The 72,089-nt window shown below is 43.5% G+C and overlaps 1 protein-coding gene across 1 annotated transcript; it reads right to left on the reverse strand.

The window, feature by feature from the left end:
- Nucleotides 1–4,579: 4,579 nt before the first annotated feature.
- LOC137209876 (oxygen-regulated protein 1-like) lies at nucleotides 4,580–60,311 on the reverse strand. The gene is made up of 4 exons (XM_067711285.1): nucleotides 60,183–60,311; nucleotides 13,304–13,942; nucleotides 12,456–12,630; nucleotides 4,580–10,343 (listed from the first exon to the last, which is right to left on the reverse strand). Exons 2-4 carry the CDS (start codon nucleotides 13,928–13,930, stop codon nucleotides 4,708–4,710), a joined length of 6,438 nt encoding a protein of 2,145 aa, XP_067567386.1. The 5' UTR covers nucleotides 13,931–13,942; nucleotides 60,183–60,311; the 3' UTR covers nucleotides 4,580–4,707.
- Between the last annotated feature and the right edge of the window lie 11,778 nt (nucleotides 60,312–72,089).

A 72,089-nucleotide genomic window follows, 5' to 3' on the forward strand; every position in this document is an offset into this window, starting at 1 on the left:
AGAAGTAAAACTTCTGAGCCGGACCACCTGCCAGTGCAGGCCCACCTCTGGCGCTAGTTCCTTTTGCCCGGCAGAAACCAGCGGGCGCGGCTGCACGCGGTGCCTGCAGCATCTGCAATTAGGCAGTCACTGTGGATGGACCCCATTCCCACCCCACTCAAGATCACTCAAGGTTTACGTCAGTTCCATCAAGACACTCCACATTCTTCATATCAGTCAGCTTAAGCCCATCTGTTGACCCCTGTCAAGGTCTACATTATAATTACGCCTGGTGGGCTGCCAATCAAGCCACCTTCCCTGTGAACCTCCAGAAGGAAGAGAGCACCACCCTGAACCCGCATAAGGCCATCCTATACCATAACCTCTGGAAGGGGGAGAGGGGGAGCGTACGTTCTGTGAAACGCAGGAGAGCTCAGCGTGCACACTGGTGCATACGAATGGGTGAATAGGGCCAAAGTAAGGAAAGGCACAAACAACAAAACTAGGGCTTCCCGTTGGCCCAAGTCATTCTTCACGTAATTACTTTACCTTTTTGACTGAGAATTTCCACTGTCTAATCGTCCTGTGTTTACATGTGACTGTAAAAGAGTTCCCGATATCATACAAATGATGTGGAACTGGGGCTCCAGATCAAGACGGCAGAGCGGGAAGATCCTGCGCTCCCCTGCTCGCACACACACCAAAACTAAAGCTACACACAGCGATTATCTCTGAGAAAGACCTGGAGGCTAGGGGGACAGGTGTTCGACAACGAAGGGTATAAATAAGAAAAGGCCTCTTCAAGACAGGTGGGAGGGGCAGAGATGCGGTCTAGTCAGAACCCACCCCCCAGCCCTCGTGTGGCGACCCCCAAGTGTGAGGGACGTCACAGCCGTGGAGGTCCCCCCGGGGAGCAAGGGGGTCCAAGCCTGGATCAAGCTCCCGAGCCCAGGGAAACCGCCCCAGGAAACAAGCCCTCCCCACGCCTGGTTTTTAACAGCAGAGCTGACACCCAGGAGAAGCCAGGCTCTGCTCTTGCGGCGCTGGTCCAGGTCCCGGCACCGAGGAGGCATTTTGAAAAGCGCTGGGCCCCGCACGGAGAGCCCCTGATGGAAGCTGCCTTCAGGGGGGCCGGATGGGGCGCACCGCCTCCGGGGGCCGCAAAACGTACCCGGTGCTCCGGGCCAAGCTCTGGGCCTCGAGCCTCAGCCACTCTCGCCAGAGCCTCTCCGCCGTCTCACGAGGCAGCTCCGCACGGGGCCCCATTTTACGGATGAGAAAACCGACAAATCGAGCGCCGCCCGCATGGACCCCGGCGTCAACACCCCAGTCTAAACGTTGAAAACGGGACACGGGTTGCGTGTCACTGAAAGGTGAAGAGGTAAGACGTCTGACAGCTTCATGTGAGAGCGACCCCTACCCGCCGGGCCAACAGCTCGCTAACTGAGCTTCCGCTCGACGTAGGGGTCCGTCTGCTCTTTGCTCCCACTCTCCCCAGGCTTTCCTTGGCGCCGGCTCCGAGGAGTCTCGACAGCCGGCGTTCCCCGTCATAGCCCCTCCATTTGCGAACTTAGACTCCTTACTAACAGTGCCTTTCCTTTCATTCCGAACACTTCTATACCTCCGGGCTTTAAGACCTGGGGCTGCCTGCACAACTGGGTCCTCAGCTCTTTGAAGCAGCAGCAAACAGCCCCCGGACTGTCTCCCCCCCTCCCGTCCGCCTGCCCGCCCCGGGCCTGAGGCGCTGCAGGTGCTCCCGCGAGCCCGGGAAGCCTCCCAGCGAGGGGGTCTTAGCTCCCGGCCGCACGGGGCACAGCTGCCATCTGGTGGGCGCAAGCGGGAACTGCATCAGCCCGCCCTGAGGACATTCCCCTGAACCAGCAGGCTAACGCCCCTTCCTCTGCCGCCAAGCACTTATCTCGAAGGCGGGCAGATCTGGGCAATATTCTTAAATTCCCTCTAATGTCTCATTTGGTCTTCTAAATTTCACAGCCTTTCAAGGTTTTTTTTTAATGTAAGCCTTGTGAAAAAAAATCCTTTGAATGTTTAAAAAAAATCATTTTCACGTTCTTTTAAAGATGATTGGAATATTGCTTCAAAAAATATAAGAAACTTAGTTCTATCCCTCAGCATCTTTACACATCTTTCTACATGTATGGATTCGAAGTTAATACAGAAAGAGCGCTCAAAAGCACTTCTTATCCATTCAACACACATTTACGAGGTGCTTACCACGTCCCAAGTAATATGCGAGATCTGGGATATCAACATGAGTAAGACCTGGTTCCAAAGCTCAGACAGAATTCAATGCCTCCGAACATGTTCATTTTAGACAAGTACATTACACAGTCGTGCATTACCCATTCATTTCTGTCACTCCCTATTTCTTCTTCCCAATATCGTCTGGGTCTCCTAGGACATCATTTGATGTAGTATTACTAAAAACCATATGCTACATTTTCCTAAAAACAACTCGTTGTTGTGAGTGATTTCCCCAATCTCCTTGGTACATCTAAATATCACTCCTTCCAAATTAAAAAGAAAAATAATTTCCTTGTCTCTCTGCTCTGGGGAGAGTGCTAATAACTTTTAAAACATCTTACTCCTTCTTCCTCACGTGAGAAGAATAAAAATGTAGTAAAAGTAGCATTGACTTTCAAGCACAAAGGGACTGGGTTCAAATCCTGACATATGTACTGTGCACCACTGACAAAAGTACTTTACCTCCCTGCTTCTGGGTTCTCTCATCTATAAAAAGGGAGCAACAAAGCTAAACTCACAGCGTCTTTATGAGGAAGGGTTACAGATAATAAACCCATAAGATTACCATAGCCCCTGGTATACAGTTAGCACAACTTTAGTGTTAATTCTCCTCCCCTTTCTATCACAGGAATACCTGGGAGATACTGCAGGTTCAATTCTAGACCACTGTAATAAAGTGAATGTCACAATAAAGCAAGTCATACAAATTTTTTTGTTTCCCTGCACACATAAAAGTTATGTTTACACCATAGCCTATTAAGGATGTAATAGCATTACATCTTTAAAAAATAATATACATGCCATAATTTTAAAATACAAAGCAAAAAAAAATTGCAATAGTAATATCAAAGATCGCTAATCATAAATCAACACATATTAATAATGAAAACGTTTAAAACATTGCAAGAATTACCTAAATATGACACAGAGACACAAAGGGAACATGTGGAAATGTCGGGAAAATGTGTCCAACACACTTGTTCGACACAAGGTTGCCACCAACCTTCAATCTGTAAAAAACGCAGTATCTGCAAAGTGCAGTAAAGCTAAGTGCATGTATATCTCCACAGTTTTAGCCCTTTTATTTCACCAAAATTTCTCATTGCTCATTACAGAAGCTTACATAACAACTTCCATATTTCAATTAGAAGAGTGTATCACAATGTAGAAAAGTCATACTCTATGTAGAGGTAGACTTCCTCTGGTTAAATAAAAGCAACTCATAATTTTTTTATGGATTTATGACTCATGCTGAACTGAAACCAAAGGTATTCCTTATATAGGTAATTACTTTTAGTTCCCCAATGCCAAATTTGTTATTTTAGCACCTCTGTGTGTGGCTCCAAAAACATTAATTTTTCTATTTTGAGTCAGTTCCAGACAAGAGACATAAATTCCCACGTTTTATAAGACTTGTTTCTATACCATCAAATAGTCATGAAGAACAAGGAACCTTAAAAGATACCCTGGTTAAGCCCCAGGCAAAAATAACAAGTATTCAAGAGACAATTTATGGTTCTTAGTCTAATCAAATTTATTTATCCTTCTAAGCAACGTTTTTATTTATATCTAGTTAAATATTTTATTAACGCAGGTGGACACAGAAAGAAATCTGTCAAGTTCCTCTCCACAGCAGTTCTTTTTCAATTTTGAGAACTCTGGGTGAAGTCACCTTTCTCTTTTCTTTTCCAAGTTAAATCATTCCAGTTCCTTTCATTTTTCTTCACAGAGCATGCCTTACACTTTTCCACTTTTTTCTGACCTATCTGAATTTCTTGACATTTTACTAATGTTTAAGAGATCATTAATTTCTAGGCAAAGTACTGGAGAGCCAGCTTAGTAGTACAGCATCTTTTTCCAGTCATGAGGAAAAACAGTGAGTCCTCTCCCATGGAAATGCTTGCAAGTACATTAGACAGATGTTCTGAGGAAACTAGAGTCAACACGTTCGGCACACACACACAAAACTTATGAGATTGTTGTTGAGATCTTACAGACTTTTATCAAATCAGCAGTTAAAATTAATAAATGAAGTAATCTGAGGCTACGTCTATTCCATTAATTCACCAATATCTTCAATACACATTTTGCACTAAGTTGACAACATAACAAAAAGGGGGGGTATAATTCCTGTCCTCGGGGCATTTATGGTGTCTTAGGAGAAAAATAACAGAAACAAGAAATTATACATGCTCAAGAAAAAAACACACAGGAACTTCAAAAATAACAGAATAGAAACTGAGTCTGTAATTGCTGAAAAAATGAAGAACACAGAAATGATGAAAGTCAAGATGGATAATCCAGTGGCAAGATTTCTGGGGTAAGCTCATTTTGAAGAAGTGGCAAATTCTTAGAGGTTATCTAATCCACATCCATCCCATGTGCTTCATCTTTCTCAGGAAGAAAGGCCGTGCTGATATTGAAATGAGAGACCTTCTTGTTCATCACGGCTTTCAAGACCGTGATTTAATTTAATTCGTTTTCCTCTTCCCAAATGAAAAGATTTTCATCTTCAAAAACACAAAATATTTCTAATGTGCTTCTGTTGCTGATATCTAAGGATGCCTCAACTTGGCAGAACAGGCAGGCTTGGCCAAGCATTTCACAGGAGCAATGATAGTTATTTTCTCTTACTGCTTGGTTGAGATTTGTTCTTGAGTTCTGGAATCGGTTATTTAGGACGTTGTTATTCTCATCAACTACTTCAAAGATTTCATTTGTCTGATTTCCGGGGTCTTGTATATTTGAATTCACAGGACCCCCAACTAGCAACAATGTGTGCAAGAAATTCTTTAAATATGATTGAAACTTATTTAAATTATCTTCTTCCTCTAAGCCCAAGAAGTTAATTCTTTTTAATTTTCTCCTTTTATCCATCAAGTCAAATGTGCTATTAAAATAAAGCCAATCAAATGTACCGCCAATGGCATTATCAATAAACGCTTTTCTACTACTTGCTTTATTGTTCTTATCTCTGAACATGTTTTTGTCTGACTGTAGTAAACGTGGGTGTATTTTCATCCATAATTGGAGACTCAAAGAATTTTCAATATCAGAATCTTTGCAATATGCAAATCCTCGGTGTTCCTCATTTACAGGCTGGTTAATAACAGTTAGTATTGGGCAATGTTGACCACAAATATTATAGAGTCTATCCAGAGAGTCACCTTCCTGAAGTGCACCGTGAATTACATTATTACCAGGCAATGGTTGGTTTTTAATAGTATCATCAGAGACAGGATGGACTTTGTTACCAGCAGATGTGAAGACATGAGTGACAGATGTGCATACTCTCTCTGACCTATGATTACACTTCTCTTCTGCATGGTGGTTTGGTATTCTCTCCTGAGAACAAGTTTTATTTTGAACATCCAGCAAATCCTCGCGAAAAGGCTCAGAGTCGCTACAATGAGGCATGTTAAAATAATTGCATCTCAGTTCAGGAGGTTGAGTCAGTTCCTCCAATTCTGAAGAGGAGAGTTCAGCCATGTTTGGGCCTGGGGCCAAATTTCCAAAATGTGAATACGGTACCTCACTGCTGTTATTATCAAGCAGAGTATCCACTGATGTGGTGTCTGCACTGCCACACATGCCAGAATTTTCAAGAGATGATACTCTTAGCAAATGATTTTCTTTCAGAAGCCACTTGCCCTTGTCAATCAGTACCCCCTCTTCCATGTCTCTGGGAATTCTGTTACGACCATTTTGTTCAGTACCACGTTCCACAATGTCTTCCCCATGGTAACTGACCCTCACATTATTAAAATCACATTTATCTCGCCTTTCCTCCTGAAATTTCTGCAACACAGTTGAATTACTAGATACCTGTCCAGAAGAGCCCAATGACTGACCTTCAGAATCATAAAGACCTACTTTCCCAGCACCCTGAAATTCCACAGAATCATAAGGACAAACCTGAGATGTATGTGTAGACCCAGAGAAAAAAGATGGTTTCATCATCTCTGCTTTACCATAAAGTTTTTCTATTGTCCTTTTAACAAATCCTTTATTATAGTCTTTCTCTTGGGCCACCTCCTCACCACCGTCACTGGGGCCATCACTGGATGTTTTATATGACTGTTCATTCCCACTGTCTTGTCTATAATCTGACCGATCAGAAGTCCCTGACCTTTTGAAGTCATTTTTAAAATTAAGGAGAGACTCTGCAAAACTTCCAGTTTCCATGCTTTCTACCATCTTTTTTACTCTCATTTCAGTTTCTCCTTCAATGAGCTGCTTTTCAGCATTTTGCTTAGAATCATAGCAAAATACTAAAGATGGTGGTGTTGCCAGGCTCCTGCTGATTGTCTCACAAATGACACCATTCCTTCCTCCTCCTTCTGTAATGTTCCTGCTAGAGACTTGGATCAATTCCAAATTTTTACTAGCCTCTAACTCTTTTTGGATCAATTCTTCAGTAGCTTGCTCTCCTGAATTTACCTTTGTATTAAAGATATCAGTGTTCTGGTTTTCTAATTCTTCAGAAGATTCCAATTCTGAAATGTTTCTTTCACTTGATGTCACGCTGTTGGTTATTGAGCCTGGTTCTTCAGAAGTCTTTGAGTCTTCCTTATCAAAAGATGTATATGCATTTTCATCCTGAAATTTCTTTAATGAACAATTTTCAAATTCATCTAGAGAACTATGTTTCCTATGAAGTTCTGGTTCAGTTGCATCTTGGAAAAAGCCACTGTGGCTTAAATTACTGACATTTTGGTGTGACACCAATATACTAAAGCCATGTTTACACCCAGGGTCTGCCAAAATATTTAGGTCTTTCTGAACTTCACCAACTCTTTCTAACTCTTCGGTCAATTCCAAATTATCACTATATGTGTTTTCTTTGGAATTTAAAAAGTCACTGGTATTACAGACTTTGATGGGAATGTAGGCCTCATCAACTGAGCAAGCCATCTCACGGATACGGTTTTCCTCATAAGCACAAGGCTTATGAGAAGACACAGTGTCAGTAAGTGAAGAGACCTCTCCTAGGAAACAAGCCTTATTCATGGAGGTCTGATCCATGGTACAGCCATCACTGGGGAAAGAATTATCACTGAGGTTCCAAGTCTCTTTTGGAGGATAAGTCTTACTCACAGTGCACATCTCACATGGAGAGCAAGTCCCCTCTGAAACACAGACTTCAGAGACACTGTCCTCACTGGCAGAACAGCCTCCATCTAAAGAGGAGATTTTCTGTGTTTTCTCATTTTCAATGCATTTAGGAGCTATCTGAATGTTGGGTGTAGAACAATTTGCAGAAAGATCTATTGGAACCATGTCCTGCTCTTTCTCAGTGAGTCCAAAGTGATTTGTGGTTGATTCCACTAAACTGGCAACAGCAGCCTTCAAGTCATCTGCTTCCTCTTTGACAGCAATGTGTTTCAGAACCTCCAACAACGCAAGTATTTCTGAAGTTCTGCTGGTAGTCTTGTGAGCATCACCTCGACAGAAGCTATTCATACCTCCCTTTAGGTTTAGCACCAGGAGCCAAGCCAGAAGAACATTAGTGGATGAATTATATATCGGAGAAGGAAAGGGAATATCTGCAAGTGAACCTGGCATTTGAACAACTCCATTCTGAGTCTTGTGACTACTAGGAACTAAAGCTTGCAGTTGGCAAAGCAACCAGACTGGTAACAGGTGTTTTGGAGTGTCCTCTTCCATAAGATCTACTTGAATGGCAGCCTCTACACTCTGCCCTTTTGTAGCTAGGTTTATGTCTTTGTAAACAAGGCTTACCTCTTGTCCTGACTTTTCAGCAGATACCTGACTTTTAGTATTAGCATCATCAATAGCTGACTGTGACAAAGTACGATATTCATGGATGGAAAGCAAGTAAGCATCCTTCAGAGATTCAACCTGGCTCCCATAGAGATCTTTGCTAAGTTCTTCACTGTTATCTTTGTCAAAAGATGTACCGACCTCTTTCCCTAGATTATCTCCTGTCAAACTGGCATTTTCAGTTATATGTTTATTACCTTCCAGGACAAAATTATTTCCTTTTCCAGAACTTTTGTGGGAATTATTTCTTGGAAAACAACTGTTGTTATAACCTACCACACTCCTTTCCTTTGTGCATATTGGAGCTGACTGTCTAGGTTGCAAAGCTGAATCTGAACTTATGTTCTGCAACCATCTCTGTACATAATTTTGAACTGAATGATGGGTAACAGCCTCAGGAAAAACAGCTTTTTGCAAAGAAGCTAAGGAATTTGCCCTGGTTGTGACATGCTGTTTACTTACAATAGTATCTGATTTCAACCTATCCCCTTTTTGTTTTTTCTGGCTTCTTAAAGTTATGTGTGAATTATTAACTTTTGAAACTAAACTCTTCTTTGACGCTCCTCTCAAATACCAAGATGCTATTTCTGCTTGAGCCTGTGGACCACAAAAAGCATTGGGTTTCTGCTCAAGAAAGTTAAACATATGAAATAAATTTTGATTTTCAAAAGTATTTTTGCAATATCTAAATTCATTATGGGAAAACACTTTTTCTCCTTGACCAATTTCTCCTTTTGTAGGTCCTCCTAAGTTTACTTTGTTTAGTGGTCTGGATTTTCTTTTGGCTAACAGTCCCTGAACCTTAGGATTATGAATAGTATTTAATTTATTTCTAGGGAGATTCCTGGAATTCACAGCATTATTACTTTTGGAAGAAAAATAATTTGATTCAATTACCGTATCACTTGCATGGAGGTCTTTCTCACAAAGTATCTCTCCTTTAAGGGGACTACGTGAGTCTTGCAGTATGGTTTCCTGTGCAATTCTGCCTCTTGTGTTTATTCTTTTACTCTTCCTGGGGATTCCTTTCCTTGCAACCTCCCCACCCTGATGCTTGGAATTTACCACATGCTGCTGAGATTTCATCTTCTTTTTGCTGGCAACAGATGATGAAATCTGCTTTTCGTTTTCTGGAAGTTTTGTTAAACCACACTGAGAAAACTCACTCATTAGTCTGTCAATTCTTGTGGTGACAGTAGAGGATCCTACTGAAGCTGGGGTCTCTGAAATAGTTTTGTCAGTTCCAGAGTTGTTACCTGAAGAATGAGTTGCATCTGCTAAAAAAGGACTGGTTCTATCGCTGGTGTTACCATAAGTTCTTAAATTCTTGACACTAGTTTTGTTGTCCGCTGTTACACTATCAACTATACCTTCCTCCACAACTGAGTTTTCTGATGTAGTCTGTGGCAAGCCGTTATTATGGGACATCTCTAACATCTTCTGACTTGTAATTTCTACAACACCAGCACTTAGTGCGTTTGATTTGAGCAGTCTGCTTTCCTTTTTTCTTTCTAAAGATGACTCCACCTGCTCATTGTTATCAACTTGAAGAAGTACTGGTCTGTTGGATACTGATGACATTTTACTGCAAGAATGTGTGAACATGTGATACTCAGATTTGTTTTCCCCATCTTTCCTTTCTTCACTATAGGAAAACTGCCCAATCATTTTCTCTTGCACTTCAGTTTCAGATACTAAGGTCACACTCCCTATCACAGATTTCTTTTGCCTGACTCTCCTTGGTCCAGGTGTAGGGGGCCTATAAAAATGATGTTTCGCTTGATCCTGAGTTCCCTGGGTGGCAGTTGTGTCCATAGCAGCATTCTCCCAACTAGCAGAATTGCAAGTTTCAGTATCCTGATCTCTCACTGGACTGTTGATCTCCTCTGCCAAACTGCCCTCTTGAATACTGCCTTTCTCCAGAGGTGAGACATCTGCAGACAATGAACATGCTGTAATCTTTAAACCAGGTGATCCATCATCTGTTCTTCCTGGGAAACTGCTTACCTCACTCTTTTCATCATTATTAGAAAGATCAGCTCTACAGACAGTGGTTGTCCATTTTATGGTTTCCTCCTCTTTTATCTTGAATCGAACTTTCATCTCAACTGTCATAGTACCATCTTGATTAAAAATAATTGATTTCTCAACATCATCTTCAGAAGGATATATCAATAAACTCTGAGAATCATTTTTTTCTAAGGCCAAGTAATTTTCAGAAGCAAAAGAATGGTCTGAGTAGCAATCATTACTCTGCATTTTGTCAGAAGAAACAGAATGAATTTGAGACCTTGGGCTTGAAGGTACATGTGTGCTCACTTTCAAGATTTTAAAAGTAAAAGATGCCCCACATCAAAATATAATGTGGAAGACAGAGAAGTTATAAATGTCCAATAGAAGAGGCAGCAAAGAAAGAAAACAAAAAATAATTAGTAAGAAGAACACCATATTTTCTAAATTTCATAGTAAGATATTGTTAATAAGTTTCTCACCTCTATATATTCATTCGTCAATTTAGTTTACTGTAGTGTCTGGTACATTTCTACAAACTACTCTTTAAAAGAGAACTTATAACTCTACTTCAATGAGGAAATTCACGGAATTTTAATCTTAATGAGTTTAATAAGACAATTTTAAAAAGGAAAGTATAAAGTAGAAATTGCTAAGGATTCTAGCAAAAATAAAGAGATTTTTGTGGGATTTGGTTTTGTTGTTTTATTCTGTTCACCAGTACTGAAATTGGGGTCTAACCAAGTGCTGCTTACCTATTCATATAAGCAAGTAATAATTTACGGTGGTATTCATTTTCCTACCTGTGTATATCGACGAGAGATATCTATACCATTATGAAAGTAAAAACATTTTTAGAATTTATTTTAAAGGCTAGGCTAATCTAGTAATAATTATGAATTTAGCATTCATTTTGTATAATCAGTGCATTTATTTAATATCAGTCACAAAAGAGAACAGAGCTAGTCAAAGACCCAGATATCTAGGTATTTTTTTTAATGTGTACCTCTAGAGATAACCTTGGAACTCATGCTTTCTAAACTCAGTCAAATTAGTAGTTTGTATAGATGTGCACATGCTTACCATCAATTAAATACCTTTAGTTTCAAAGGATAAGCCTAGAGATACTTCCTCTTAACTTTTAGTACACTTTCACCAAAATTATAAATGAAACTGTCTCACTCATCATTTTTTAAAGTAAAACTTAACAAAGCCCTCAGATTCCCTGAAGCCATTAAAAATCATGCTCAGAAACCCACATCAGACAGAAGACAATAAAATCATTCTGATGAAATGACCAGGGTGAACTAACACTACCTGCACATAAGATCCTGGGCAGCTGACGCCTACGGAACAGACACATGAACGACTGGCTATTAGCATATCCATGAAATAACTAAAGAACAACAGGAAGGAATAGTTGAGTCTGCCTAGTTCAGCAATAAGTAAAGGAATTAACACCACTTAAAATGTACCATTCCATGTTTACATAAAATATAAATTAAAAAGAAAGTGTAAATGGCAATCAACACATTCGCCTGGAGCTAAAATACTGAGCACTGTAAATAATGAGATTAGCTCTGCCTGAAAAAGGGAATTTACAGCCTATCCCACACTCTTGGGTGTCAAGAGGCACTCCTCCTCCCCTATCCAAAGGATAACGTCTCATTAGACGGCATTTCCTAAGGAACTATCAACCCAGAGTACTGTTAACCAGCATGAACTGGCTCTATGAACCTTTTTTTTTAATAAATAAAAAGTGGATTTAAGGGCCTGTGACTTTTACTGGAATAACTTCAGAAAGTAGAGCATGTATGTGTAGTTAGAGGTTTCTCTTTTTTTTTGGTCAAGCAGTGCGGCATGCAGGATCTTAGTTCCCTGGACAGGGTTCGAACCCGTTCCCTCTTCTGCAGTGGAAGCATGGAGTCCTAGCCACTGGACAGCCAGGGAGTTTCCAGAGATTATTTTTAAATATGTCGATCAACTAACCTGAGCTCAGCTATGATCTGCATGGTATTATTTAGAGAAAACTCTGCAACCACCAGAGCGTCACTTACACATATTCCACGGAATTTAGGATTCCTCTCTAAATCAATGGTGGTACTTCGATCTTTTATCTAGGTATTAGATGCAAAAACAAAAACAGAAAACAAACAAAAAATAAACCTCATCAATTTAAACAGATATATCATTGACTGACTGACTTCAAAAAAATCTTTTTTAAAAAATTATCAGATGATCTCTACAACTCTCTCCAGCTACAAATATAACAAATTTCAGTTTAGAAGGTTTTGATCCTCTCCTTTTCTGTGATGAAGGAAATCGGTCATTTAAGATGAATTTTTGTTGTTGTTGAGGTTAAAAAAAAAACAAAAACAACTCAGGGCTAAAAATAAGGGCTACATATTTAAGTGACTTACTTTTTCTGCTTTCTGACCTAGCATTTCCCTTGGGGTACACACGGTGAGAGATTATCCCCGGTACTCTAGCAGGAAGCAAGTACTTTTGGATGTCATAATTTCCTGGTTTAAATGGCTCCCTTCCTGCTGCCACCACAGCTCCAGAGCTCAGGATCACAGCCTGGAGACTGGGAACCTAGGGGGGAAAAATCAAAGAGTTACGGTCCTGACATGAGCAGCATGAAGTTTTGTTCTTTCCATACGGTGAGTTTATAACTGATTAACTCAACAGCCTCCTGGGTTTGAAAGTGATAATCACCCACCACTCGCTGGGCACCAAATAACGTATACAAAATATCGAAGAACCAAGGGTATGGGGGGAAGGGGGTGTTAGACCAACACCCGTCTTCAGCCCACAGCTGGCACAGGCCGACCGGTCTTCTGCCATCATAACCAAAAAAACCTTTAAAGGGTACACAGTACTGCCCCTGTCCTCCCCACTCAAGCATCCAGCTGGGAAAGGGCCTGACGGACACACCAGGACCGGGAAAGTGACACACAGGTCACAGGAAAAGGCTTTCTGTACCCAACAGAACGTCACTCTTGGCCACACCTTTTCAAGAAATATCGTCGAGGCAGATTCCGTGCCAACACATTCTATAACGCGAGGCTCAGGGAACGGAGCATGCGAGGAAAAAACAAAGAGCCCCACAGGGCCCACGCCTCATTGCATTGACCCAGAAACGAACAGCCACCGGGGGGAGGGGAGAGGGGGGGAGCCAGCGCCCTCCCGTGAGCAGGGAGCACGCACAGGCGCGGGAAAAGCCTTCCTTCCCCGGGGCCGCCATCACGTCCCTCACGGTGCTCACCTTCCTTCCGTCCGTGGCGTAGAGCTTGGTCACCGGGCGCTGCATGACCTCCGTCAGGTGCTGCAGAAAGACCTCAAAGCTCTGCATGACCCTCCTGCTCAGGAGGACTGCACGTCTCGTCTTCGGGTCGCCATTCCTGAAGACCACTAGCCGCCGCGGCGCGCGCAGCATGCCGGGAGCGGCGGGAGCGGCGGAAGCGGCGGCGGCGCGTGCGCGCTGCACGTGCGCGCTGAGGGCCCGGCTGCTGAGCCAGGGCCGCGGGCGCTGGCGGGCCTTTTCCAGGTCCACCGGCTGCATCTTCCTGCCATGGGAGCACAGGTACGACTGGCCGTCCTCCAGCTCCTCCAGGCGCGTGATGCTGTGCCTTCCTCGGGGGGTGCTGATGTTCCTCACCCCGAAGGGTAGGGGCACCTTCCCCGACAAGTTATCCAGCAGAGCATCCAATGTCTTGAAAGAACGAGGGTTCAGCACCACCCGGACGCCGCCAAATTGCGGGTCTCCGCTCTTGTAGAAGCTGATCCTTTTGGCCACGACAGGCTGAGTGACGCCCAACTGGCGAGAAGGAACCTGACCTTCAGAAGAAATCCGACGAATCATGGAAAAACTGGTGGAAGGAGTTTCACTCATTTTGGTTGAGACCTGGAGAAGGGAAGGAAATTATTCATCTTCACACCATGAAGAATAGGTGCTAATGCTAAAGCCAGCTACCGATAGCTGTTCCTCGAATTTCATTCATTCATTCATTGATTCATTCATTATACCTACCTATTTTGAAAGATAACTTTCGGGGCTTAAAATAAGACATAAAAGCAGGGGCTTCCCAGGTGGCGCAGTGGTTGAGAGTCCGCCTGCCGGTGCAGGGAACGCGGGTTCGTGCCCCGGTCCGGGAAGATCCCACATGCCGCGGAGCGGCTGGGCCCGTGAGCCATGGCCGCTGAGTCTGCGCGTCCGGAGCCTGTGCTCCGCAACGGGAGAGGCCACAACAGTGAGAGGCCCGCGTACCGCAAAAAAAAAAAAAAAAAAAAGACATAAAAGCAGCAGTTAAGTAACGGTATTTATAACTGAAACATTAAAAACAACCTAAAGACACTAATAAGGGCCTAGGTAGATAAATCATGATGTATACACCCATGGAAAACTATGAGCCGTTGAACATGGCTTTATTTATTGGCATAGAAAAATGGTCATGACCTATTTATTACTAAGTGAAAAAGCAGCTTATAGAATACACATGCTATGCCATTGCCAATGTGTACAATATTTATTATACTAGAAGGAGAAAGTGTGGAGTATACACAGCCCATTGTTGATGGTGGGTTATCTCTGATGGCAGAGCTATGGATAATGTTTTTATACATTGCCAAATTCTGTGACTCTTTAAAATTAGCAGGTATTATTGAACAGTTAAAAAAAAATCAGAACCCATCATCCAATGAGAAAAGAGAGTTTTGCAACTGATCGATTTAGTTCTGCATGTCCTGGCAGTTAAAGGGAGAAAACAGGAAAAGTTTATAAAGTTCAAATTGTCTGTTGGATGGAATCAAATGAACTCATCTAGAGGAGATTGGCTCCTGACATTAAATTCTAGAAGGAATGTATCATATATATCCTTAAATAAGGGCCACGTTAAGGTAGTGTAAGATGTTTCCATTACAGATTGTAGAACATGCAGGTAAATTATCTCACACACGACTAATCTTACTTTGGGAAACGCTGCACTAAACAAACATTTTTAGAATGAATGACATTACTATGGGCTGCTTAAAATGGTGCAATCTGGTTACTACTAAACCGGATTCTAAAGTGGTTCTAAAGTGAGCACTTCAGGAGGGAATTTAAGAGCCATTTTCACCAATCACTGAGGTTTTTCTCTTCCACTTTCCAAGTGAAGCCAGAGTCTGACTGACAGCTGAGCAGCTTGTGGGAGGGTTTATCTGATGCTGGGCTTGTTTTTCATTGGTAGCCTAGTGTGGCTATTTTCTGTGGTTTGAAATCAATGTAATTGTTGGTGTCTTTTGACAGAGTAAGAATGCCCTGCAGCCTTGAAGACAAATTGAACAAACTAAATAAATATGATCAGTATTACAGAGATGAACAAGGCATGTCTGTCATTATAAATCAGCTATAAATCTGGCCCAAATCACCTAGTTAAATGGTTGCAAGCTGTTTTCTAAGAATCTTCATTTATCTCCAATACGATTTACAAATCTCATTTATATGTAACTTAGGAAAATGCATTCAAAGATCAGCCTAGAAATTAGATGTGTCTCCCCTTCTCTCTTCCCAAGCAGTTTAAGGTAATGATAACACTTAAGACACTAAAGGCAGCTGTAGCAAGCATGCGCATCAGGAGCTGGGGAATCCAGGTTTGCGGTGGAGTCAGCGAAACCTCAATCTCCCCTCATCCTCAGCTGATAAACTGCGCCATGCCCTGAATCTCCAGGCCCTCACCAGCTGTGAAAGGGATGAATTCCTTCAGTATTTAAACAAGACTTCAGAACTCTTTGCCTCTAACTACTTTTTAGGTTGGTTTACTTAGTATTTATTTGAAAATATTTTACATGAATAATGTTTGAGACACATTTTTCACCTAATTGTGGAAATTATATTTATCTACGTGGAAGTGTGTAGTGAGGCTTTTAATTGCAGTGGTTTTCTGCCTGGATCTCACTATTTGGAGAGCCGTTGACCTGGTCGCCATGTTGAGAACACAGTTATGTGAGCTGATATGCTAAGGGTTTTCTTTGGGAGGGTTTGTTGGTTTTGATTTCTTCGTTTTGGGCTAAAATAAGAGAAAGGAGATTCTGTGCTGGGACCAGAAAGGAGACCATGGAAGACAGGGTCAACTGCAGGGAAGAAATGGCCCCCATTGTCCCCATCCCACTGCTGCTCAGTCCTGATCATTGGTTTTGAACCTGATGCGTGAAGGGAAGAAGCTGAAGTTACCACATCCTGGGGAGATGCCATATGCCCAGCAGTGGAGGAGCACTTACAGAGCAAGTACTTGCAGCAGGGTAGTTGCCAGGCACCTTGATGAGGAAGCTGTAGCAAAAGCAAAGTGAAAATACAAGTTCCTCTGGTCCTAGCTGCATGTAAGAGGATCTCTGGGAACTCCTAGGAGTCACTGGGGGAAGTTTTGGAGAGTGTTGGGATTTTGCATACATGCGGGTAAGGTTTAAGAGCCTGTGGTGAGGTGGGCATTGCACAGAGCATGGTGAAGAGCCAGTATTATGGGTGAATAAAAGGATCTCTGTGCATACAGTGCACAGTATCATCACTGGGGAGCAGAGTGCAAAGTTGATTCGTTCCAGAGGGAGTGTTTCAGCCTTGCCTTGACATCATCATATGTATGTCCTACAGTGTCCATGGGAAGATCACAGAGTAATTCAGTGGCACAACTGAGGAAGAGTCACGGTACCATGAAAACATCAGGAGAGTTGCTGAGGGTGGGAAGAGGTGGCGGTCTCCAGAGGAAGAGCTGTGTACAGCTGAGATGCCAGAGGCACAGAGTGGGGGGATGCCCTCCAGGAAGATGGCAGGGATTAGCGCAGCTTCTGCCAGTGCACGCGAGCAGAGCAGCGACGCAGTCAGTCAGCCTCGACAGTAGGGTGTCTGCTTTTGTGAAACAGAGCTACCAGCCTCCACAACTCTTAGCTACCCTGTCGTAGTTGTGCACCTTTCGTAATCAGCTTTAAAGACTAATCGGAATTATTTGGATGGAAATGTTTTTACTGTTTATTTACATACATTTTAGATAACGAGGTTTATTCTTTGCCCTCTGAAATCGGATAATGCAGTAGGATACTTAGGGGCTCTGTAGGGAACAAAAGCACTGAGTACTTAAAGTGGTCTAATTCTTGTCCCAGCAGGTTATGCTGAGGGAGGACAAGTGGAGGTGGACAGAGGAAAAAGGGGAAGCTAGGGTCTTACTTTCCTCACCACCGACTGCCCTAGAGGTAGCAAAGGACCCAGCTAACAGTCTCTTGCCTCCAGCCCAAATTATATTGAAATCTTCTTCTAATGGCCTGACGCTTGCTATCGATATCTTCCCCACTTCTCTGCAAGCTCTTCATTGCCTACAGTCAGACCAAGGGACCTGTCATGGATACTTGTATTGCTTTTTAACATAAACCGGATTTTTTTTTACACCCTTTGTTTCACTAGGTCCAACCATTGTTATTGCTGATCCGCGCCTTCATTGGTCTGAATCATCTGTGCTGCTCAGAGCTAAATAGTTGCCTCTACCAAGAGGGCTGTACCTTCTCTCCACTACTCTCTTGACAAAACAGATGACCGATTCACAAGATGCGGGTGTATCGTGTCCTAATTACATTTTTAATTTACTTTTCTAGCATGTAGTAGGAATTGAAGCAATTCAGAAAGAAAAATGAAGCAGAAAACAAAACATAAGAGAGGTATAGTCATAATGTTCTATAGCAATTCAGAGATCTGATGCTGCAAGAAAAAGTAGTTCATCTCACAGGTCATAACGCTGTGGGGTGGCCTTGGGGGTGAGGGTTCAGAAGAGAAGCACACAGCAGCCACAGCACTGCTGAAGCACAAGCAACTTCCTCCTTCTTAAGGTATTGCACAGATTGCTCTAAAGAGTTAGCAGAGCTTTTATAATCAGAAGAAAACAAAACTTTACCCATGTTTTAATACACTCGAATTGCTTGATTTCCTGATACTGAAGTTCCCTCCTACTTTAATATCAGCATATTGTGAATGTTTCTTGCATATTTGGGTAAAGATAATATTAGCAGTATTTATTGTTTTTCTAATGGTTACATACAGAACACAAATATGTAGGCTAGATATGTAAAATAAAGTACAACTGGCTAAAATAGATTATTTTCAAAATAAAGATTTTAAATAGTTTTGTACTTACCAGAACTTGAAACTTCCCTTATAAAGGAAAAGATGGGTTAAGTTGTTTGAATAATTCCCATAAATGTTACCAGATATGTAACCTGCTTGTTTCGTGCAAGGAAACTAATGTCTTTGGATTTATTCTTAGTGTATCCACTCAGGGATTGAGTACAGCCAATTAATTTAATCCGAGGTGATGCTAATCACCAGACAGAATTCACCTTAAGGGGACCATAGCCAGAAACAAGCCAGTTCCCAGCATACTCCACAGTTCTGAAATCTTCCTAATTAGTTGCCCTTGCATTGCACCTTGCTTACCTCGTATCATTCTCAGGAGAAAATACTTCGCCAATTCATAAGCATTTCCCTCCCAGACAGCCTTAAGTCCTCATTTATTTTTATTAAAGAGAAAATGTTGTTACGCTGCTAAAAATGACATTTTGTCATTCTTTGATAAGCAAGTCTGAGTCAGTATTCACTCATGGTAGTCATTAAAAAGAAAAGGACCTAAGTCTTTTGCTTTTGTTTTGTTTTGTTTTGTTGCTTTACTTTTTTTTTTTTTTTTTTTTTTGCGGTACGCGGGCCTCTCACTGTTGTGGCCTCTCCCGTTGCGGAGCACCAGCTCTGGACGCGCAGGCTCAGCAGCCATGGCTCACGGGCCCAGCCGCTCCACGGCATGTGGGATCTTCCCAGACCGGGGCACGAACCCGTGTCCCCTGCATCGTCAGGTGGACTCTCAACCACTGTGCCACCAGGGAAGCCCTGTTGCTTTACTTTTAAAACTCTAGGGTTTTTTTTTTTTTTTTTTTTTTTTTGTGGTACGCGGGCCTCTCACTGTTGTGGCCTCTCCCGTTGTGGAGCACAGGCTCCGGACGCGCAGGCTCAGCGGCCATGGCTCACGGGCCCAGCCGCTCCGCGGCATGTGGGATCTTCCCGGACCGGGGCACGAACCCGTGTCCCCTGCATCGGCAGGCGGACCCTCAACCACTGCGCCACCAGGGAAGCCCATAGGGTTTTTTTTTTTAATTGGAGTATAATTGCTTTACAATGTTGTTTTAGTTTCTGCTGTACAATGAACTGAATCAGCTATATGTATACTTATATCCCCTTCCTCTTGGGCCTCCCTCCCCGTCTCAATCCCACCCATCTAGGTCATCACAGAGCACCATGCTGAGCTCCCTGTGCTATACAGCAGGTTCCCACTAGCTATCTATTTTACACATGGTAGTGTATTTATGTCAAACCTAATCTCCCAATTCATCCCACCCTCCCCTTCCCCACCACCATGTCCACACATCCATTCTCTACATCTGCGTTTCTATTCCTGCCCTGAAAATAGGTTCATCTGTACCATTTGTTTAGATTCCACATATATGTGTTAATATATATTTGTTTTTCTCTTTCTAATTTATTTCACTCTGTATGACAGACTCTAGATCCATCCACATCTCTACAAATGACCCAATTTCGTTCCTTTTTATTGCTGAGTAATATTCCACTGTGTGTGTGTGTGTGTACACACACACACACACACACACACACACACACACCCCACTTCAGACTATATTACAAAGCTACAGTTATCAAGACAGTATGGTACTGGCACAAAAACAGAAATATAGGTCAATGGTACAGTATAGAAAGCTCAGAGATAAACCCACATACCTATGGTCACCTAATCTATGACAAAGGAGGCAAGAATATACAGTCTCTTCAATAAGAGACTGGACATCTACACGTAAAAGAATGAAATTAGAATACTACCTAACAGGACTTCCCTGGTGGTGCAGTGGTTAAGAATCCGCCTGCCAATGCAGGGGACACGGGTTTGAGCCCTGGTCCGGGAAGGTCCCACATGCCATGGAGCAACTAAGTCTGTGTGCCACAACTACTGAGCCTGCTTTCTAGAGCCCATGAGCCACAACTACTGAAGCCCGTGTGCCTAGAGCCCGTGCTCTGCAACAAGAGAAGCCACCGCAATGAGAAGCCCGCACACAGCAACGAAGAGTAGCCCCCACTCACCACAACTAGAGGAAGCCAGGGCATAGCAACGAAGACCCAATGCAGCCAAAAATAAATAACTTTATAAAAAAAAAAAAAACTACATAACACCATACACAAAAATAAGCTCAAAATGGATTAAAGACCTAAATGTAAGACCAGACACTATGAAACTCTTAGAGGAAAACATAGGAAAAACACTCTTTTACATAAATCACAGCAAGATCTTTTATGACCCACCTCCTAGAGTAATGAAAGTAAAAACAAAAATAAGCAAATGGGACCTACTTAAACTTTAAAGCCTTTGCACAGCAAAGGAAACCATAAACAAGACAAAAAGACAACCCTCAGAATGGGAGAAAATATTTGCAAATGAAGCAACAGACAAAGGATTAATCTCCAAAATATACAAGCAGCCTTTGTTTTTAATGTAAGCACTCTTGCTTATTATGGTATCAATGTAGTTCTATGAAAATGGCTGTAAATGTAACAATGTGGCTACTCAGCATAACGGGACACATGAGAGAGGCACCACCCAGGAGTGATGTGACACTTCTGCACACACAGCTCTCCCACCGCTCTGCTTAATCATCATGGGGTTTGAACGTGTTTCAGGGCTTTGTCCCACATGCAGTCCCCAGATGACACGCACTGCCTCTGATGGCTACCCGTAGCCTAATCTGATTTGAAGGTACCCCACCTAATCAGATTTACCAGGCTTCCCGCCTCAGCTCTGAACCGCAAAGACAAGGTCCTCTGGGAAAGAATGACCAGGTTCACACTTGTGCTGCCAGACGTTGCCTCCAAACAGATCACAAAAGGAAAAAGATTATAGAGCTGCACGGTTTGCCTTGTAAATGCTGCCTTTGTAACAAGTGACCAATTAAAAAGTAAAACGGGTAAGAAAGGGAGGGAGGGAAGAAGGGAGGAAGGGCAGAGAGAGAGAGGCACTGAGTGAAGGAAGGAAAGACAGAGGGAAGGAAGGGAGGGGGTAGGTAAGAGAAACAGTAGTGTTTAACTTGATACAGACCTCCATTGATAACCATCACCATCACACAAAGACAGGGCAATTGCATCATTAAAAAAATGCATGTTTACAGGGTAGCAATAGGCATGAATGGCATTATTACCAGCTCAAAATTGAAGTGTCAATTTTAAAATTTGGAGTTAGATATAATCTGCTCTTCAATAGCTAAGGACTAGTGAATCCTATAATCCACGTTGGATAAACCATCCACATCCATTGGTTCTATTTCAACAACGAAGGAATTTCAACTAAAGGAATTCCTTTGGGGCACTTCTAAAAAAAGTAAAATTTCATACACATAAGTCAGCATGAAGGGGCCCTCCCTTTCCAAGCATCTCCCCTAACACACGTTCCACTCCCATGTCTCCAGTCAGGAACGGGGACCAATACACCTGTTGCCCAATCATGCCACCATGCTGTCTTCCCGGCATCCCTTGTCTCTGGCAGACGCCACTGTAGGAAGTCTAAACCACTGCTTCTCAAGCTTGATCGTGCACACAGATCACCTGGGGATCTCTGTGCCATTCTGTCTGGTCACCACTGACCAAGGAGCCAGGCCACGGGGAGCCATTGCACAGAGGTTAAGCATGTGTGCTCTAAAGTCAGACCTCGGTTCAAATCCTGTCTCCTCCTTCCAGGCCATTCACTTAATTTCTCTGTGACTGTTTCCCTGGCTGTGAAATAGCGGGAAACACCCACCTTCCAGGCTCACTGTGAAGACTAAAATATACATTACACGTTAGGCAAAGCGCCTAACGTCCTAATGTGTTCAATAAATGTAAATTTTTATTTTGCCATGTCAATATTCTTTTAAAACACTTCCACTGTTCTCACATCCTTTAGTAAATACTCTCACACCCCACTGTACCACACCGTTTGTGGTCTGACTCCAGCTTACTTTTCCAATTTCATCTCATGTGTCTTGACTCAACAGTTTGAATCACTTGACATTTCTTAAATGTGGCTCCACACTTCTGCACACATTGTATCTTTTACTCGGTATGCCTTCTCTAGCCCTAACCCCCTGCCCTACATTACCGTCCACCTTTCCATCCCTTCCTTCAATATTCAGCTCATCTCAGGAACCTTTCTTGCACCCTTGCCTTCCCACTACGCAAGCATTCTCTGCTGAATAGATACCCTCCACTGTGCTCACTTATCTGTATAAATATATACTCTCTCACACTTGTCACCACACTGCCGTTGGTGGCTTCTTAGTCAATACGCTCATTAAGCACCAGAAGTGTAACTAATTTATTCCCTCAGAATTTCTAGAAACAGCTCAGTGCCTCGTACACACCAGACACTCGATAAGTATCTGTGAAAGGAATGATCCTCTGCTTGGGTTTAATGTAGTGTGTTATAGAGATATATATGCCTGAAGAACCCTGCCTCATTTTCACTGCTAGAATTTACCTCTCTAGGAAGATCCAAGGAGCGCAGGGAAGGGCTCAGATTTCCTCAGGAAGCATAATCATTTGGAGCAGTTAGTATGGAACATGCCCTTTGTCATTCCCATCCAGCCCACATGGAACTCTGTGTAAGGTCCATTCGGATGAAGTTCAATTACTAGACGTTAAACCTGGACGGTCTCTACCTTGGAAACAATTTCCCACACTACTGATCTCCTGGACTTTGAAGCAGGCATCTGTCATAGTTCAGGCTGCTGTAACAATACCATGAAGCGGGTGGTTTAAACAACAGACATCATTTCTCACAGTTCTGGAGGCTAGGGAGTCCAAGATCAAAGCGTCAGTCAATGTGGTTCCCGGTGACCCCTCTCTTTGGCATATGTGAATTGCAGCATCACTCCTCGTGTGCTTTGGGGCCATTATTAAGTAAAATAAGGGCCAGCTGAACACAAGCACTGAGATACGATGCCAGTCGACCCGACAACCAAGCAACTGCTAAGTGACTAATGGGTGGGACACACAGGACAGAGGGATGATTCACGTCTCAGGTGGGATGGAGCTGACGGTGTGAGATTTCATCACATTACTCAGAGTGGTGCACAATTCATAACTTATGGATTCTTTATCTCTGGAATCTGGACAACAGAAAAAAATAGATTTTTTTATAATTAACAGAACCTCAGGGACCTCTAGGACTATAACAGAAGAGCTAACATTTGGGTCATCAAGAGTTGCAGAAGAATAAAAACAAAACAAAAGAAAATCCCACAAGGACTCAGAGGCAAAAAATATACAAATCAATTTTCACTGCAAAGTAAAGGAGCTGTTACAGTGGAGAATTCCTGGACTGAATGTCAATATTATGACATAGGGTGAGTGTGTTTCGTGTTTGGTAATTGCAATCATTGTTGCTTCTGTTGTGGTCACCCATTTACAATGCTTCGTGTCAGTCTATTTATCTCTTGTAAAAATAAAATACAGCGTGTGTGTGTGTATGAAAAAAAAAAAAAGAGTTGCAGAAGAAAGAGAGAAAGTAGGCGGGGCTGAAAAAAAATATTCCCAGAAATAACGGCTGAAAAGTTCCCATATCGTGCAACAGAAAAACTACGATACAAGAAGCTGATTGAATCCCAAAGACAATAAACTCAAAGAAATTCACGCCAAGATGCATCATAATCAAACTTCAGCAAACTAAAGACACAGAAAAAATTTCGAAAGCAACCAGAGATGACATATTACGTACAAGACAAAACAATCTGAAGGACAGCCGATTTCTCATCAGAAACCAGAGGCCAGAAGGAAGTTACAACCATTTTTCAAGTACTAAAATGAAAGCTGTGTCAACTAGAGTTCTATACCCAGTGAAAATATCCTTGAGGAACGAAGAGTCACCCAAACATGTTCTGATGAAGGAAAGCTAAGAGAATTTGTCCCCAGCAGACTTACTCTGAAAGAATTTATAAAGAAAGTTAACTAATAAAAAGGAAATTATGAAAAGAGGAATCTTGGAATGTCAGGAAGGAAGAACAACAGAAAGACCATAAATGTGAATAAATACAATAGACTTGCCTTTTCTGGAATTTTCTAAATTTTGTTTGACAGTTGAGGCAAAAAGCATAATACTGTCTTACATGGTTCGCGATGTATGTAAAGGAACTATTAAAACAAAGATAAATGGGGGAGGTTACGGGGAACTAAGTTTTCTACACTTAAACTGGTAAAATGTCTACATCAGTAAACTGATAATTATGTATGTACAGTGTAATACCTAGAGCTACCACCAACATACACAAAGAGATATGCTCAAAAACAATATAGAAAAAGCAAAATGAAACTCTAAAAACCATTCACGTATCCCACAGGAAGGCGTGAAAGAGAAAACAGGGAAATGAAAAAACAAAGAGAACAAAAAATAAAAAATAATATGGCAGATTTAAGCCCTAAGATATCAATAATTAGATTGAAGGTAAGTGGCCTCACATACTGTATGATTTTGTTTATATAACATTTTTTAAATGACGAAATTACAGAACAGATTGGTGGTCGTCAGGGTTAGGCATGGTGTGGGAGAATGGTGGGTGTGGTGACTGAACAGTTCTGTGTCTTGATTGTGGGGTGGTTACACATGTGATGAAATGACAGGGAACCAGACACACACATGTCCATCAACCCAAAAGGACACTTTGTCCCCATTTGCAGTCATTTCTCATTTCCACCCATACCCCAAGGCAGCCACTCATCTACTTTCTGTCTCTGCAGATTTGCCTGTTCTGGACATTTCATATAAATGGAATCATACAATATGGAGTCTTTTCTGTCTGGCTTTGTTTACTTATCAATAGCGTGATGTTTTTGGGGCTCAACTATGTTTTAGCATATATCAGTACGTTGTTTCCCTTTATTGCCGAGTGGTGGTGTGGTGTATGAATACACCATATTTTGTTTATCCATTCACCAATTGATGGACATTTAGGTTTTATTACTAATCCTGTAAAGCAAGCAGTCACGTCAATTTTTAATGTGCTCCATACAACACAACAGGCATAGGCCTTCGTCTGGAAATAACTGCTAACGAGAAATACACGAGAACTAAATGACATGGGAGCCGTAATTCCCAGCGCTGTAGCAGACACACATCCCAGCTTCCAACATTTATAGAGAACTGAACTGATACCAAATTCCATGCATAAACAGCATCTACTTATCTACCCATCCAGCAGTGCCGTAGTAACAAGAACAATAATAGTAACAATAATAATAATAATAAAGTGTATTGATTACTTACTTTGTGCCAGGAACCATGCTTAATGCTTTAACTAAATTATTTCATTCAATCCTCGCAACAGCTCTATGAGGTATGTACGATTATTATCCCTGTTTTCCAGCTAGGAATACCAGGGTCAAGGAAGGAAGAGTATTTTACCAAAGGACACATAATTAGTAAATAGTGAAACCTCTTCACCCCTTTGCAGTAATGTTCTCTATCTAATGTTAAAGTCTATACGTGTGTTGAGGGCACACCGTGGAGAGTCAAAAACACCTGGCTAAGATAAAAAAGAATGAAATAATACCATTTGCAGCAACATGGAGGGACCTAGAGATTATCATACCAAGCGAAGTAAGTCAGAAAGAGAAAGTCAAATACCACATGATATCACTTATACATGGAATCTAAAATACGATACAAATGAACTTATCTATGAAACAGAAACAGACTCACAGACATAGAGAACAGACTCGTGGTTGCCAAGGGGGAGGGGGGTGGGAGAGGGATGCATTGGGAGTTTGGGATTATCAGACGCAGACTATTATATATAGGATGGATAAACAACAAGATCTTACCATATAACACAGGGAACTCTATTCAATATCCTGTGATAAATCAAAGAATATGAAAACTAATGTATATATGTATATATATGTGCATAACTGAATCACTTTGCCGTACAGCAGAAATGAACACAACATTGTAAATCAACTATACTTGAATAAAATAAAATTTTTTGAATACCTGGCTAAGGAGTTTTGATTCTATTCTGTAGAACGTGGAAATGCACTGAAGACTTTTGAGCATGGAAATGACAACATCAGAACCCAACCTTTCACTGACATTTTTGCTAAATCAGATGATTTGGAGGGAGGAGGCTGTGGTGACAGAAACTGGGGAGGTGGCCCTAAAAATAGTTAAATCAAGAGCTCCCGAGGGTCTGACTTAGAGTAATGAGAATAGAAATAGAAAGGAAGGAAGTTATTTCCAAAAATTTCAGAGGTAGACCCAAAATAACATAACAATAGGTCGCTGTGGAAGGCAAGGAGATAGGTAATTTATTTAATCCTTTAAATGAATCATCTACTGTAACTAAAGAAGCCAGTACAGAGCGTAGTTCAGCAAAAGTTGTGTGAAGCAGGCAGAGCAAAGATGACAACAGGAGTGGGCTTTTTACCGAGTATTTGCTGTAACCTCGTTTACATGGGTAACAAGTTTTTCAAGCCTGGAAAAAAACTGTAGTGTCAATAACAACAATAAATCTACCTAAGAGGAGAGGCTGTTAAGTCAGGAATTGTCTAAATCCATTCCATTTCATTTTTTTTTAACATACTTAGTTTGAGGTCACAGAAATGATCCAGGGAGTGATGTCCAAAAAGCAGTTATTAATATGACATTCAAGATTGGGAGAGAGGTCAGAAGAAGAGAGATTTTACAGGCATTCAAGTAGGGGCTGTAATTTGTGTCTTGGGATCACTGAGAGAAACAATTGTGAAAGTGGTGAATATTATTCATGTAACGAAACGAGCAAACTCTAGAAGTTATACAGTATTTACAGTTGTGATATGGACAGAGCTCATGATGGACTTGATAGTCTAAGTTACGGTGAGATAACAAAAAGACCCCAAATCCACAGTGGACTTTCACATTTCCATCATTGGCTGACCAGATGAAACTGATCTAGATGTACCATAAATTAAAATTCAGAATGATCCTAATTAAAACGTCTTCAAGCCTATTATAGTCTTATGCAGGAATAGTATTATTGAAGCAGAATTCTATATATTCCAAGAATTTCTTAAACTATACTAGCTTGAAGTTTATCATTTCTGTGACTAATATTTATTTTTAATTCAGGACAAATTAATGAGTTATAATCTCTTGGTCAGAATTTGATAAGTACTATTTACTAAATGAAAGACTGAAAAAAAATGGGTTGCTCTAAAAAATTTGCCTGTCAGGGATAAATCACCTTTTCCGTAAAATCTTCAAGAGTGTTCAAAGCACTGTAAAGGGGTATAGTTTACTCTACCAGCAAAGGAATAACTTCATTATTAGTGACAGAAAATGCACCTATCATCAAAGTGTACATAACCAGCTAAGGTTAGAGACAAGTCAGTCCAGAAAACTTATTTCTAAATATCTTGACAGAACAAAAAGCAAAACCTCTGCTTAGAAAAATCAGGTAAGTAGATCCTCAGTTTACACGTTGCTCTCTCAGCTGATAAGCAGTTCTTGGGATTTCACATCAATGATTGCAAACAGCCAGTTTAAAAAAAGCGATTTGGGGTAAATATCCCGTGGTGTGTTCTTAGCACGCTGCCGCAGGGAAGTATTCAGATGCTCGAAGATTCCAACTTGCTACAAGAGATAAAAGTGGAAAATTTCATTCTGTCCGTGTGATTAGATTAAGTTGTTATTTTAAAATAACAACTGCCTGTGGAAAGATCTTTTATTTCTTAGGGGACATAGACATTCCTGAATAAAACTGCACTATGCGAAAGGATGTACTGATTTTAAGATAGATGTTGGTTATTTTTTAAAAGTGAGAAAAACACCTTGAAATTCTTTTCAACTGACTTGACATTTTTACCTTAAAAAGGAAGTCATTTGTATAGTCTCTCCAAATAGCAGTTTCATGCTAATCCTTACCACTAATGCTCTATCATCAGGAGCTTTCCCTTCCCCTTAAAGAAAATTTTTTTAAATCTCAAACACGGTCTTTTCAATTCGTTCTAAAAATGGAAATTTCTGATTTCTAGTTTAAATTCTTAGCACGTGTACTTTTTAGTGGCGTGTAGTTGACTTACCATACTTACTTCAGATATACAGCATAATGATTCAGCATTTTTAGGAATTGCACACCATGTGAAGTTATTATAAAATACTGACAATATTTTGTTTTCTGTACATTACGTCCCTGTGACTTATTTATCTTATAACTGGTAGTTTGTACCTTCACCTACTTTGTCGCTCTCCCCACCTCTCTCTCCTCTGGCAGCTACTAGATTGTTCTCTGTACCTCTGAGTCTGTTTCTGTTTTGTTATATTTGTTCGTTTGTTTTTGTTTTTTTAGATTCCACATATAAGTAAAAACATACATCTTTAATTAACAACTTTCATAATACTTGCAGTGGCCCTCTAGTGGCCCTTTATTTGTCTTCGAATTCTGTGTTTCTCAGTTCTTTCCATCCTAGTACCTCTAAGGAAAGGGGAGGATGAATACATAATCATAGACTGGAGTTTTAATAAAGTTTGAAACTGAAATTGTAATTTTGCCTAAAAAACAGCATGACAATTTTATATTGTAATGTTTCGATATAAAAATGGTTCAAGTTTTTTTTCATCAAATAAATTGAGATGTATCAGAATTGTCCCCCATGGCTTTTCAGAATCTCCCTCTGAGCACAGCAGCAAAGAATACGTTTCTAACAAAAAGTGCACCACTTGTATAAGTACAAAGAAGGCAGGCAGGTGGGGCTACCACTCCCCGCCTGACCTGACTCGGTCTGGCTGCCCCACCGAGGCCCAGCAAAGTGCAGACTCAGCCTCCCCAGGCTGACCCCCCGTGGCCTCATCCTCTCTAGAGGATTAAGGATGGCTGAGTGCCTGCTCAGCCCAGGGCCCTGAACTTCAGCCTTCCCTGTGGGCCAGACTGTGTTTCAATCTGCTGTTCTTGACCTTGGGGCAAAAAGACTGCAGTGGACCCCACTGATTGGACAGAGGTGGCCCTTGCCTTGCAGCCCAATCAGATCCCCTACCTGCTATAACTTCCACTGATGAGACTGCAGACTAAACACAAGGTCAGAGTGAATGGCGACTGCCCACCCCTTCCAACAGAGCAGCATGGCAGCCCGCCCTAACGCTGAGGGTCTTCCCTAAATCAGGTCTCGCTTACTCGCTTCCCTCTACCGCCTTCTGCCTTGGCTCAGCGAGCCCGGCAGCCTGTCCTCTGCATACCCTGGTTATGGCAGCCTACACCAGATGGCCGAGAGATTAGCCGTATTTGGGAGTGATTACCAATTAAGCTGCTGATGTGGGGAGGTAACAGACAGCTAATGCAAGGAGTTGCCTCCCAGGCTGAGAGATTGCATTTCCTACCACAGAACTAATACAGATTTTTGAGAAAGAAAAGGACGAGACAAAAATGGCATTCAAGATGATCTTCTAGTGGCAGAATGTAATGTAGACAAAGGATGGAAAAGACCGGGGAGAGAAATATAGGATGGAAACAAATCTCTAATCAATAAATCTTTAATAATTGGCCTAGAATAACATAGGGGTTCTGTAATGAAAGCAAACTACAAGACAGATTTTGAAGAAAGAATCTCCGGCTGTTGGTAGCAGATTAAAAATCAGTCAGTCAACGAATTTTGAGGTCCTGTGTTTGCCAGGCCCCGTTCTAGGCGCGGGAGAGACAGCAGTGAGCGAAGTTCAACCCTACCTGCCAGGAACCGCCCTTCTAAAGGGGGAAGCTAGTGACGCAGCCGCCAATGGTCACCATCGTACTCAGCACACGTTCCCAAGCTCTCTCCACTCATACCTTCCTCCCAGGGGTTAAGAAGCCAGATACTTCCCAGCCTCTCGCGTCAGTCATCTAGGTGATCTTGTTTAGGCCAAAGCTGTGTAAGGGAAGATCTGAAGGAGCACTTGTTGAAACTTTGGCTTTCTCGACAAAAGAAACAGACGCAGCAGGTGCCACCCCATTTTCCCTCTTCCTGTCTGCAACGTGGAGGCAGTACAGGGAGCGAAGAGGCAACACGTATGAAGACAAAACACTAACACACAGAGGATGGCCAAGTAGAAAGAGAGGCGTGGTCCTGAGGGTTCCAGGAGCAGCTGGGCTAATCTGGTAACCTCCTGACTCTTCTCATTATGTAGGAAGAATTAACCCTATTCCTGACACCGATTTCTGGAACAGAACCCTCCCTGGCAAACAACTAAATCTGACCCTGGGGATTACACACAAAAGGAGTCTATCGAAAGAATATTGAATGCCTCACAGAATCTCCGAGAGGTGTAAAGAAAACAGCTCAAACTTAAGGTTTCAGAAACAAACATACAAAACCTTTCATCATACCGGCCTGATGAAGAAATCACCTGGATGCCACAGACCCCAAGCTGCTATGGCTCGTAAGCTTGCCAATTTCCCACCAGGAACACAATCGTACTGCAAATAAGACCAACCTAGGTAACTGACTATACTGCTGAACTGAATGAATAAGCGTTTTCAGAACGCTAATGGAAAACTGATGAATTCATAAAAGTGCTAACAAAAGATCAAGATGAAAAAAAATTAATTACATGGAACTGAGTGAACTGATGAGGATGATTATAATTTTTGTGACTTTCTGTTTGAATAAAAAAGAAAAAATCCCACAAGGACTCAGAGGCAAAAAATATACAAATCAATTTTCACTGCAGAGTAAAGGAGCTGTTACAGTGGAGGATTCCTGGACTGAATGTCAATATTATGACATAGTGTGAATGTGTTTCGTGTTTGGTAATTGCAGTTATTGTTGCTTTTGCTGTGGTCACCCATTTATAATGCTTGGTGTCGGTCTATTTATCTCTTGTAAAAATAAAATACAGTGTGTGTGTGTGAAAAAAAAAAAGACCAACCTAGCACAGTCACCTTTGCTGTCACCCTAACTGGAGAATCAGGTCCCCAGGGAGCCTGCTGTCTCACCTTGCTCACCGCCAACCTGCACAAGTACCTATGCCCTTAGTGCAAAAAAACAGACAGAAAATATGTAGCTCGTTCGGCTCCTACAGGAAGAAATACTCTTTGCCCTACAACAATTCATAAGGTGGGTAATCTCCCAAACTCAAAAGAAGGTGCAGATGCGAATCATTTAAAATGAATTGCAAATATACACTGTTACAGTAGAGTGTCTGCAAAGATGAGTACATTTATTCCTTCCCTACATCCTCACCCCTTTACAATGTGATCTGTAGCTCCTCCATCAGAGGTGGTGTCTGTTTCCTCACTGCTTGAATTTAGGCCGCTTTGACCATAGAATGAAGCAGAAGGACCTTATGGCGGCACCAGAACTAACCTCAAGAGCACGGGTACACGCAGCTCTCCTGAGAACCCTCTGTTATCCACGTGAATAAACCCAAGCTGGCCTGCCAGGTGATGCGAGAAACCTAGTCCACGTGCTCCGGTCACGCCAGCCAGCAGCCAGCTGACCCTCAGAAACAGAGCCGCCTACCTGACTACAGACACTTAAGTAAGCCCAGTCTAACCCAGAAGACCACCCATCAGAGCCCAGTCCAACCAAAGAATTGTAAGTAAGCTTAATAAATGCTTGTTGGTACTTCCCTGGTAGTGCAATGGTTAAGAATCCGCCTGCCAATGCAGGGGACACAGGTTCGACCCCTGGTCTGGGAGGATCCCTCCCACATGCTGCGGAGCAACTAAGCCCGTGTGCCACAACTACTGAAACCCGTGCGCCTAGAGCCCATGCTCTGCAGCAAGAGAAGCCACCGCAACGAGAAGCCTGCGCACCGCAACAACGAGTAGCCCCCGCTCGCCGCAACTAGAGAAAGCCCGCGCGCAGCAATGAAGACCCAATGCAGCCAAAAATAAAAAAATTTATATATATATATATATATATATATATAAATGCTTGTTTTAGCCACTAAGTTTGGGATGATTTTTTTATGCTGTGGAAGCTAACTGATGGAACTACAGACAGCAAGAAAGAAAAAGGAAAAAAAAAGAAATTTGGTAAATAAGATAATTTCAGGTACAGAAGTGATTTGAAAAATACAAAGTAGGGTAATTTGTTAGAAAGTGATGAAGATCAGTCCATTTCTTGGGGAAATCCTCTCTGACAAGGGGATGTGTAAGATGAAACTAAATCTGAAGGAGAAAAAACTATTCCAAGGTGTAGAAGAAACATATGCCAAACAGAAGGGACAGCACGTGCAAAGGTCCTGGGACAGAAATGAGGCCAGAGAGGCTGGAAAATACGAGCCCAGTGGAGGGTGAAAAAAGGTAACCTCAGAGGGTTTACACCGTGGAGAGACCACCCTGGTTGCAGCAGGAACAGAGGCCGGAGCCCTGATAGGCAGGTACTGGGACAGTAATGGGAAATCTGCCCTGCTGCTGAGCTATTCTGTGGACATAAAACTGCTCTAGAAATAACGTCTATTTTTAAACTTCATAGAAAAGTGGATTTTAAGAGATTAGTAGGAGAAAAAGAAAGAGACGCAGGGAGACAGGATGTCGACAGCATGTAATACTGAGAGCCATCGGGCACCGAAAGGAAGCAGCATGTAAGGTGAAAAGAACAGGATTTTAGAATCGATGGCTAAAGGCCACCACTGGGACTTCCCTGGCGGTCCAGTGGTTAAGACTCCATGCTTGCACCACAGGGGTGAGGGTTCGATCCCTGCTCGGGGAACTAAGATCCCGCATGCCGCACGGCACAGCCCCCCCAAAAGAGTCCACTACTTACAGCCCGTGTGCACTTGGGTGAACTTACCTACCTTCCCGTCTATGAAAAACAGGTAAAAATAAGTATCTCATAGGCTGCGGTAACGGTTGGACGAGAAGCGTACGTAAAGTGCCAAGTACTTTTTAAATGGTAGACATTCCAGCAGGGTTTGCCTAATTCCCTTTCATCTTCCTTCCCAGAGAGAAGATCCAGTATCTGAATAAAAGCTGAAAATCCAGGGATATTGAAATCAAGATAGACCTATGTCTGGAGATGTTGTAAAATAAGCAACTGTCTTTCTTCCCGCAAATCCCCCTCCATGACATTTCCCCCAACGTTCTCACCTACCTACACCTGCACCTTCTGACCTAAGGCGCCAGTTACAAAACTTCAGGCTAAAGGGGGAAGGGAGCGGGGAAGGGGTGGATTGGGAGTCTGGGATTAGCAGATGCGGACTCGTATATATAGAGTGGATAAACAACAAGGCCCTACCGTATAGCACAGGGAACTATATCCAATATCCTGTGAAAAACCATAATGGAAAAGAATGTGAGAAGAATATAGATATATGTATAACTGAATCTCTTTGCTGTACAGCAGAAATTAACACAACATTGTATATCAACTATACTTCAATAAAATAAATTTTTAAAAAAATTCAGGCTAAACTGAAATGTCAATTTCGTGTCCAAAGCCGTTTCTGTTGCCAAAGCCTGTTGTCCGATTCCTCCTTGGGTGCTGTTTCCTACTGTGGTGAGATCCTAATACTACAACTGCTTTCCTAAACTCCTGCCCGCCTGCTTCTTCTAACCTTCCAAACTTGCTTCCTGCACTAGCCCAGGTTCTGAGCCTGACTCTGACCTCGATGCCACGATTAGCTTCCTCTGGGCCCCCTTCAGTCCCCTCCTGGTCTCTCCCTCGCTTCTCCAGCCTCGTTTTTGCTCTTTTGCACCCAACTCCCTTGCATACGTCACGACCGATCGCACCCCTCTGTGACATGCCATCCTGAAAGTGTTAGTCCACCATGGGAACACTGTTCCTGTAAAATGACTTCTTTAGTCCTTATAACACAAAGTCTTCTTCTGCCTTTGGACTGGCTTTCTGTCCCAGGGAGCAGCTAAACTGGAAAGATGCTCCGTGATTCGCAGCTATAGTCACGGGATAAAGTCAAGAGCGGACCTGCCAATGGTACTAAAATTCCTAATCAAAGGTGGATGAACTCTTCTGTAAATGTAATTCAAACATAGCAACAGACAGAAGGCAACAGGATGGACAGCTTTGCTTTGTAGGAGGAGAAATTTGCAAGACAGGATTTAAAATGGACTAAACTTAGTGTATGAAATGGCATTTTTGTTGTCATTTTAAGCTTTGTAAGTAGAATCTATAAATATATGTGAGGGAAAAAAGTGCCAAGAAGGCTAAAAGAAAAAATATACATATATTAGAAAATACAAAAAAGAAAGAGACCTTTCCACAGCCTCACAGAAATTAGAAACAGAAAAAGTCCTCCGGCCACCTTGGTCATTTCCGGACCAGCAGAGCTCATTCAGGAGTGTTCGTCGGTCTGATTTTCGATGACCCAAGAGTGTTGACTCTAGGCCCTTCGTGTGTAAAATCATCCTGCTGTCTAATGGACCTTCACAAGTTGCCAAGCCTTCCAGCCCTTTAGCCTAAATTTCCAACATTCCAGTAAGTTCCAAAGGCTCCCTTGGCCTTCCCTGGCTGAACATCCAGGTAGAGCGCTAAAGGGAGAACTTTCTCTTCCTTGTCAATCTACCTCTAAAATACCTAAGAAAGGTGAAACTTCATCAAAAGCAAGATAGGCATCCTCTAAAGGTCACTGGGCTGGTACAGGAGAACTTGAGTCCTGATCTCTTTGTTTCCAGTGTTACCAACTAACCCGGGCGGCTTAAGAACATCTAAGTTACGTTTGTAACTGCCCAAAGAGTTCATTGAAAAGACATCATCAACGCTACCAAGTAGTGACGGCTAACACACGCCAGGTTTCACACCAGGGGCTTCGTATGCATCGACTCAGACGTCACAACCACCCTGGGGAAACGGAGCCCTTGTCTAGGGTCCAACGGCAAGTTCAATGCGGGTTGGAACCAGTGTCTCGGTCAAGTCTGTCTGGCTGAAACCCTTGCTTTTTCTGCCGCCCTGTGCCGTTACTACAGCACCTTGGTCAGAGAGTGTCAGCCCTTGGTCAAGTCCAATCAGAAGGTATCTCCTGAACCAGGCAGAATGTGAGGATGAAGCAGAGCTCCACGCTTCCCAGGGGATGAGCTACCTCTAGGGGTTCCGGAGAGAAGGAGGGGAGTCTCGCAGGCTGACGGTGGGGAAGAGATTGGTGCCTGGCGCTAACTCACAGGAATGAGCAGCCCCGGCGCAGAGGCTCGGGGGACACCGGGGTACGGAGTGGGAGAGACAGAGCCCAGCTCCCCTAACTGGGGAGAGAGCAGGATGAAGAAGCAGCACCTGATACTCAGCCTGCAGCCTGCTGACCGCTCCACAGAGGTTTCAGGGACCCTGGACCGTCCAGGGCTTTGATTCAGGAGCCGAACAGACTAATGGGACGGGGTGTTTTCAAGAACCTGACCCAGAACTCCTACGAGGAATATCAGGACTCGTTCCTGCAGTCGACTCAATAATCCCAGAGGCCCCAGACTTAACGCAGGGAGGAGGTTGGAATTCCCTGACACCCAACCTTCCTTAAACCAAAGCGACGAGGCAGGAGCAGGCCTGGCAGGAAGGCGAGCCATTGCTACCTCTCTGCTCTCCGGCCTGCGGAACTGAGCCTACGTTTCAGCCTCTGGAATCTTGATGCGTAAAACACGCTGACTGGACTCAGCATCTGCTTGCTCCGTGTGCCCCTCATTTGGAGGGAAACGTCGAGAATCATCAAAGGAGCGTCTACTGAGATAACACAGAATGGAAATCTGGACGCTTCAGGCCCTGATTTCAGCTTCCTACACAAAGCTATGTTGATTAGATTGGCAGTTCTTGAAACAACAGACAACGCAGCTTTTCGAAGTTGCGGCAGATTTTGAACTGGGACTCCTATTGGCTCTGTAACCCAACCACAGGGACGAAGCCCTGAAACAGAGAACTGGAAGGTTAATTAAGAACCTGCTTATATGGGGAAATAATCGGATTTTCCTCGCTTTTCAAGGGACAATAAATCTATTTCTGAGAAGGGCATGCGGCAGAGTTGGAATCCCAGCCCTATGGTTTGCAGTAGGCACAAGTCTCGTTAAGGCACTCGGCCTTCCTGAGACAGCGTCCTCAGCTGAAACGCGGCCGCGCTCACACCCAGCTCACACAGCGCGGGTGAGAATTAGATGAAGTAACCTGCTTCCAGCACCGGGGCTCGTGCTTAACAAACTGGAGTCTTTCCTCTGATTAACAGGACAAAAGAACACGGCAGTTCACCTTGTGAAGCCATAATACAGGATATTTTTACTTGAAAAGTAAGACATCATCCTAGGACCTTTGTGAGAAATTCTAAAATATGTCACTTCCAGAGCAAAAATCAGAGGTAAGAAGAAATGAAACACAGAATTGCTTTTGTAAAATTTCAACTGATCTGTGTCAACTAAAATTCTTAAATTAGTGGATTACTCTGACCCATCCCTCACTCTATAATTAGAAAACGCTTCCACCTCCTCCTTTCTGGAAAGGTCTACCAACCTTCTCATCAATGGAATTTACCCAAGTCTGAGGTCGTCTAGGCACCGTGTGTAAGGCTGGTGGGGCACACTGATTAAACGCATGGCTTGACACAGGCACACCTGTACCTCAGCCTCACCTGCACACCTTCCAGCTGTGCGACCTGGGTATGGGGAGGTCATCGTGGTATATGGCTTATGGTATTATTGTGAGATTAAATGAGATAAGGTAGCACAGTATCTGCTAAGAAATCACGTTAGCCGTAATTATTAATGAGCAATTTATAACATCCGTGACTGCTCCATGACGTACGGGTGAGAAGGGAATGTGAACTTAATAATACATTTTTCTCAACACTGCATAAGGAAAAAAGTACTTTTTCATATAAGGAAAACCACACGGGCTATAAATTTTGAATGCAGATTCATTACTTCTTGCATTTATATTTTAGTTAATACGACAGTGACATTTTCTCCCTTACATGGAAATCACATATGAATAACTGACATTTTTTACACCAAAAAATAGGCAGTTTTTTCCCATCCTCTCAGATAGCTTTCTCTTATTTAAAGACTCTTTCATTTCATATTTAAAATTGTAGAATAGTAGATAGAGCAACTAGAAATGACAGCATTGCCAAGAAATCTAAAACATATTCTGATCCATTGAATCAAGCCAGGTTTTCAGAAATGTCTCTCACACTTAACCTGGGGCTGTCGATAACACCATCCACACCTAGATTGCCTCACCGCCACATCCCTGTCGGCCTGCGCTGCCTGGAGTCTTATCAGGGACGCAAAGCCCAGGAATTTCCGGACCCAAAGTGGAAAAAGATTAGCTCTGGCTCTGAAATAAATCACTTCCCGGTGTTTCCACTTCCAGACTTCCAACGTTTTCCCTGCAGTTTTGGATATGACCAGAAGTGTTACACATCCCTCACAAAGATGATCAGTTACACTTGGATCCCAAATAAAAATGGGGAGCTGTAAGTTAGAATCTTGTCATTGTCACCCATGTGGCATCATTTTTTTTTTTTTTCTAACATAGCTGACAATGACTTTTCTGGTATCTACTGTACGTTTGAAGAATGTCTTTAAAGCGTGAGAAGAGGCCCGGTGTCAATTAGGTCGCCACTAAGTGATGCAAGAGAAGCAGAAACATTCAATTGCGCAGCTGCTGATGAACTTGTTAGGTGAACAGCTGTTGCCAGGTCCTCACCAGCACTGATCAGAGGAAAGAGGCTGACATTCATTCATTGTCTCCTTAGGACGTGCAAATAGCACGTAGGCTGGGAACTTCCTAAAGCAGCTAAGAGTGATTGAGAGAGTGGCGTCTTCCTTCTCTCTGTCTACACCCTCGGGTGAGAAGGAACTCCCCTCTCACCAGTCAGTCACGGCGACAGAACTGGACGTTTTCCGTGCTTCCAGCTGTCAAGTACACTGCTCTTTGACCGCCCCACTGGCTTTTCTCCATCTCCACAGTTTTGGTACCTTAGGGAACAACTAACTCAGGACCCTTAATTCCAAGCCACCGTAAGACCATCGTCTAGTGGAATAGAGTTTTGGAATGAAAGATCTGATTCTGCAGAACCCCTGAGCCACAGTCGTGCAGCCTCTACTTCAACTCATCTAAAAGTGGAGGCGTGCTGGCTTAGGACAGAGCCCATAATTAGACAGCTCCAGATACAAGAATCAAAACGGTCCTCAAGATGTCCACTCTTTTCTCTTTTTTTCTTTTTTTTTTTTTTTGGCCGCTCTGTGTGGTGCGCGGGGTCTTAGTTCCCCAGCCAGGGATCGAACCCGTGCCCCCTGCAGTAGACGCGCAGAGTCTTAACCAATGGACCGCCAGTTAAGTCCCAGGTCCACTCTTTTCTGTAAATTCTGTGCTTGACAGCAACGGGAATGTCTACGTGAACTGTGGAAATATCCCCAGAGGTGGCCTTTGGTGGGGAGCCCCTTGACAGGTTAGCTGTTACTTCAAACTCTCAGCAGGAGGGCAGGCACAAAACATAAAGGAGGCCTCAAGATAGGCGACAGGGCCCCAGACACCAGGCTGGGCTCCTGGGGCGAATTTCTACTTCCTGGCTGAGCAATCCCAGATGGCAGAGTCACGGGAAACGATAAGTTGTTGCTGTTTTAAGTCAGTGTGTTAGCATCGGAGGGGTTCATCATGTAGCAAAAATAACCGAAACATGGGCATGCGCTCAAGGTGTCAATAAAACGTCATAGACAAACTGAGGCCCATTCCTAGGCTTCCCAGTGAGCTAGGAATGGGCTTCAAGTTTGAAATCCCTGGACGGCAACGCTCCCAGGCCCCGGTCTTACGAGCTTAGGGCTGCTTTTCCCAGTATTTGTCCCAAGCGGTGCTTCTCTACAGAAGAGGTTCCCATTTTCACGCCTCTCGCTTAGCATTCCCTCTGCTTGGAATGCCATGTCCCACACGTGCTTCTTCTCACCCAAACCCCGACCATCCTTCAGGCCCGTCCCCCGTGCCCCTTCCTCTAACAGGTCTGTCCTTACCCTCTTGCCCCGTGATACAGCCCACCACCGTCAATAGCCATCTGTGGATCTGAGATCAGAACGGCTTTGGCGCCAGGATCTCTCCCTCCTGAGGCCCCCAGTGGCATTATTTCATAAATTGTTCATGACACCTTTATTCTCCCTTTTATTATAATGATGTGTGTATTTTCAGGGTCCTCCTAACAGTACCCTGAGGAACTGCGTTTCCTACATCCCTGCCTGCCCCTGGCGGCCTATTTCCAATCCTTCTCCTTCTGACTCCGCCAGGACTGGCCTGGCTTAGATTAACGATGCCACGGGAATCCATGTCAGAACAAGGGCTCTGTACTCATCTGATGCTCGCGCCCGGAAAGCTGTGTGACGGCAGCATTTGCGCAAATCAAGGCCCTATTAATAGGACATCAGAGTTTTCAGAAAGAGCTCAGGGCTTGAGTCAAATGGTCCTACTGCAAGCTGGAATCCCGAGCATACTATTTCCTAATTGGACGAAGATGAGATCATGTAACCCCCTCTATGTTACATTTTCTTCATCTGTAAACTGGAGTCGTTCTGATGCCCTAAGGTTGTTTTGCTCCGAATGATATCGTGCGATGAATGACTCTACTGGTGTATTGCCGCATCATCACAGATCATATGTTTTTGTAAAAAGCAAAGTTCTGAAATCACATCCTAGTGAAATGTAAATCTAAGCGTTCTTCAATCTGAGGGAAAGGCCACTGTATTGAGAGCCTGTCTCCCCAGCTTCATATAACATCTATATTCCCCTCAAACTTAAACTAGAACTAAGGTCATGAATCAATCCTCTTTTCTCCTGAGGTGGTTATTTTCAGTCTCAATTTTAAATGAGTCGGAACACTGACAGTGTGGCCTCCTTCTCTTTTCACAATAACGATGGTTGCACATCCTTAGACCCGATTCCTCACAACTGACCCGACACAGCTAGCAGACGGTTACCTCTTTTTTCTGTTTGCTTTGGAAAGACCAAAGGGAAAGCAGAGTCTACGCCTCACTCAAGCTGCTCTGCCTCATTTTTCTTGGAAAAAGAAGGTGATGACTGATTTATCCAAACATGGTTAAGACATCTGGTCTATTGTGTTATCCTCCCAACCATCAAGGGTCACGGTTTTATGACGAAATAAAGAAAAAGGGTTAAGATGCATTGAGTATTGTAAGAGATAGGACAATAGAAGGAGAGGGCATCTGAAAACCTCTATTTATAGTAAAGATGCTATCATTAGCAGGAGTTTTCATGCCAAGATTATCAAGAGTGAGCGTGTACACCCAGAAGGCTCCGTTGTACAAGGAAAAGCTCGGATTAGGCTCCTGAAGATGTTATCAGAGACTTACAGAAATAACTGTTTGAAAAATTGGTCATTGTGAGAATGAAAATGACACATTCAGCCCCTAAGAATTCTGACACCACAATCCCACCAGCGTGTGGCCCCTGGGGTCGGATGGGGAGCAGTGCTGCTAGCAGAGGGCATGTGTCCCGTGTGCTGGGCTGTCCCTTGCAGGGAACAGACGCTGAGCACGTAAAAGTTGTCGAAGGCAGGGACCAAGCCTCTGTGCTGAGGCTACAGCGGCTCACGTCTACCGCCGATAATGGATAGGAAAAGCGCTTGACTGATCCCTTTCTATACTTGCACAGCCCAATTCCTCACAGAACTTTTCTGCTTTCAACACTAAAAGAACCACACAATCCACAGAAGCTTCCAGCCAGAGGGGTCCTTAGAGGTTACCCGATCCAGTGCCGGAACGTCCCAGACAGTGCACTGATGTCCAGACAACGAAACGACTGGCTGAGGGCCACACAGCTAATATGGGGCAGAACTTGAATTACTCCTCATTTCAAAGCACCCCAGCAAAGCGGGTCGGGGAGGGAGGTGTCACGTGCCAGCAGGACCAGCACAGAGTGAGTCCAGGGGAGGGGACCGCCTACCCGGGCAGAGAGGAGAGACAGAGGGCTCTTGGTGACACATCTGGTCAAGGCCACATGGGGCTGGGGAGGCGACGTCTGGTGCAGTGGCAGCAGCACAGGCATAAAGGAACCCTCCGCGGATGAGTCACTTGCAAACCTCAGTTATATTTGCATTTCTGTCGGGCCTAATGGCATCCTTTCTGTTTCCTATTTCAACACAGCAGGCCAGAGGCAGAGCTGATGACTAAGCGCGGACTATTTCATCTAGACCGAAAGTCAGTTTTCATTTTCAACAACGTTTGCTTGTTAGGTTTCTGGGAGAAGGCGTGTTCTGTGCATGTGCTTATTTGTCTGAAAATCGCTGAGCACAGTTCGACAAATACTGCAAACGATACGAAAGGAAAGAGACACAGACCGTTAAATACTGATCCAACTGGTTTCTGGAAAAGGACGACCACAGTCTGCGAGGATTAATACTGTGATACTAGCTGCCCTCTTCCTCCCCTCAAGACAGCCCAGGAATAAAGGCGTGGGGGCCACTGGATTTTCCACATCACTTTTTAAGATTTCTGTTCTGCTCTTTGCATTGTTAATAATTACCATTAATGTTTATTGAGTACTTAGTATGTGCCAGGCACATACTCTTCACATTCATTTTTTTCCTTAAAACTCCAGCCCTTTAAGTACTTTAAGCCAGGCACACTTGCCAGTGTCCATCACAGCCATCTGCTTCCGGGTCTAACCACAGAGTTGGAAGCAGTAGTGTTGTATGGTTCTTTCAGGAAGACTCCTAAATATGGAGGGATTCTCTCTTCGTTTTCCTTCTTCTTCCTTTCTGTCCTGGAATGTGGTTCAATGGCCGGAGCTCCAGCAGCCATCTTGGACCACAGGACGGTCCAAGGGAATGGTAGCTAGTCACAGCAGAGCGAAAAGATAGAAGAACCCTCGGTCTCGCATTGTAGGTCCACCAAATCAGCCCTGCACTGTGGATTCATATTTTTTTAATAAGAAACATATTTATATCTATTTTTCATGTTTCAGTTATGTGCAGCCAGGATTATCTGAGAGAAGCGTTACTGTGTGCCAGCCACTGGTCTTGAAACAAATCTCCCTCCACCTCCCCCACCCCCAATACACACATTCAGACAGTAAAATAAATAGTTTGGATGTTTCGGCAATGCCTGATCTAATGCAATAATCACAGATACATCACACCAACCACAGACATTACTTCTAAAGATTTTACAGAAATGCTTCAGAGGACTCTGAAATTTTGTGAAACATTCTCAAATCCAATACTTTATAATAGATTCCTCTCCCACAAGAGTGATTTTTTTTTTTCCTGAATCTACAAAGTGAGGTCATTTTGCTTCCCATTGCTTACTGCATTCAAAGACCATTACGCTGAAAATAATTACCTCAAACCAGTAGGAATATTTTTCCTTCTCCTTCCCACCTATTAAAAAGTAAAGTTGTGCAACCTGCATGCCTCTATTTTTACTCTACTTTTCCTCAGGAAGCCCTCTGATAATACGTGAAATGCTTGTGACCTTGATAAGCTCTGAATTAAGCTGTAAAAATAAAGCCTTTTGTAGTTTCCTGAAAGGTATCTGGATCTAAGGCTATAAAAAAAAAATTGCTTAGGTATTGATGCCCATATTAAGTTGGCCCTTTTACCAGAATATAATGGAAGTTCTCTACTCATTCTGCCAGGTGTAGGCATCCCTCTGTATGTCTAAAGACCTTAACTGATGAATAACAATATTACATTCTGTGACTAAAGGAAGTTTGACAAAATATGTCAGATAGGCACTTAGATGTAAGGAGACAAAATAATTGCCTATATTGCAGAGTTTTCCCTTGAGATTTACCTTTGGAGACACAGAAGTCAGACTGCCTTTCGAGCTACAGGGATTTCAGATCAACTGTAAGAAAATCAGGGAAAACCCAGGACAAAGGGTGGGCCCAGAGCTCCAGGCAGAATTTGCAAGGGGACCAGTGGGCTCTAACCCCCTCCCCCTACACTAGGGTGGGACCAGGCGAGCCTCCGAGCTTCACCTCTGCCACGGACTCAGCCGGCATCCCCAACCCCGTCGGGCTTTGGAACCCTCCTCTGGTAGTCCCACACACCTCAGCACTTTCCTGGTCCTGTAAGGTTGTTTTGTCTCTGTGGCTTGTAGCACTTGCTGATTTGAGCCCTTTGTAGTAATCTCTTATCTTTTCCCCTTCACTTTGGAACAGGAGGGGAGGCCCAGGGTCTGGGGAGATGGTAGGGGCTCTGAGCTCAGCGCTGACCCTTTCTACTGCCCGGCCACCACCGGAGCTCTCCTGGGCCAGCCTAGGTCACAAAGTCACAGCTCAGATAGGGAGAAAGGAGGCAACTGAACGAAGACAGCTCTTAGGAAGGAAGGAACAAGCAGCCACCAAGAGGAGAGGCTCCAAGTGGGAGACTGGGACTGACACATACACACGACTATATATAAAACACATCGCTAGTAAGGACCCACTGTAGAGCACAGGGAACTCTACTCAGTACTCTGTAACGGCCTGCATGGGAAAAGGATCTAAAAAAGAGTGGATGTATGTATATGCATAACTGATTCGCTTTGCCGTACAGCAAAGACACTGCATTATAAATCAACCGTACTCCAGAAAGTTTTAAGTTATTTTTAAAAGATGCTCGAAGTGGACGGCTTTGATCTGAGCAGCACCTTCTCTGGCCGGTCCTTCCGCGGGGAGGAGGGGGACGGGGCTTTCCTTGGGGATCCTCCATCCTCCACAGCCTGAAAGGTGTGCCTTCCTTTGACTGGGAGCGAGGGCCGAGGGCGGAGGGCCTGCGAAGGGGCCTTAGCGCCGCTGCACAGACCTCGAAACCACATCAGACACGTGGCTCAGTCCGGGCGCTCACCGAGTCCGTGGAGGGGCTGTGCTCGGGGCCCACTTCCACTTGCAACCCCGGAACTTGCTTCCCCGGCTCCCAAAGCCCCGTGTCCTGGGCAGGCCGAGTTCACTGACGCGAGGCGGGTACCCACGGCCGAGTCCTGGCAGCGGGCGGTGCTCTGCGCTCCTGGCACGGTTCCTTGAGGGTGGGCAGAGCTGGGGAGAAGCTGCGGAGCTCGGGAGGTGGCCGATTCCTCCAACGTGTGGGTGCTCATCTGGGCATCAGCGGGACGGGGACACCGGGGACCTCCAGCGTCCCAGGAGGAAGGGTAGCGGACGTGTGTGTGTCGGCGGACGGGGTCTGCAGGTGGCGGAGATTTCTGTAGAGCGTGACCTCTTAGGCGGGTCTCGGAAAGAAGAGTGCTGTGAGCCGTCGGTGTGCGAGGTGCCAGGAAGACTGCTGGGCACGGGACGACGTGCCCATCACAGGCAGCTCAAACCTCAGCAGGCCAAGTCCGTCCGCTGTCCATCGGCGTGTAGGGACTCCCCCCCAGACATCAGGGCTGCCTCTGTCCAGGCAGGAGGAGAGGGCTCCCCCGCTCCATCGGCAGAAGACGTGTAGTGGACGCTTGGCAGGAACGCGGTCCCTCACGGTTGCTCTCTGGGGGCACAGAGCCGGGCTTGGGGGGCTCTAGGCTCCAGACAGGCCTGCCTGCTTGGGCGTCTTGTCAGGTGGACACCTGTATTAGTTAGTGCCCTAGGGCCCTGTCATTGCAGGCTCTGATGGCGCTACCAAATGGCCATTTCCGGGGCCCTGGGGGCGGACCTGACCTCAGCAGGCAGCTGTGCAGCTGTGGGTTACGTGAAGGTGACGTGACACGCGGCCCCCGCTAACACGTGCTGGGCACGCCTTTCCTTCACGAGGACCAACTGAGGTCAGTTCCTCTACCCTCCCTGTTGTACCAGGAAGGAAACCGCGGCTCAGAGAGCTTGAGAAACCCCCGAGGCGGCGCCAGGAAGTCATGGGTCCGGCTCTCAGGCCCAGGCCAGGCCCTGGCTCCAGAGCCCAGGCTCACCCCTCTGCTGGGAAACGGGCCAGGTGCTTGGCACCCCCAGGTCCCCCCAGAATGGCAACATCCATTTCAATGTGGCCATCAGACCCTGTAATGCCCGAATGAGAGAAATCCTCCTGGCCAAAAAGTCTGCATTCAGAAACAGGCCTCCAGAGGCCTAAGACCACTGCTGCACATCTGTGCGCGGAACGCTGTGTGTTCCCTGTGCTTTCTGGCCCTGACGTCATGAATACAGGGCAGGATGGAAGCCTCAAGCCCCACCCACAGAAGACCTGGACTGGAATGTTCTAGGGAGAGTCACCATTTCTGTGAGGAAAAGCCATGGCCACGAAGTCTGTCACATCAACGTAACCTGAGGTCGCTCCTCCTGGGGTGAGCTTACATTTCTGATGAAATAGCCAACGTTACTGCCTACAGGTCAGTCCTTTCCTGCTCTTTCCATTTGTTGGACAAATGTATGGGCCTTGGGGTCATGGTGTGAAGATTTAACTGTTAAAAAAGATATAACAATAGCTAATGCTCGTAAGGCATTTAAAATGTACTGACTCTTAAAAATCAAACAAGCCTACAGAAGAGGTCCTTGTTCTGCATCACACACGTGGAAATGTAGACTCAGGAGGGGGAAGACAGTCCTCTGCACGGGGGTTCTCAGAGGCCCATCCCAACACGCAAGCATATCTCAGGACCCAGCTTCCCAGTGTGGGGGGGAGGGGGGGCGGAGGGGGAGGGAGGCCCGGGAGCGCCCCCCTCTCGGCCTTGTCCCGATCTCCCATCTCCTTAGGAAGCCCCCCAGCAACCAGAGCCAGCCCCCGGGCTGGCCCTTCTGCCCCGGGCTTAAAGGGAATCCAGTTACGTTTCCCTCTTTCTTTCTTGGGATTTGGTCTCCTTCCTTGTCAGTGGTGAGACCGGGGGCAGACAACAGGGGGCAGACTTGAGGAAAAGAGTCCACAGTTACTGCTGGGCCACCTTGAGTGTCTGGGGTTAGGGTCAGGGTTAGGTTAGGGTTGGGGTTAGGGTTAGGCCTGTTGACAAGCACCTGCATCACCAGCCAGGGCAAAATCTGTAGAAATAGGAGATGTTTGCCCGGCCCTGTGCTCTTTGCACAGAACTCCCTTGGGGACCTTCAAAGACCTTTGAAACCCTGCTCTTCTCTTCTATGTTGAAAAAGATGCCATGTGTCTAGTACCTGCTATGAAAATGCTTTTCTGATCAATTAATATTGAAATCTTAGATGACGATTATAAATGTAGAGTGACACTTCACCAGCTCTAACATTACTAAAAATCTTTCTTTTCTTTCAGAGACTGGCTTATTTATCATAGACAAATGTTATCATTTCAATAACCAAAGATGCCTCCTCTGAAATGTCAGGTAGCTTTATTAATTGTTTAATAAAAAGTAATCATCAATCAGTCATCATTTTCTTAATGGGTGTAAAAATGTTATACCTATATTCACTAGTTTCATAGATGAACGTAATTAAGACAAGAAATTTGAAACTCTGAGTTTTAAACCATTTGAGTAATAGAAGAGCTGTGGATACTTTAGGAAGCTTCATTTTAAATTACTTAATACTATTAAGATCTTATCTTTCTCTAGGTATATTAGGGGACCACCTGTGCTTTGGCAGCCAATCTCATACGCCTTCTGTAGCAACGGTACTTTATTGCGATAAGTGATATTTATGTTAATGTCCCTGAGATGCCATAAACATTTGAAATACCTTCTCAAAAAAAGTCAAAAATTATTTTCATTTATATGTGAGTGTATTCTCATTCTCTGAGTATAGTTATCGTATGTACAACACCATGGTAGGAGTTCATATGTTATCAGGATATATAAATAATTGGAATATGGCATTCACCCACATGCCTCATAGAATGTTCTAGCAACGATATTTGTCATTGATCTTTTCTCCATTTTCTAATTGCTAAAATTATTTTGTGATTATGTAGATTAACCTGGAATAAGATCATCCAATGGCCAGAGTTTACACACTGCCGATTAATCACCTGAAAAGCCACCGTTTATTTTTTATAAGCCGACCTTCTGCGATGTTGCCTTTCTACACGGCTTGACCGGTTAAGTCATGTTTGCCAAACTTCTCTAGCGTTTCCCTGTACTGAGGCATCCTTCCACTGTGGTATATCCAGGCCTTTGCTGTGCTTACAAGTTTCCAGGGATGCCGTTCGGCTTTTGTGTTATGTTGCTGTGAAATCTGTCTGAGACTAAAGAAAGTAAATGTCAACAGACACTGAACACCTATTGCTACGGTGCTGATGGCAACTAACTTGAACAGTCGCTCTGAGTTTACTCAGAACCCACATCACAGGTTTTAAATATATAAACTCTGGTTGGCCAAAAGGGAGAAAGAGATTTCATGGTACATTCCTGTGGAAGTGTTATGCTCTTAATTTCAGATATGCCAAATGAAATAAGGAGGTTAAGGATGTATTAACAGGTTCAGGAGTGGGGCCAGCTTGACAAAACCCTCTTCTGAGGATCCCCAGCTCCTGGGATAACGGGGCTCCAAGAGTTTCCCTGCCTGGCGCTCCCCGCAATCCGCTGTGGTCTCTCAGCATCACACTCCCTGAGGATGCGGAGGGGCCCCGTCCCCAGTGCTTGGGCATTGGGGGAAGGGTGCTACAGCCTGCATGCCCACGCAGAGGCTCCCGCGCTAGCCCCACACAAAGCCACTGAATGCCACCACGTAGCGATGACACCAGATGTGCCACTGGCCACGTAGGTCTCCCCACCTGAATGACGTCGACCTACCAGACCAGAAGACACGAGATCTTTGTTCACATGTTGGGCCCTCACAATGTACTGACCACCGTACGTGGTGCCCTACCCAGTCCTACCGTTACTGTTCCCAACTGACAGATCTGGAAACAGGAGGAGGAGAAGAAATAATCTGCCCTGGGTGAAGGACTGGGGCAGGCACCCTGGACCACGTTGCGATGCTGCCTCACGGGAAACCCAGCACCGGCCGCGTCCTTCTCCCTTGGGGAGCGTGTCCAGGGAACTCAGCCCTGAGCGAGAGCAGAGGGGCTCCCCAGCGGCGCTCTTGCGGCCAGAAGACCCCAAGACTCTGGCCTGTCAGCATCTGATGTGAGCTGGCAGGGGGAGGAGGTGGGGAGTGGATTCCTGATGCCCCTTCCAGCCCCACAGCACACAGAGCCCCTAGGAGCTTAAGCGAAATGACAACGGACTTCCACTTGGACCGCCAGAAAATCCTCTAAGACAACAGCTGACGTTCCCGTAGCGGACTCAGGCTGCCGCAGGTACGCGCCCAGGGGTGTCCCCCACTCCACGCCCCACGTTCTCGCCAGGATGCTCCGGAAGCTTCTCCTCTCAACTTACCTGTTCTGCACGCTAGGAATATGCTTGCCGCTTCAGTGTTACTCACGGAACATGAAACACTGCAGTTGCAAGAACATGAGAAGTTAATGTCATCCAGGTTAGAAACCGCAGAGCCGTGTCAAACTCTGCCTTCTCCCGCTGGAGACCGGGTCCCTACACGCATCACTGCTCCTTCCTTCGCGTGCTCTCTGACCTGGCCCCTCGCCTCCCTAGGAGTCAACCCACATCACACTTCCCCACGGCCTCCCCACTGGCCGTCAGGCCTGGCCCTACTGTAAGTCACTCTCCTGTCTGCCTCCATAGCTTAAAAAACGTCAGTTATTCTTTCTAAAACCTAAGGCTGATCATATTATTCCTCTGACCACCCTCCATTGGTCCCCGAGGGCCCTGAGGATCGATTCCAAGTCCTGTGCACGGCCCACAGGTTCCTGAACTTGAGAACAGTTGTCCAAACAATCTCTGAAAGCTAGAATTCCTTAGAAACATCTGCAAAAGTTCCCCACAAGAAAAATAAGTTCATTCCCCACAGCAACCAAGACTAAAAATGATTTAGCTGCGGGCTTTCCTGCTTTCGTTACCCTCGTTGGCGTACTTTCCACGCAACTAAGCCACATCTTCCACATTTCAATCAAAGTGTAAGACATCCTCCCTTTTAAAAACCCAGTTACAAAGCTTAAAATTTTAATTACCGTTTTCTGTTTTCATAAGGGCAAGGAGAAAAACAGCAATGTATTTCACCTGTAATTTCCAAAACGAAATTCCTCAGTTGCCTCCAGAATTTCTTACAGGAAGGGCTGGAGTTTGGAAGAATCAGGGTCCAGGGCCTGGCATCCTAGGGAGCCTGTGGCTCAGGGACACTGCTCGGGAGTCAACCTGGCTCTTGTCTGTGCTGGTCGGAGGGAACAGTGACATTTGCGTCGTCACCGGATTACCTGGAGCAGCTGCAAACACTGCATGTGACTCACAAGCGCACGCTAGCGAAGACCAGAGCTCGTCTGAGATTCACGACTCTTGGGATGTATCAGAGAGCACATTCTTCCTCTTCTGATAAAGAAACCTCCAGACTACAGCACCTGTAACTGCTTTTCCTTTCTAGTTGCCTATACCATCCAACCAAATAATCTACTTTCAATAAAACTTTATTCAATGGCCAACAAAATAACCCATTTTGTTCAATAGATCATCTGTGGCATACAAGTAGAATGTGGCATGTGAACATGGGAGCTTTTCACCTTATTTCGAAGTTGACGTTTTGAATATTTATCTTAAAAACTATGTTTTCGTTTAATAAGACACCATGAAGTGGAGGTCAAGTCCCCATGACAAGTAGATTGGTTCAACTCAACCTACACCTGTTAAGTACCTGCTCCATTTAAGACGTGGGCCTGCGGGGGGGGGGGGGGGAACAACCCTGACTTCTAACAGTCACAAGCCAGTCATCTTTTGTACTAGACTATTAATATGCAAGCATTAGCTTCACTTGTCACTCTCTCAACACCTATGTAAGTATGTCTTCAGCCCAGGCAGAGAGCAGCTCTGAGCGATGCCAGTAGCCCAGGGAGGTAGGGGCCCCAGAGGGTGATAAATCCCTTGTCATCTTCATTACCTTCATTTCGGTCACCAGAACCGCTGGTTGAGGGTCTCGTACTGTTTTATGTTTTTTTTAACAGCTTTATTGAGGTGTCACTGATACACAAGGAGCTGCGTATATCTGATGCGTACAATTTGCTGAGTTTGAACGTCTGCACAACAGCCATGACACCATCACCACAATCGAGGGGACAGACTGAGCCATCACCTCCCAGAGTTCCCTTGTGTCCCTTCGTTTCTGTTTGTTGTTTGTTTGTTTTTATGGTAAAAATACTCACCATGAGACCGACCCTCCTAACACATTTTGAAGTGCACACCACACTGGAAAGTGCAGGCACCGTGCTGTGCGGCAGAGTCTAGAACTCACTCATCAAGCAGAGCTGACACCTCACAACCATGGAAGAGCTCTCCTTTCCCCTCGCTCACCCCCCTGGCCGCCTCTCTTGTACTCTCTGCTTTTATGAGTTTGACTATTTTAGATTCCTCACGTAAGCAGGACCACGCAGTATTTGTCCTTCTGTAACTGGCTTGTTTCACTTAGCACAACATCCTCCAGGTTCATCCGTGTTGCTGCAAGTGGCAGGATTTTCTTCTTCCTTCATGCGTGTATGGACTTCACTTCCTTTATGCGTTCATCTGTCAATGGACACCTGGGATGCTGCCGTATCTTGGCTATTGTGTGAAGAGCTGCCATGAGCATGGGAGGGCAGATATCTCTTTGAGATCTGATTTCAGTTCTTTTGGATAAATACCCAGACGTGGGATTGCTGGATCATACGGTAGTTCTAGTTTTAACTTTTTGAGGAATTTCCATACTCTTCTCCATAGCAGCTACACCATTTTAATTTAACACCAACAGTGTACGAGGGTTGCACTTCTCCACAACCTCACCTACACTTTTTAAAAAATAACAGCCATCCTAACGTGTGTGAGGTGACAGCTTGTTGTAGTTTCGATTTGCACTTCCCTGATAATTCATGGTGTTGAGCACCACTTCATACCCCGTTGGCCATTTGTATCTCTTCTTCAGAGAAATCTCTGTTCAAATCCTTTACCCACTTTATAATTGGCTTATTCGGGGTGTTTTGCTATTGCGTTGTGGTCTTATATTTGTTTTAATGCTCAGAGAAAAGGCACAGGCTGTTTGCTTTCCTCCTTGGTACAGAAAATATCATTTTTGTGAGTGGAACACACAAGAAACAAAGTTCCTTCGAATGTAACTTAGAATGTCAATTCCGGAGAGTGAGAAATTCTGTCCAGGAGAACCTGTGCTTTTAGAAACACGGACCGTTTTTGTTTTTTTGTGTTTTTGTTGAGACACGAAGCAGCAGGGGGCAGGATGGTGCAGTGGAGAATCAGAGGCTGACCAGCCTAGACCCAGGGCAGGTCCCATCCTGCTGGAAGTAGCTTCCCCTCTGCTGAGTATCTAACACGTCTGCAAAGTAAGGACCTGGGTTGGATAGACTTGACTACAGTAGCTTTTTTTTTTCTTTCATTGAGTAATATTACTGCCTACCTACTATGTACCAGACGCAGGGCCAGAGCTAGATTAGAGCAGGAAGCAAGAGTAAACAGATGAGTCCCCGGCCATCTGGAGTTTAGGTTCTTAGAGGATGGTAGACCATTCACAAGTAATTTCACAAGTAACAGTGTTTCAAATGGTGCTGAGTCTTCTGACCCTCTCCTTGCCCAGCCCGCCCCCTACCCAGTCCTGGCCCCACAAGGGCTCTGCACACCCCCCGTGCTGTTCCCCAGTCACACACAGGGCTCTTTCCTCCTCCCCAGTTGGGTCTCAGCTCTGATGTCTCTGCTAAGAGCCCTTCTGAGGCCACCCTGTAATGTCAGCTCACCTTACCCCAGTCACTGCGCAGCAAGTCACTCTGTTTTATTCTCCTCGGAGCATTTAGTGCTGCTGAAACAATATTCCTAATTTATTTGTAAGGATGTCATCTCCAAATGGCCAGCTTTTCCACTGATATGCAGGTGTGCAAACAATTTCATTTCTACCTTGTCGAAAATGTACCACGAGATATAGAATGAAACGCTATTTCTGACCTATTTTCCAAAGATGTTCTGAAGAGTATTTTTAATCAGTGTTAGGTACTGAACATATCTGTATTTATGGATTTATGCATCTATTTATCTATTTTGCAGCTTGTTAAAGAAATCACGTATGTGGACCATTGGTCTCTTTCAGTAAAAGGATTAGACAATTAATTTCTCTAAACTTCAGTTTTCAAATGGGGCTAATAATTCCTCCCTGCAGGAATTTTTTTTCTGACTCTTGAACAATATAATCGAAAGCTCCCAGCAAAGTTATCAATCATTAGGAGGGCAGGCCCACTAGATCTTCCCTGAATTAGAATTGTCGTTTAGTGACTATTTGAAAGAGTTCCCAGTAAAATGCTTCCACGTACTCTTACGTAACGCATAACTTGTGACTTTAAGAACCAGCAACCTCACCAGACAGTGCCGTCAGAATCCCAAGGGCAACTCACAACAAAGAGGGAGGCAACGAGCAAAGTAAATGGAAAACACTCCAGTCTGTACTCCAATCCGCCAAGCAAAAGGAACCACGCAAGACGTGCTGCCCGCTACCCACCCTCCTTGTGGTCCAGCCACGCCACAGCACTGGCACTGAGGGTACGAGGCCCCACACGGTCCAGGCAGTGGCGGCATCACCATCACCGACGGGCTGCAGACTGAAAAGTGACAGACAGAGGGTCAGAGCAGGAGGGGACACTGGCATTTGGCGTGAAGACTGTAAAACCTAAATTCTCTCCCAAGGCCATTCCTCCGCAGTATCTGAAGGTGCCGCTGCTTCTCTTCTCCTTCTCGCGGCTTTAAGCTCTGCGTCTCGTCTCCATGTGCTGTTCTATTCCGGGGACTGAATTTTTCATCTTTATGCAATAACGGCTTGTTGGTTTACTGTCAGATGTTTCCTATTTGCATTTCCTCATGTAGCATCTAAACAGCTTCAAGGAAAAGCCCTACATTTGTCCCCTAAAATCCGGACACGGCCTGTTCCTCTCGCGTGTGGAATGCTCAGGCTGAGGGACACTGGCTGAGCGTCTGTTTTGTGTCCTTGACTCTGGGCACACAAGCCTGGCTGAGAAGCAGACCCCAGACGGTTCCTGTCCCTCCAAAAACCCGTGACAACTGAGGTGAGCTTATTTTCCTGGTAGAAAATGTCCCCTGCTTTGTGCTTTGAACAGATTCTGGGAACTGACAGAAAGAAACTGAATAAAGATTTGTTTTTAGAGTGGAGGTTCCTCACTCCTTCAGCACCTCTCCGGACCTCACCTGCCTGTGGGGACAAGTAGGTTGCATTTTCCTGAGCTCAGCTGGCTTGGGTGGTGTCCCCTGAGCTGCTGCAGAACCTCGGTCCTTGGCCAGTTCCTAAGCGCCCTTCTCTGCCGTCCCCCTGAATGGTCCACCCCGCTTCCCTGCGGAAATCCACTGCACATGAGCGCTTGGGGGCGCTCAACCGCAGGGCTGCCGGCGCTCCGGGGTATGGAGCTTCTCAGGGGGCCATGGCCCTCCCCGTGGAAGCACCCAAAGCCTTGACTTCCCCATGGCCTTTGGAAAATGAGAGAAGCATGTGTCTCTCCCTGATGTTGGATCACAACTTATCACCCGGGCACTCGAAGCAACACTGTCCCCCCTAGAAAACAGTCTCTCCAGCTTCTGACTCTACCACCTTCTGCCGGTTTATCAAGCCAGGTGAGGACAGTACCTGCCTGGGACGTGTTCGTGGTGCAGCTTGGCGGTCAGGCCATCCCAGCTCCGCAACCTTGGGCCAATCCGCTAGCCTCTCTGTGCTTTAGTTTCTTTAATTATAAAAGGAGGGCAGTAATAGTAATCATTTAATTGGGTTGTTGAAATCAAATGAGACCATCATATACAGTGCTTAGAACACTGCTCATGCACAGGGCATGCCCCATACGTGACAAGTGATGCTTTCATCAGCATCTCGCTCCATCAGTTCGTCCCTCCAGACTCCGCCCCGAGGCGCGCATGAGCACAACTTCCTCCGCTTCAGCAGCCCCCTCCCTTCATCTCCATCAACTAGATGGGGTGCGGGGCTGCGGGGGGGGGGCACCGGTCTCTCCCCACCTGAGAGAGCAGAATAAAATGAAGACGGCCGTTTTCAGACAGCACCTCGTTAACCGTTCATTTTAGGTCTACTGAAAGAACCACCAAAAATGCATGTGTTAATTATATCCTAAAAGTGGAACTCAATCCAGGATGCCAGCAGATAAATGTCATCTAGGACAACAGCCCAACTCCAACATCCCTAAGACCCACTTCACCCTTAACTACGACCACGTTTCGCCCCAAGGACCGGGATTTAACATTGGACGGTAAACAGTTGTGCGGCAAGATCTATAGAGCATTCGAACCCCTCCCGCTCTCACGAACACGGACTTTCACGGACACAGCTCCGACTCTAAGCCACAAACAAGTACCATCCACACTTCCAGCCTCTCCCCCCGCCCCCGGTCTGTACCACTTCAGATTTCCCACTGTGTTCTGGTGGCCTGATTTTGCTCCGAGGTTTCCCAACCACATAGCCTTTGAGTCATTCTTGACTCCCCTCTCCCCTTTCCTTCCTGAATCTAACAAACTACCAACAGACCTGCTGCTACTTGTTCCAGCAGAACGCCCTACCGGCCACACAGCGCAAACCTCCATTGTTGGAGCCGCCTTCCAGGGGGAATTCCAGCCCCAGGCGTTCCCGAGGCCCCGTGAAACCCGGGGAGGGACCGCTCAGCCTCTCACTCCCTCCTTTCCTGACTCATGGGGAATCGGCTCTCGGCCGGAGCCCAGGAGGGAGGGAAACAACCGGGCAAGAGCTTCCCACCAGCCCAGAGCATCAGGAACAGGGGGCTTTCCCGCCGGGTGGGCCAGGCTCCAGGAGAGGAATGTCTGAGTTCCAAGGCACAGCCTGGGCTGCAGTCGGTCCCGCCCTCTGAAACCCCTTTGAAGCTGGGCAAACGTCTGGCCAAGGGCAAGCTTGAGAGCTCCTCCACTTACCCTGGGAGGGGCGGTTTCCTGCCTGCCTTTCACAGGACGGAAGTGCAGCAACAATCATTTTGCATGATTCTCAGCTTAGACACCAAAATCTAAAAACCCAATAAAAATAAGCTTGATGTGAGATAACGCATCAGACGGGCCAAGACTTATTCAACTACCTTAGAGAACTATTATCATAATATACTTTTTTTCTTTTTTTTATGGTTTAGAGACTCTTTCCCATCAAAATCAGATGAAACATGCTTGGCTCCTTGAACAATTTCAGACCCAGCTCCACCTTGACTGTCCTTCTCCGAACGTGTTCAGGTGGTTGATTTCTCCTAAAACTTGGCACCCAGAGGGAATGCAGGGCTCCTGCGGGGGCCTCGAAGGCAAGCCCTCTGCCCTCACCTTTGCAGTGTTTCCGCAACTCAGCCTCGGCTAAAATCCTTATTCTTTTCCACGTGAACTGCTCCCAAGTTCAGGTCTTCTGTTCTGGATGAAGGGAATTGGGTCTGAAGGCTTTTGTTTGTGTTTTTTGTTTTGTTTTGTTTTTTGGAGAATCAGAGAAAATTAGAACTGAAGAGTTCATAGGAATTGCTATTACGGCATTTTCACCTTGTGGGTTCCAGCCCAGTTGTGGCCCAGGGGATCAATTCAATAGGTCACCACCCGCTTTCTCTTTAAAAATGAAATAAACTGGAGTAAAAGATATCAGAGTGCCTCGCATTTATGAATGGCAAGTATTAGCTCATGTAAGTCTTGTTTCAGATTATATATGTGCCTGTGTACCTGGGGGGAGGTGGGCGGCAGTGGTACTAGGTTATGACTACAGTTGAGCCTTGGTCAAAAAATTTAAAAGCCACTGGTCTAGTCCAGCCAGGAACGAGCAGTGTGCTATGATCAACAAGCACCTGTTTGGAATCTAGAGTCAGAAAATCCCTGGGTTTAAGCCTGGGCCCTGACACGCAGGAACGGCATGACCACAGGACGCTGTTAAGCTTCATTGAAACTCAGCCCAATTCCTCACCTACGAAACAGGGAAAACAACAGTATTTTCCTGCAAGAGGTATTAAGGAGAAACACACTAATTCTCACTTGCAGGGAAGAAGCACATTTGTACCATGTGCCGTGAAACGCGCCATGAACTTTGCCTGCGTTATACTTCTGACCTCCAGCATGACAGCGCTTTGTGTTAGATATTACTGCTACCACCCATCAGATGAGGAAAGCGAGGCAGTTTGGTGCAACATGTGAACGTCCACCTTTCACGACACTGGCCCTAAGTCCGCTGTGCCTCTATCCGAAGGTGAGGATGTGCGTAACGTACTTAGCACCATTAGTACTAAGTACTTAGTACTGACGCCAAGGAGCCTTTGCCATTCAGCGCTACTCAAAGGCAGGCCCTTCCCAAGATGAAGAGTTGGTGCTGGAATGCGGCGGATGCCCTGCTTCCCTCACCAGGTGAGTTTTACCTGTTTGGCTCCACTAAGCAATGTACTTCGTGATGAATTTCATTGACCCCTGGCAGGAGCACCTGCCCTCATCCAGGACAGACAGCACGCCATTTCCCACAGGCGGCGCATGGCCCGCACGCTGAGTGGCACTGCGTGAGACGGTACGGTTATCAGCATCACAGCTACCGTGACGCGCTCGTCCAGACCTGCCCTTTCACTGTCCAAAGCTCTTTTCCTGCTCCATCAAAGGCAACCTTGTGCCTCCATCCCTGTCCACTGGCAGCCCGCGGAAAAGCCCCCGGAATCTTTACGATATGTCCAGAGGCCCCCATGCTCCTCCCTGGTTTTGCATCACCCGCCCTCCTGCTAAAGCTTGTCTTTTGTGTCTTCCTGGAAGACGCTGATAAGGACGTTGATCGAGATCGGGCCGAGGACAGATCTGCTCTCAGGCACAATGACTGGAACAGTCTCTAATCCTCAAGGCCTGTGCGCCTCTTCACGGCCGTGTTTGCTTCACTTTCCGAAGCGTGAACAGGGTGGAAGGAAGTCCTGGGAGATGAGCTGCTGTAAGGGCTCCATCTTGTGGTGCACACGTGTCAGTGCACCTGCAGCGCGGAGATGCTGAACTGGCGCAAGGCTGGATGGACAGATAGGGCGTAACAGCACCTGCGAGCTTAGAGGGTATTTGCCTCACTCTCTGGATCTGAACAGTGAATCCTTTTTCCTCATCATGTCTCAAAGTAAATCAGACTGGCCCTGTTCCTTCGGTTCACCACTGTGAATTCAATCAGTGTAACACCACCTATTCGCTGCATGGCCCAGAAAAAAAATAATTTTAATGAGCTACCTAGGCAAAGAGACAAAATTTTTATAATACTTTCTTCCATCCATAGTTCTACGTCTGAAATGAAAATTCCCTTTCCTTTTGCTCATGATTTGGAAATTAACTCTAAGGAATCCTGGATTTAATGTGGGCGTCTATAAAGAAGGACGCAGTGCTGCCCTAGCCAGGCTGCTTCCTCGTGACCCCCGGGACCGATGCCAGCACCAACACCACGGTCACGCTGGCCCGCTTCTCCCACACCTGGATCCCACCTCCTCCAGGTGTGACGTGATGCTGCCTTCCCCAATCCACTCAGATTTCTACTCCCTTCTAGGGTATGAGACAGCTGGGACCAAGGACGTGTTTCAAACACACAAGCAGGCACGAGTCTTTGATGTGAGTTTAAATGATCCTGTCTCAGTCTGAGCTGGGGGGCAGGGATCAGCTGAGGCTGCACAGGTAGGGCCTGTCGGGGTTGAGGGTGGTTAAGAGGGAGCTGAAAGTTGCAAGAAGAAGAATGAGAAGGAGCAGTGCCCTGGGATCATAATATCAGGAGTATGACTGTGTTTCCTAAAGCAAACTCAGAGCTCAAAACCTGAAAGGGCAAATATGAGAAAAACCGTGTCGTCATTTACGCGGCCTACGCACACACAGTGGTGGTATGTTTCGAAAACAGGGAGAACGGAATCCTGCCCAGAGGTTCACTGTCTGGAAGGAGGCTGCCGTGTGAATAAGTAGCTGTACGTGTTCCTAAAACTCTTGCGATGGATGCTTTGAAACAAGAGCAGGCAGGAGTGAGACCTGGTGTGACCTCCGCTCAGGAACCAAACGGATGCATTTTATCTGACAATCCTCTCTACCATCAATTTATAAACTCCCAAACTGGAGGATCTCAACCCCACAACGCCTCTGGAATTTTGATTATAGTTCTTTCTTAGCCTTGAAACAAACTTAGAGTGAATGTAATAGAGCCCCTTAACCTTACAGATGAGAAAAAGACTGGCTGACAAAACAGCATCTTCGTGCAAAGCGTTTGCACTTCTTACACCAGCCGGCTATGCTGCTTGTCTTACAGCTTACTGCTCCATGAAACTGCTTCGAGGGGTCACAGAAATAAACCACATCTTACATATTAAAGACCGGTCACCTTACCCAGTAAATTCCTTTTGGAGGTCTGCCCTTTACTGGAGGAAAGTTATTAAAGTAAAAAGTATACAGTCAGTACCTTAGTAATTAATGAAATAACAAGAAGTGCAATCCCTTACTAAGGAGAATGTTTTCACTCAACATTTCTCTTTTCATTTCACTGGGGAACTTAAGGTAATGATCTAGGAATATCTTAAGTCTCTCCTCCATTTCATCTTCCATTGCTGGCATCTCTAGAACATCGTCGAGGGGTAGAGCATTCTTCTTGAAAGCAAAGTGCAGAAATTTGAGATGCTTAATTCAGAACGCTCCTCAACGGGTGACTATTTGGGAATTTGAAAAAGCCTCACCAGTAGGAATTGCCGGTGATATTGGGAAAGTGACATTTTTTTCATACGTTTCCTCTTAATGTAAGTAGCAAGTTAGTTGACTTTGGTAAGCATGGGTAGTAGTTAAACGTGCATTAAAATAACTAAAGATCTAATATGAACTCCCTGAATATAAAGCAAAATGCCCTGACTTCATTGTCATACGGACAGTAAAAAAAAACATGTGTAGCCATCGTATTTACAAATCATTCAAGTGGTCAAGAAGAGAAATTAGATATCACTAAATTCCATAATCCATATAACTAAGGAGGGTGAGGGTTCAAATTGGCTTTGACCTGAATCTCTCTTTCTTAAGGAAACTGGAGGGAGACACATTGCATTTGGGGGGGTCACCCAAATTCTAGTCACATGAGAGCTGTACTTAGTCCGTTTCCAGCCACATGGCCGCTCGAGCTGAAAGGAGGAAGATCTGGGGATGAGGAGTGGAACGACCCTCTAGAAACAAACTAGTAGAATCGTCTGGTATGATATCACTTTCTCTTAACAGTGTACTTGGGGGATAGAAATTCCTGGGCTCCGGAAAGGAAGAGAAGCCTCAGAACAGAGTGTAGACGCTGTTGCCATGGAGACCCACAAGGATTTCACACTTGGCCCGAAAGCTGGGATTTTAATTCCAGGGAGAGGACTGGAGAAGAAAGAAAGAGGGAACTGGTACTCAGCCAGCTCCTCAAGACCCAGATGTGTCAAAAGGCTGGCCAGCCTGAGAGGCAGACAAGAAAATTCTGTGTCCTCGTCCCAGGAAGCAGCAAGGAAACTTTCAGTCTCCAGGTACTTTGTATTAAAAAAATGACTTGCAAGAAATCAAAACCTCGGACTATACCCTGTGCAGATGTGAATTTATACCGCCCAAAGGGAGCAGGAACCACACTCAAGAGCTAAACATGAAGATTGGTCCCGGACAGTGAAATCCTGAGACCCCCCCCCACCCCGCAAAAACAAATGAAAAGCCGTTCCGCAGGAAAATGCGCACAACACGTGGCATTATGGGTCCATGGAGAGGACAGTCCTTGCCGACAGCAAATCAAAATTCAAAGTGACGCGATCGAAACTCCGCACGCAAACACCGCTGAAGCTACATGAGGAAGCACCGTGGAAGACAGACGGGCAGACTCGACACAGGAAGAACCAGCACTCAAGAATTAGAGGAAGTGGAAAAACCTGAAAGACACCACTAAAAAAAGATACATTTAAACTTGCGTGGATTAACAAAAGAACATAAGCAATAACAAAAGGCAGGACAGCATTTTCAAAGATCAAGAATATTTGAAAAAAACAAATAAGAAATGTAGGAATTCAAAAAATGATTCTCTGGATTTCTAGATTCAGCATGGCGACACAGAGAGCTGGAAAGAGAGGCACACCCACCCTGACAACAAGAAAAACGCTGGACAAACTGCAAATTAATTACTTTCCTCGTCCCCCTTAGAGAACTAAGGTCACAAGAGCAAATAGCTAACTGGAAATCTTCAGAGGCAAGTGCCTGTAGCGAGAAACAGGACCCATGCTTTTCCTTACCTGGCGCAGATGTCGTCAGAGGCCGTAGAGCCAATAAGAAGATTCAGCTGGATACTTGGAATAACGTGCTAAAAGCTGAGTGCGGAGGCTGAGGGAGACCTGGAGACCCTGGAGACAGCAGACGGAGCAGGGTGGCAGCTCTACAAGAAATGTTAAAAACAAGTTCTTCAGTCAGAAGGAATGCGATATAGGTCAGAAACTTGGATTTACACAAAGAAATGAAAAGTATTAGAAATGGACCATACGGGGTGGGATGAATTGGGAGATTGGGATTGACATATATACACCACTACGTATAAAGTAGATAACTAATAAGAACCTGCTGTGGAGCACAGGGAACTCCACTCCACTTCGCTGTATAGTAGAAACTAACACAACATTGTAAAACAACTATACGCCCCCCCCAAAAAAAAGAGAAATGGAAAATACGAAGTTAAAATAAAATATGTTTTCTCACTTTAATTGCTCTAAAGATAATTGAATGTTTAAGAAAACAATATATTCTTCATTGATAGTTTAAATAAAAGTAGAATATAACAGAAACAAATTTGGGCAAAACCCCAAATACTGGGGGGAAATGGTTCTAAGAGGAAGTCTCAACCAAAATTGAAAATTATTTTGAACTGAATAAACATTAAGACACAACACATCAAACTTTGTGAGATGCAGCTAAAACAGTGCTCAGAGGAAATTCATAGCACTAAAAGCTTATATTAAGGATGAACAAAGATCTGATCTAAATTTTCACTTTAAGAAATTAGAAAATGAAAAGTAAATTAAACCCAAAGCAAGTAGAAGGGATAAAAGAATAATGATGAAGACAGAAATCAATGAAGCTAAAAACAGAAAAACAGGGGACTTCCCTGGTGCCGCAGTGGTTGAGAATCCACCTGACAATGCAGGGGACACGTGTTTGATCCCTGGTCAGGGAAGATCCCACATGCCACGGAGCAGCAAAGTCCATGCACCACAACTACTGAGCCTGTGCTCTAGAGTCCGTGAGCCACAACTACTGAGCCCGTGTGCCACAACTACTGAAGCCCATGTGCCTAGAGCCCATGCTCCGCAACAAGAGAAGCCACCACTATGAGAAGCCCACGCACCACAATGAAGAGTAGCCCCTGCTCGCCACATCCAGAGAAAGGCTGCACAGCAATGAAGACCCAATGCAGCCAAAAATTTAAAAAAATTTTAAAGAAATTTTTTTAAAAAACAGAAAAACAATAGAGAAAACCAATGAAACCAAAGACTGATTCTTTGAAAAAACTCAGTAAAATTGGTAAACCTCTAGTGAGTCTGACCAAGAAAAAAAAAGAGAGAGAAGACATAGATAACAATACCAGGAATGAAAGAGGGAACTTCCCTCTCGACCTCACGGACACTAAAAGGATAACAGGAGAATAAAACAAACAACTGTAGACTCATAAATTTGGCAACTTAAGTGAAATAGACCAGTTCCTTGAAAGATATAAACTACCAAAATTCACTGAAAAAGAAATAGAGTCTGAATAGTGCTATATTTATTAAAGAAATCGAATTTGTAATTGAAAACCTTCCCACACAGGAAACCCCAAGCATAAATGGCTTCTGGTGAATTCCACCATCATTTAGGGAAAAAAAATAATGCCAAATCTACCCAATCTCCTCCAGGGGGAAAAAAAAAAAAAGTAGGAAACAATTTCTAAGTCATTTTATGAGGCCAAAATTAAGCTAATATTAAAACCAGACAAAGATATTACAAGAAAAGAAAATTGCAAACCACTATGCTTTGTGAGTCTAGATGTAAATTTCTTCAAAAAAACTTCAGAAAATTGAATCCAGAAATATATACAAAAGACCGACCTAAATAGACATTTCTCCAAAGAAGATATACAGACTGCCAACAAACACATGAAAGAATGCTCAACATCATTAATCATTAGAGAAATGCAAATCAAAACTACAATGAGATATCTCACACCAGTCAGAATGGCCATCATCAAAATATCTAGAAACAATAAATGCTGGAGAGGGTGTGGAGAAAAGGGAACCCTCTTGCACTGCTGGTGGGAATGTGAATTGGTTCAGCCACTATGGAGAACAGTATGGAGGTTCCTTAAAAAACTACAAACAGAACTACCATATGACCCAGCAATCCCACTACTGGGCATATACCCTGAGAAAACCAAAATTCAAAAAGAGTCATGTACCAAAATGTTCATTGCAGCTCTATTTACAATAGCTCGGAGATGGAAACAACCTAAGTGTCCATCATCAGATGAATGGATAAAGATGTGGCACATATATACAATGGAGTATTGCTCAGCCATAAAAAGAAACGAAATTGAGCTATTTGTAATCAGGTGGATAGACCTACAGTCTGTCATACAGAGTGAAGTAAGTCAGAAAGAAAAAGACAAATACCATATGCTAACACATATATATGGAATTTAAGGGAAAAAAATGTCATGAAGAACCTAGGGGTAAGACAGGAATAAAGACACAGACCTACTGGAGAATGGACTTGAGGATATGGGGAGGGGGAAGGGTGAGCTGTGACAGGGTGAGAGAGAGGCATGGACATATATACACTAACAAACGTAAGGTAGCTAGCTAGTGGGAAGCAGCCGCATGGCACAGGGATATCGGCTCTGTGCTTTGTGACCGCCTGGAGGGGTGGGATATGGAGGGTGGGAGGGAGGGAGACGCAAGAGGGAAGCGATATGGGGACATATGTATATGTACAACTGATTCACTTTGCTATAAAACAGAAACTAACACACCATTGTAAAGCAATTATACCCCAATAAAGATGTTAAAAAAATAATTAAAAAAATAAAAGCACTAAAAAAAAAAAAGACTATACATGCCAATCAAGCAGGATTCATCCCAGGAATACAAGGCTTGTTCAACATATTTTAAAATCAATTAGTGTAATTCATGATATTAAGAGACTGAAGAAGAAAAACCATATAGATATCTTGGTAGCTTCCAAAAACAGCATTTGACAAAATTCAACATCTATTTGTGATAAAAAAAAACTCTCAGCAAACTAGAAATAGAAAAGAAGTTCCTTAACCTTATGGAAAGCATTTACATATTACATAAAAACTGCAACTAACCTCAATGGTAAAAAAAAAAAAAAAAAAAAAAAAAGAATGTTTTCCCTCTAAGATGGGAACAAAGACAGGATACCTTCCCTCACCACTCTTGTTCCGTATCAATATCTTGTTCGAAGACTAGAACTTCTGCTGGAAGTTTTTACAATAGGCAGGAAAAAGAAAAGGCATACAAATAGGAAAGAAAGAAATAAAACTGCCTCTATTCTCAGATGACATGACGGTCTTGATGAAAATCCCAATCTACAAAATCATCTCTTAGAACTAAAAAGTGAATTTAACAAGATCACAGGATACATGGCCTATATATAAAAGTCAGTCATCTTCCTATATACAATAAACAATTGGAATTTAAAATTCCAAAAACAATACCATTTACAATAGCACTAAAAATGAAATGCTTAGGTGTAGATCTAATAAAAGAGTCTGTATGCTAAAAATTACAAACACTAATGAAAGAAATGAAAGAAGATCTAAATAAAGAGATCTACCATATTCATGGATTGAAAGACTCAGTATTTTAAGATATCCATCTTGTCAACTGATAAATAGATTCAGTACAGTCCAAATCAAAATTCCAGCAAGTTTTTGTAAATTTAGACAAGTTAATTTTAAAATTTAGATGGAAAGTCAAAGGAAAAAGAAAAGCCAAAACAACTCTGAAAAAGAAGTACAAAGTTGAGGACTCACTCTACCTGACTTCAAATTTTATGATAAAGCTAGTTATCCAGACAGTATGATATTGGTGAAAGAGTATGTGCATTTCACAATGGAACAGAATAAAAAGCCCAGAAATAGACCCACAGTTCACTTTTGGCAAAAGTACAAAGGCAATTCAAAGAAGAAAGTTTTATCTTTCCAACAAATGTTTCTGGAACAACTGAGTATCCATGTGCAAAAATGTCAAAAAAAAAAAAAAAGAACCTTACAATTATACCCCAATTAAAGATATATGTAATTTTCATTAAAAAATTTTTTAAAAAAGAACCTTGACACATACCTCATACCGTGTACAAAAATTAACCCAGAATAAATCATTGACCTAATTCTAAATCTGAAAGTTTAAAATTTCTAGAAGAAACAGAGAAGAAAATCTGTGTGAACTTGGGTATGGTGACAAGTTTTTAGATGTGATTCTAAAGACATGAGTCATAATAGAAAATTTGATAAATTGTACCCTTAAAATTTTTGAAACTTTTGCCCTGTAAAAGACACTGTTAAGAGAATGAAAAGTCAAGCCACAGACTTGGAGAAAAATAATTATGTATCCTATATCTGATAAAAGTCTCATATCCATGTAGAATATATAAAGAACTCTTAAAGCTCAACAATAAGAAACAACCCCCCTTTCAAAATGAGCAAAATACATGAAAAGATACTTCTCCAAAGATAATACACAGATGGCAAAAAAGCATATGAAATGATGCATTAACAAAGTTAAATCAGGGAACTCCTTGGCGGTCCAGTGGTTAGGACTCCGCACTCTCACTGCCAAGGGGCCGGGTTCGATCCCTGGTCAGGGAACTAAGATCCCGCATGCTGCATGGTGAGGCAAAAAAAAAAAAAGTTAAATTAAAATCACAAATTGGGACCACTACGTACCTGGGATGGCTAAAATTTAAAAACTAACCATGCAAGACTGGTGAAGATGCAGAGCAACAGGAACCCTCATTCACTGTTGGTGGGAACACAAATGACGCAGCCATTTTGGAAGTTTAACAATTTCTTACAGCGTTAAATACATGCTTACCACATGGACCCAGAAATCCCACGCCTAGGTATTTGCCCAAGTGCACTGAAGACGTGTGTTCTCCTCAAAACCTCTGTGCAAATGTTTCTAACAGCTTTACTCACATCCTCAAACTGGAAACAAACCAAATGTGCTTCGACAGGTGGCTGGATAAACAAACTGTGTCTGTGCACACACCAGAACACTACTCGGACACACAGGACAAACTGTCAGCTCATGCAACAAGGATAAACCTTAAATAAATTTTTCTAAATGAAAGAAGCTGGTCCTGAAAGACTTAATCCTGTAAGATTTCATGTATATGACATTCTGACAAAACGGTGCAGACATAAATCACACCAGTGGTTTCCAGGAGTCAAAGGGAGAAGGATTGATTAACTGAAGGGGCTACACAGGGACTGCTAGGGGAGCACTGAACACAAGTCTCCTTGGAAAATGGCAGATCAAGATGACAAAATATTAATAAATGTTCTCCCCATTGATGGGCTTGATCTAAGGGAAGTACATGTGAAATATTGCACCCAGCAAATAGGAAATATTTCTCTGGTTCAAGCATACATGAGATATTAGGAAAGTTAAACATAAACACACATTAAGTCAAAAGGAAATTCAATACATATTTTTTAAATTATATACTGACCACATTGTCGGATCAAAATTCAGTAACAAAAATCAGTAACAAAAAGGTTGCCAATGTCCCCCCCAACACACATACTTTTCTTTAGAAACTACAAAGCACACTTCTAAATAATTCATGGATCAAAGGAGAAATCATAAGAAAAATTACTAAATATTTAGATTTAAGTGAGGGTGAAAGTGATATATATTTTTTCCATCATCACATTTGCACATACACACACATATAAATGTGTTATATAAATATAAATACATACTTTTAAATATGTAAATATATATATATATGCACACATACACACACACACACACACAAATAAGATGATGGAAAATAAGAGAGAAAGGACAAGAAATGTAGAAAAAACAGAGGATAAGTTCAAGAGTGCTAACATCTGAATAATAGTTTTTCCATAAAGACATAAAAAATAGTGACAGTTTTATCCTAGAAATAATTATAGAAATTTCCCTACTACTGAACGAAATGAGTTTCCTAACTGAATGGGCTTACTAAGTTCCCAGGACAATAAAAGAAAAAGACCCACACCAAGGCAGGTAATAGAGACAGATAAAAATTACATATATTTCAGAAACTGTTAAGAATCCCATGAAATGATCAGGAATAATATGCACCCCTCTCAGGAAGCTGCTGAAGAATGCAGTCTATCAAAACAATAGCATAGCCAGAGCGGTAAAAACCAGATGCGGGAACCAGTGGCAGAACTTTGGAGAAAGTCCCCTTTGCCTTTCTCTGGTGTTCAAGCCACTGGTCCCTGGCATAACAGTGAAGAGAAATCCCTGGACAGGATCCCCAGAGCAGGCCTAGAGCACAAGAAGTAAAGATTGGAAGAAGCAGAGAGAGGATTCTAGGAGGGTTATCTCTGAGAAAGAGATAAAATCAATCAAATACCTGATGTGTGTGGCCAGTGAGAAGAGATTTAAACTTACGGAGGAGACCTTGGGAAGGAAAGAAGGATAAGAAAGTAGAAAACCAAGGAAAACAAAAATCAAAAGCCTATTATTAACTTGAGGGAGGAAAAAGATTGCGAAACAGGAAATGTAATCACAGTATACTGCATAGCTCTTCTGTGAATAATACTTATATATCCATACAATAGTGTAAACACTGAGTATCCATTTAATGTAAAATGGTGACATTGACTCTCTAGGAGGACAGAGGGAGAGGAAGGATATGGGAGCACCTATTATCTTTCACAGCAGGAGGTCAGTAGATAATAAACTGAAACACCAAGCAATGAGAATACATCACGTTAATTAGAAATAAAGAGATAAACACAAAGGAAACTGTTTAAAAAGTTGAAAGCTAGTTGCCCTTGTGGACTGAGAATAGGGATGGGGATAGTGGGAAGGGAATGCTTCTTGTATTAAAATTCTTGGTGATACCTGAAGCTAAATACACGTAATACTCTGTGGGCTACCACAAAAATCAATATTCAGAGAGTATGTACATGCTTAAGTATAAATACTAGGAAAAAGGGAAATGAACAAGCTAAGCATACAACTCTAGGAGTTCCTAAAAGAACACAGTTAACCCAAAGAAAGGAAAATGAAATAAATAATGGAATGTGATGAACTAAGGAAATTAAAGAAAAGAGAGATCGATAGAAGCAAAGACTGAATCTTTGCAACAAACCAATAAAACAGATTTTACTCTTTCTGTGAAAAAACAGGTCATAAAAGACACAGTAAAACTTTAAGACATCATAAAAGAATACTCCAAACAACTTTATGGCAATAAACCTGACAACTTAAATGGAGTGGAAAATACGAATTGCCAAAATTAACTCAAAAAGAAATTGGAAATATGAATAGACATAAAACATTAAAGAAACTGAATGAGTCATCAATGTCAGAAAATCTCCAGGTCTAAGCAGTTTTAAAGGCGAGTTTCACCACAACTTCGAGGAATAGATAATTAACCCACTCAAGAAAACAGAAAAAGAATGAAGACTAAACTCTTTTTTTTTGACATTTATAAACCTTGATATCAAAAACAGATGGAATAGGGCTTCCCTGGTGGCGCAGTGGTTGGGAGTCCGCCTGCCGATGCAGGGGACACGGGTTCGTGCCCCAGTCCGGGAAGATCCCACATGCCGCAGAGCGGCTGGGCCCGTGAGCCATGGCCGCTGGGCCTGCGCGTCCGGAGCCTGTGCTCCGCAACGGGAGAGGCCACAACAGTGAGAGGCCCGTGTACCAAAAAAACAAAAAAAAACAAAAAAAACAGATGGACTAGCATGAGAAAGGAAGCTTGTCGGCTAATCTCAGTTTTATGTTGTGGTAGTTGCAATAGTACTAATGGATAAAATCTACTGAGAACTTTATATGTGCCAGGTGCTGTTATAATGGCATTTTGGTTGTTTCTGTATTGAGATATAATTGATATATATACAAAGAACTGCACATATTTATGAATAAAATTTGATGAGTTTGGACATATGCAAATACCATACCATCACCACAATCAAGGTAATAAACACATCCATCACCTTCCAGTTTTCTTGTATCCCTTTGTTGTTGTTTTTTAATTTTGTGTGTGTATGTATGTGCGGTAAGAACACAACATGAGTACTGCCCTCTTAACAAATTCTGAACGCACACAGTACAGGTACCATGTTGTACAGCAGATTCTAGAACTCATAGAGCATAACTGCAACTATACCCACAAAATAACAACTCCCGCTTCCCCTGCTCTAAGGGTATTATAAGTACTAACTTATTTAAAAACAGCCTTATCAAGAGGGTACTATTATTATGCCTATTTTATCAGTCAGGATACTAAGGCACAGGTAGTTAAGTAACTTGCGTGTGACATGGACTCAAGCAGTCCTCCAGAGTTCTGTAGTAGTGAAGCTCAGTGCAGACCATCAGTGGAGGACAACCCTAGTTCCACCTGATCATTTGAGGACATAGAACTGATACAGTGCAGGTGCACAGCTGGACCAGGGTAAAAATACTAGCCAACAGAATAAAACAAGAATAAGAAATATTACCAAGTGCTGAAAAGGAAACACAAGTATTTTTATTTATAGACAATATAATTGTCTACATAAAAATCCAAGAGGATCTATAGCCAACCTATTAGAACTAATGAGTTCTTCAGCAAGATTGCTGAATAAAAGTTCATGATTTACTAAATACCTACAAAAATCTATCAGGAATGTCACCTTTCAAAAATCTCATTCAAAGTTCAACCAAAATTACAAGGTACCCATAAAGAAATCTAAAAAAGGATGTATAAGATATGTATTCAGAAAATTTACAGTACTTTCTTGAAGGCTTTTACAGAAGACCTAAGTAAATACGAAAAATGCTATGTTCATGAACAGGAAAGCTCAACATCGTAACCATGATAATTTCCCCCAAATAGATCTATAAATGTAGTGTTATTCTAATCATGATACTAACCACATTTTTCAAAGACAGCTCTAATAACTCATTTGAAGAAGTAAGATGCACTTTTGGAGAGTAAGGTGAAGGGAGAAGAAGGAAAATTCCCTACCAAATACTGATGTATCGTAAAGCTATAATAAATTTTTAAAAGTGTAGAGTTCATGAAAGAATACACAAATAAACTTGGAAAAGAATAGAGGGACCAGAAGCAGACCGTTGTATATACGGGAACTTGGTATATAATGGGAATTGCACTGCAAATCTAATCAAAAGCTTTATTCACTATATTGTTTCAGGAAATGGTTTAGCCAATTCCTACCTCATTTTCTACTCAAAGGAATCCTCATAAAGATCTAGATGGGAAAAGGCAAAACTATGAAAACTTTTAGAACATAGTATGTGAGAATACATCCCTGGCATCGGGGTAGGGAAAGTTTTTCAAAACAAGATGAAACTCATCAACCATAAAAAAGAAAGATTAGTAAAACTGACAAAGTTAAAATAAAATCTTCCGTATGAAGAAAGACACCATAAACATTGTTAAGAGACAAATTACAGACCAGGAGAAAATATCTGACTTGTGTACAATGGACAAAGCATTACAGTCAACCCTCACTATGTGAAGATTCCATGTGTGTGAATTCACCGACTTGCTAGTATTTATTAGGAACCCGCACATCCATACTTCTGGTGCCTTCGCAGCCATTCCAGCCATGCACAGAGAAGTGAAAATTTTGACTAATCTGACACGAACATTCCCAGCAGAGGCCAAACAAGGCTACATTCTGCCTTCTTGTTTCAACACTCATGCCGTACATGAGTCCGTTTTGAAGTCTATTTAGTGCCATATTTTCTCATTTTTGTGACTTTTGTTGGTGAATTCATGATTTTAAATGTCTCCCAAGCTGAAGTGCTATCTAGTGTCCTAGGTGCAAAAAGGCTGTGATGTGACTTAAGGAGAAAGCATATGTAATACATGTATTAGAGAAGCTTTGTTCAGGCATGAGTTATGGGGCTGTTGCTTGTGAGCTCAATATTAATGAAGCAACAATATAAATGAGGTGCCTTTAAACAAAAACACACATAAAACAAGGTTATGTATTGACCTGCTGACAAAAATATAGCAGCCAAAGGCTCACAAGAACCTGACCCCGTATTTCCTCTAGAAGCAATGGTTCTGTATTTGCTAGTTCGGTGTTCGCGGTGACTTTCTAGAACAATGAGAATAATGAGAATTGACCATACTTTCATGAGTATAAAGATCCACAAATCAAAAGGGGAAGAGAAACAACTTGACAGAAACATGGCAAAGCAGACAAAGAATCAGGACACAGAAGACACCAGGAGGCCAGTAAGTATGAAAAGACGCCCAGGCTTCTCCATTCATAAGGAAAATGCAAAATAAAACCACAGGCTGTCTTGTCACAGCTATCAAATTAGCAAAAACAATACTAATGTTGATAGAGGAGAGAACAGAACTCTCAAACGGGCATTGTTGTGGGAATTGTGACTTTGATTAATATGGAGAGCAATGTGGCGATTTCTACTACGGTTGATAATATGCAATTCCTATGACCCAACAAATCCACTTCTAGGTAGACAGCTTAGAGATAACCATTGGTATTGAGTTCAAAAAAATGAAGTGTCTAAATGGGCATCAATACGGCAATGGGTAAGTAAACTCTGTGTCATGCATTAGGGAAAGTCAATAAACTAGATGTACGTATATCAATAGAAACAAATCTCAAAAACATTTTGCAGACTGAAAACATTATAAAAAATATGTATTACAACAATTACATAAATTTTTAAAGCACATACTGTTTACAGGTACACAAAAACCTATATAAGAATGATGCAATAATACACATTATTTCAAAGAGGAAGGAAATAGTACTGGGGATCAATAATAATATATACTATGAATACTAAAATCTTTACTTATAGTATAAACATTCAGTTAATCTTCAAAATAGTCCTATGAAGTAGGTATCACTACCTTATAATATTTATGTTATAAACATTATAATATTTCAGATGAGAAAACTGAGGCATAATTAAGCAACATACCAGGAAGTCCTCCTAACTGCAATGTTAAAACAGGTACAATATAAGTCTCAGGATCTTCCTCGGGTTTTTGAGTTTGTAAAATCTAAACTGAACAACTGGCTCATGTGCCTGGTGAGAGCTGGGCCTCCATGGCCCTTGCTTCTCTCAAAGAGGAACCTTGACAGATGCCATGGCTGGGCACACAGGCTGTCAGACACATGGGTCCTTCCTCGATTTTACTAATTCATGATAACCTGAGACAACACCAATAAGACATCATTTTATACCCTTTTATGCCCTTCAGAAGCGGAACCCTAGAGCTCCTCTGATGAATCTGGTCAAGATGTCCTTCCCCTTTTCATTCCAGTCTGTTATTTCAAATACTTTATTTACTCAGCGACTTTTGGTGTGAGTCAGACTGGCAAATGCAGAATAACTTTGGCAGTCAGTTCCGGTATTTGGGTGATGTGTGGAATTTGATCTATACAGGGCTGGAACCACAGAAGTGGAAGAGACACAGCCCCTCATTCTACAAAGTGGCTTCCGCAGTACCACATTCAGGGTCAAAACTAGAACCCTACCCTTTTCTCAAAAATATTAACTCAGAAAAATAAGCTTTAGAACACTGAGAGCTTCTAGCAGTAAAAGCTGTTCGGAACACTTGTGTGCAGTTTGATTTCCTCCATGTGGATAACCCTGAAAGCATAAAAACAACAGCAGGATGCTTGCAAGGTACCAAGCTAACCGCTCACACAGCTGCAGCCTGTCACTGAGTAGCTTATGTGGGGACCAGAAGTGTGGAATTGCACACAGAGAACTCTCCCTCGTTATGAGCACTAATGGAAACCAAAATTAGTTTGTCCTGTTTTTCCTCCTTCCAAATGAAGCATGTTAAAATCCTCATCTCTATTAAGAAACATCTTCAAAAAAAAGAAAAAGAAAGTTGCAAGGACGTGAATGTACTGTTTC

The sequence above is a fragment of the Pseudorca crassidens genome, chromosome 17, assembly GCF_039906515.1.
Source record: "Pseudorca crassidens isolate mPseCra1 chromosome 17, mPseCra1.hap1, whole genome shotgun sequence".
In the NCBI taxonomy this organism is placed as follows: domain Eukaryota; kingdom Metazoa; phylum Chordata; class Mammalia; order Artiodactyla; family Delphinidae; genus Pseudorca; species Pseudorca crassidens.

Excerpts from the sequence above, each read along its gene's own strand:
- LOC137209876 (XM_067711285.1), bottom strand. The coding sequence starts at position 13,930 with ATGAGTGAAACTCCTTCCACCAGTTTTTCCATGATTCGTCGGATTTCT. Across the intron at positions 12,631-13,303 it reads ACGCCACGGACGGAAGGAAG|GTTCCCAGTCTCCAGGCTGT; the intron begins GTGAGCACCGTG and ends TTTCCCCCCTAG. Across the intron at positions 10,344-12,455 it reads TAGGTCAGAAAGCAGAAAAA|TGAGCACACATGTACCTTCA; the intron begins GTAAGTCACTTA and ends AAATCTTGAAAG.